This window comes from Heteronotia binoei, chromosome 18 (assembly GCF_032191835.1).
Source record: "Heteronotia binoei isolate CCM8104 ecotype False Entrance Well chromosome 18, APGP_CSIRO_Hbin_v1, whole genome shotgun sequence".
NCBI classification, from domain to species: Eukaryota; Metazoa; Chordata; class Lepidosauria; order Squamata; family Gekkonidae; genus Heteronotia; species Heteronotia binoei.
The window spans coordinates 34,323,477-34,393,722 of record NC_083240.1 but is presented as its reverse complement, the minus strand read 5'-3'; the positions used below and the strand labels follow the sequence as shown (position 1 = coordinate 34,393,722).

Genomic DNA, 70,246 nt, shown 5'->3' with positions numbered 1-70,246 from the left:
ACAAAAGGAGAAACAATCAAAGTACAACAATTTGTAACCTTAGGGGTGCTGTCACACCTACCATTAAAAGCGGGTGTATAGTGCTCAGATCTGAACTGCTGAATATTGAATCGATGCAGGGCAGTTCAGACGAGCATCCAAGAATGCGATTCATTCTGTTGTGTGCGATCAGACATCCAATACTATCACACTCCTTTCTTGGAGCATGCGTAATCAGATGGTGATTTCTGGGAGGGGAGGGGGTCCATTGAACATGCGCCCAACTGTTTGGAGCTGGGAAATCAAAACTTTCTTCAGAGGCAGGGGGGAACGGCGAAAGTTTCCAGAATTAACATTGCCGATCCAAACCACGGAACTGCCAGGAATTATTTTCCTAGAAATTGGCAGTGACAATGATATCTTGAAATCCTCCACATTGAAAAAAAAAGAATTTTTTCCTGTTCTGAATAGTGGGATGATGTCCCCCCCCCTCCGATCCTGTGTTGATTGGAGAAGCAGAAGCATCACCTCAGATTCCCGGATGATCTGGCAATGCGCATGTCTGCTGGGGCTTTCTTTAAAAAAAAAAAAGGTGAGGGGCAGTATCGCGCATGAGCTGTCCAAACAACAAAAAGCCGATCTTGTGCCGCTGTTTTGAAAAAGGGCCGGACTTTATGTACTGTCAAATTAACGCGCCATTCATGCGTAGCAAGCCTGGATGAGCCCGGATAACGGTCGATTGCCAGATGTGGCTGTCTGAACGAACACATTTAATTCATCAGCCAGACGGAGCTGTGTCGTCACTAATGGTACGTGTGACCGCACCCCAGGTGTTGTAATAATAATAGGACAAAGTTATAAAAGTTTGGAACAGTATTCTCAAATATTACAGTAATTAAAACAGTTGTAATAAAAAGCCAAACCATCCAAAGAGGAACCATAGATACACCCCATCTCTCTCACTCACTCTTCCCACCCTTCTTCCCTCTTTTCTTTCCACTTTTTCTTGGCCCATGAGTACATTTGTCAAGAACTCTGCCACCTGCTTGGTAACTTCAGAGTTTTTGTCTGCTAGCAAGAATTCAATGCCTCTATAGGTCGCAGTCTCAGAGAGTTATAGTTTTTCATTAGGGTTTCCATTCACTTTCTGTCCTGCGTTCTTGCCCTTTCATGTGTACAAAGTTCATGAGCAGCATGGGGGGAAGGGTTCCTCACACCATGCATAGTTTAACTTGTGGGATTCCTTGACACAGGATGTAGTGAAGGCCATCTCTTAGATGGAGGTTAGTCAGATTCATGGAGGAGGAGGAGGAAGAGGAGGAGGGGTTCCTCAGTGGCTATTAGCCAGGATAGTTAAATGAGCCCTCCATGCTCAGAGGCAGTGGGCTTGTTCCTGGAGACCTCTGAGTCGCTGCTTGCAGGTTGTTTAGGGGCATCTGATGGGCTGCAATAAGAAACTGGATGCTGGGCCAGGTGCACCCACTCTGGCCTGTCCCAGCCAGATGTCTTCTATTCCTTTCAGATAACTTTGTGCCCAGCTCTTCTTCCAAGGGGTCTCCCCAACCCTGCATTTTACATTGTGTGCAGGTCACATCCTGAGCTTCATTCTGCATCAGGTTGGGTGGAATGCGAGTCATCCCTCTGGTCAAAAGTCCAATGGGTTCACATGCCAAGCAGGGGAGATCTGATTTCCAAAGGGAGAGTTGCTTTCAGTTCTGCCAAAGAGCTTGGGCTTTTTTTGTAGCAAGAGCTCCTTTGCATATCAGGCCACACACCCCTGAGTAGAGGGCCTACTGTAAACTCCAGGAGGAATGGCTACATCAGGGGTGGGTGGCCTAATATGCAAAGACGTTCCTGCTACAGAGAATGCCCTGCAAAGACCTAACCCCAAACTCTTAGTACATGTATGGTACATAGGGTTGCCAGCCTCCATCTGGCACCTGGATATCTTCTGCCTGCATGATTGATCTCTGGATTATCCAGATCAGCTCCCCTGGAGAAAATGGCTGCTTTGGAGGGTGGGCATTATGGCATTGTGCCCTACTGAGGTCCCTCCCCTCCTCAAACCCCACCTTTCTGAGGCTCCATTCTCCACATCTCCAGGTATTTCTCAACCCACATCTGACAACTCTGTGTTATGAGAAGGGGTTACATGCCTGGAGCTGACCCAACTGGGCTCATGGCAATTGTCTTCTGGGGTGGTTCAACGTTTGCTTTTTGGGATGCAGGAATTGAGCTTTTCTCCTCATGCCTTAGCAAGTTTTGCTGGCTTAATTCTGGTTGTTAAAGGTGCAGGATTAGCACCAGGATCCCATCCAGTACCAGGATTGCTAGAGGTGGTTCTGTACACCAGGCTACTGAACCAGGCTGCTGAACTCAGCAACTTGCTCTCGTTCAGAACAGTTATCTGCTGATTATTAGGAGATTATGTGAAACGTACACATTACATAAACTCATCAAGCCATAAAAAAAATCTGTAATAATTAATCCGTCAAGCAGGAGATCAAACTGCATTGCTCTGCTCTCCTTGGCTGCGCTTGCCGTCCTGGAGAGCCTGACAAGGAAATCTTCACAGAAGTGTTATTTATGGGGGAAAGAAGGTCCACTGTTCTGGAAAACAGAAGATGTACAGGAAGCTGGCATGCATTCAAGGCTGTAGCTCGGCTGGGGGAGGGGGATGTTCCCACCCCCAAGGACACACCTCGGAACGGAAGACGCTTCCTCAGGACAGCACCTTTTCAGAGCAATAACTGAATTCTTGACAAGAGCCTCCGTTCCTTCTTAGGGCGTCCACCTCAGACACGCCTGCTTGGCAATTCCAGCACTGCATACACAGAGTGGTCTGGCCTGGCTGGAAAGCCCCCTGGCCCTCAGAGAAGCCAGGCCTTGGTCATTGATCATCCATTCATTAAAACCTTTGTATCCCACTCCCCACACCACACCCAGAAGAGAGCTCACAAAGCCTTCTTCTCAAGAACGAGACGTCTAGCAACATCCATTGGCCAACACTGCCTACCTGCGGACATCCCTCAAGTCAATATTTGTTTTCTCATACTTGGGGCTTTTTCTTTTTTTTTGTAGCAGGAACTTCAAGAGGGGATTAAATAAACATCTGGAGCAGAGGTCCATCAGTGGCTATTAGCCACAATGTATTCTTGGAACTCTCTGTCTGGGGCAGTGATGCTCTGTATTCTTGGTGCTTGGGGAGGGGGCAACTATGGGAGAACTTCTACTGTTCTGGCCCCTCTGATGGACCTCCTGATGGCACCTGGGGTTTTTTGGCCACTGTGTGACAGAGTGTTGGACTGGATGGGCCATTGGCCTGATCCAACATGGCTTCTCTTATGTTCTTAACTCCTTTGCATATTAGGCCACAGACCCCTGATGTAGCCAATCCTCCAAAAGCTTACAGGGCTTTTCTTACAGGGCCTACTGTAAGCTGTTGGAGGATTGACTACATCAGGGTGTGTGTGGCCTAATATGCAAAGGAGTTCCTGCTACAAAAAAAGCCCTGCATATCTCCATCTGCTTTTAAATGCAAATCTGGACTATTGTCAGTCTTGGAGATCATCAGGGCGTATTGAGTATTATTGTGGAAGTGTGTGGGTGTCTACGCTGCCCATTTGAACCAGTTGGGTAGCTGTGTTGGTCTGCAGGCAGAGTCCAGTAACACCTTTAAGACCAATCAATCAATCAGTCAATTTATTTGTCCAACCACCAGTACAAATCAGAATCAAAAGCTATACCGTAAAATCATTTGGAAATAAAATTGGTCAGTCCAATTACCAATAGTTGGGAACCTATAAAGTTTGAAATCAATACATAAAATTTCACAACAAACTTTAAAAAGCTGCTGAGAAAAAATTTAGCACAGCTAATAGTGACCTGTTGGCTAGGTCCCATTAAAAGTTTATTTAAAATACCAACATATAAACAACATGGATAATTATTAAACGGAGGGGAAATGATATTTGACCGAACTTCCTGATAAAAGCAACAATAAACCAGTACATGTGATTTCACCTCTGCGGTGCCACGTGGACAGGTTCTCTCCTTCACGGGAGTCTTTTTATATCTCTCCTCTAAAACTGCAGGGGGGAGGACTCACTATCTCATCCAAGCGAAATCTCTCCTTTGACTGGGTACCTCCACGACAGAGCTACAACATATTGAAACTTCTCAGGAATCAAGAAGTTTGGTACATCATTGTTTTAAGATGATGTATAGGTGGTATATGACTCCGAAAAAGCTGGCTAGGATGAGTAAAAAGATGTCAGATAGATGTTGGAAATGTAGAAAACACGAAGGTTCTTTCTTTCATATGTGGTGGACTTGTGAAAAAGCGAAAGAGTTTTGGAAGATGATACAACAAGAAATCTCCAAAATTTTGGGTTATGACTTTAAGAAAACTGCAGAGACTTTCTTGCTTGGATTACAATTAGAAACATTTCCCAAGGAAGATAGGACTTTAATTTGGTATTTGCTCTCAGCTGCTAGGGCATTGTATGCGCAGCTGTGGAAACAGGGAAAAATACCAGAGAAATGGGATTGGATTGTGAAAGTTTTATCATGGAGTGAGATGGACAAATTAACTAAAACTTTAAGAGACTATGATTTAGATATATTCAAAAAAAAGTGGAAGAAATTTAAAGGATATATGGAGAAAGAGTGGAATGCAAAAAGACATTGGACAATTTTTTTAGTATTAATGAGTAAAGAAAAGTATTGAACTTTGATTGGTTAGTGGTACCTTATAATTGAATTTAAATTTATAACTTCAGGGAAGTCAAATATTGGAGGGAGGGGGGGTTGAAATATCATATCGGTTAGTATAGAAAAGAGACAATTAAATATTGTAACCATAAGTTATTAATAAATTGTTAAAACACGAAGAAGTTTGGTACATCATTAGCATCTCTTTGACCCTCTACATCAAGCAACCTTTTGTTTGATCATTGATGTTGCTCGATCCTAACCCATTCGCAGAGCAAATTCAATCGAGAAACCCATCGTCTGCAGTTTTGAGTGGACGGCCTTCTTCCAAAAAGATTGGAAATTGTCTTGTAGGACTAAAGCTATCAAACCCTTCGGGTTATATGCTAATTTTAACCAATAGCTGATGGAGGCAAAGCTTACCCTGGCTTCTACCTTAACCAAACCCGACTTCAGATGTAAACTGGCACTGGACACACAATTAGGTACCTGAAATAAAGCTCGCAAAAATCTTGACTGGACTTTTTCTTAAGGAGCAAACTGGGAAGAGGAGGGTCCAGATGTTGTCCCATACATTAATCAGGGCAACGTTTTTGCCTGAAATAACTGGAGGGCTGCTGGTACATCCATGCCTCCTTTGGTATGTGCAAACTGAAGAACGCCTTTGCAGATTTTGGACCAGTTGTTGCAGCATAGTAATGGCAAACAGTTCTGTTCACAGAAGATATATAGTGAGGTTGACCTACCGTATGTGAATTTCTCTATTAAGCATTGCATAGTTATACAATGTTCTAATGTGGATCCTCCTTCCCTAAAATCTGCCTGTTCCAAAACAAGGATATCTTCTTGCCTTTTAATACCAACAATTTTATTCAAGATATGAGCTTCCTTGTGCATCTGTCTCTATATATGAACTGTTGACTTCCATTTCAATGTATCTGAGGAAGTCTGTGTGCACATGAAAGCTCATTTTTTGTTGTTCAGTCACACAGTTGAGTCCAACTCATCGCAACCCCATGGACCAAGTCACACCAGGCCCCCTGTCTTCCACCATCCTCCGAAGTCTGCTCAAATTTGTGTTTGTTACATCAGTAACGCTGTCCAGCCATCTCATCTTTTGCCGTCCCCTTCTTCTATTGCCTTCTGTCTTTCCCAGCATCCGGGGCTTCTCCAGTGAGTGCTCCCTTCTCATTTGGTGGTCAAAGTATGTGAGCTTCAGCTTCAGCGGCTGACCTTCCAGGGAACAGTCAGGGTTGATTTCCCTTAGGACTGACTGATTGGATCTTCTTGCAGTCCAAGGGACTCTCAAGAGTCTTCTCCAGCACCACAGGTCAAAAGCATCTATTCTTCTGTGCTCGGCCTTCCTTATAGTCAAGCTCTCATAGATACCTTGGATAAAACTTTGTTGGTCTTAAAGGAGCCTCTGGAGGACTCTAACTTTGTCCATTTGAACCAGTGTCAGACCTGTTTGGACTCTCGTGATTCCTAAATCAGTAATCCAGAGAAATGAACCTCTGAAATGCTGCGAAGAAGCTCAGGAAGAATTCCATGTCCCTGATGGCCCAGGCTAAACTGATCTTGTCATCTCTCAGAAATTAAGCAGGGTCCGCTCTGGTAAGTACCTACTTGGATGGGAGACCACTAAGGAATCCCTGGGTCACTATGGCAAATCACCTCTGAACATCTCTTGCCTGGAAAACCCCATGGGGTTGCCGTAAACCAGCTGTAACTTGACAGAATTTCCCACTACCACCTAAGGAGGATTTTCATCATGGTCAAAACAATGCATCCCCCTGGCTTCTTTGGACGGAGCTGAGGAAGTTAATCTAGTTTCGTCAAATGTTCGGCTGCTGTGGAGGCCCTTCTGTAAGTAGGAGGAAGTGTGTGAAGCCCTGTCGTCCACAGTCAGCCCTCATGGAATCTCCATCTGCCTCCAAATCCAAAGCCTGATAAGAAGACACTGGGAATCACTCCAGTTTTCTATGCCCGCCCTGTGCCTGGCAAAATCCAAGAGAGATGGTGTTGGCCCACCAGGCCTTATCTCCGCCTTCAGTCCCCTCCCCTCAGTGCAGCAAGATGGCCGCCATCTTGGCCTTCGTCTTGGTCTTCTTTCTTCCTGACTCAGCAGCATGAGGGCCACATTGAGAAAAAAACATGTTTATTTCCCCCTTTTAATCTCGCCCAAGTATATCATTAAAGGATGAACCCTTGCCAAGGTCAGCAGTTCGATGCTCCTTCCTGACAAGTTTATGGTGGTGTTGTCAGCCAACTGTCACAAAGGGAAGGCAAAGACTTGTCATTTGTTCCACCTTGAAAGGCGAGGGGTGCGGTGGTCCCTGACATATTGCGATTAGGGAGTCTGTGAGGCCTCGTGGTAAGGGGCAGTGGGGCTCAATGCCCTTTTTTCCATTGTTTGGGGCAGGAAGGAATGGGGTGGGGGTGGCATTTTCCCCTGAGCTGGGGCACGGGGATGACATATGATTTAACCTTTCTCAGGGGGCAACACAGAGACACTTGACAGGGGTCTTTGGAGCCCCCCTTTCCCCACACTGAGGATTGCTCCCCTGAAGGGAATCTCACCTTGGAGACTTGCACTGCACTTTTGGCTCTTCATACAGTGCTTAGGTCTCATGGCTCTTTCTTACACACCCAGGGAAATGCTGTTTGCCACTTTGGGGTGAGGAAGCAGTTTTCCCCAGGCCGGGGAACCCTGAGGGATTACAAAAAATTTTTTTGCCATCTTCTGGGCACGGAGCAGGGATTACTAGAGGTGTGAGGGGGGAGGTATTTGTAAATTTCCTGCATTGTGCAGGAGGATGGACTAGATGACCCTTCCGACTCTATTATTCTTAGGTAGGGGTAGGAGATTTCCTGGAATTACAATGGATCCCCAGGCAGCAGAGAACAGTTCCCCTGGAGGAAATGGCCGCATTGGAGGGCAGAATCTATGGCATTATAGCCCAACGAGCTATCTACCCTCCTCAAACCCCCACCCTCCTCAGGGTCCCTCCCCCAAATAAATTGCCGGGAGTTTCCCAACCTGGAGCTGGCAGCCCTGCTTCCAGCAGATCTACCATCTCTCACCAGTTCCCTAGAGAGAGAGCCCAAGCAGCAACCTCTGCCCATTCCTCCACATGCCAACTTCGTGCTGGGTCATAGCCAGAGACAGGGCTTTTGCTGTAGATCAGGGGTGGCCAATGGTAGCTCTCCCGATGTTTTTTTTTGCCTACAACTCCAGCATGGCCAATGGCTGGGGCTGATGGGAGTTGTAGGCAAAAAACATCCGGAGAGCAACCGTCGGCCACCCCGTCACAGAAAAAGCCCAGCAGGAACTAATTTGCATATTAGGCCACACCCCTGACACATCATCATTGTTGCACACAGGGTTTTTTGTATTTACATATTAAGCCACACCCCCTGGCACCAAGCCAGCTGGAAATGCAGTCCTGTGTGTTCCTGCTCAAAAAAAGGCCTGGCCAGAGACATCTGTTAACAATGTGTACAGTGTACCTGAGAAACCTGACCTTTCCTTTGCCAGAGGCCTCCACTCCCACCAGGGTGTGCTGGAGCCCAAGACTTTAGAGTAAGGCCCCTCCCAGACCATAATATCCTGTCCTCCAGTGTGAAAGGTGGCAGGCCAAGCTGGGCACTCGGGAGAGCGTTAGCAGTCATGCATGCGCACACCCACTGACAAACGTGTGCCAAGATGCTTCCGGTCCTAGGGATGCCGGTCTCAGGGGGGTAAGTATACAATGAAAACACCGTGGTTAAATTATTAATACGCAGGGCTTTTTTTGTAGCAGGAATTCCTTTACATATTAGGCCACACCCCTTGATGTAGCCAATCCTCCTGGAGCTTACAGTAGGCCCTCGGCCTGTGCTAAGAGCCCTGTAAACTCTTGGACGATTGGCTACATCAGAGGATGTGGCCTGACGTGCAAAAGTGTTCCTGCTACAAAAAAAGCCCTGCGTAACATGATTTATAATGTACATCTAACAATCCGGATTCATCACAATGCATTCAATGTATAGAAATGGCATAGAAACCTGCAAACAAAGTGCACGTTTCAAATAAAGAGCTTGTGTCAAAGTCTCTAAATATTTCGATCAATGGTGCCAAAAATGGCATTGAATGTATTGTGATGAATTTGGACTGATTGATGTACACTATAATTCATATTAGTAATTTGATCACAGTATTTTCATTGTATACTTACCTGTCTTTCCATGGCCCACTTTGCTGTATTATTAGCCTACAGGTGGGACCTGGAGAATTACAGCACCTCTAGTTTGGTGTAGTGGTGAAGTGTTTGGACTCTTATCTGGGAGAACTGGGTTTGATTCCCCACTTCTCCACTTGCAGCTGCTGGAACGGCCTTGGGTCAGCCATAGCTCTGGCAGAGGTTGTCCGTGAAAGAGCAGCTGCTGTGAGAGCCCTCTCAGCCCCACCCACCTCACAGGGTGTCTGTTGTGGGGGGAGAAGATAGAGGAGATTGTAAGCCGCTCTGAGTCTCTGATTCAGAGAGAAGGGCGGGGTATAAATCTGCAGTCTGCTTCTTCAGAGAGCCAGTTTGGTGCAGTGGTTAAGTGTGCAGACTCTTATCTGGGAGAGCTGGATTTGATTCCCCACTTCTCCACTTGCAGCTTCTGGAATGGCCTTGGGTTAGCCAGAGCTCTGGCAGAGGTTGTCCCTGAAAGGGCAGATGCTGTGAGAGCCCTCTCAGCCCCACCCACCTCACAGGGTGTCTGTTGTGGGGGGGAGAAGATAGAGGAGATGGTAAGCCGCTCTGAGTCTCTGATTCAGAGAGAAGGGCGGGGTATAAATCTGCAATTCTTCTTCTCTCCAGAGAGGTGCTGCTTTGGAGGGTAAACTCTATGGCATTGTGCCCCACTGAGGTCTCTGTCTTCCCCAGGCTCCATCCCCCAAATCTCCAGGAGTTTCCCAGCCTGCATCTGGCTACCCTACTCCTCCATCCCCAACTAGTGGCCAGGGGGTACCCACCAACCCTAAGCCTCTCAGAGATTTAATCTTTCACAGGAAGGGGGCAAAGAGTGAACCCTGATCCCTCCAGCACATCCTGCAGTGAACCCACAGACTCCACCCTCCAATCCCCGCCCCAAGCAAGAAAGGAGCAGCGATTTCCCAGCGGAGATGAGTGCTGTCCAAGACATACTGTACCTGCTAAACAGAGAAGGGTGGGGGCATGCACGCGACACCACCTCCTGGTGAACCATGACTTGGTTGGTCCCTCGTTGTCTTTGAGAGCAAATCAAGAAAATTCTTCCGCGTGCCTGGGAACGTCCCTCGCTCACCTTGTTTGGAGCTGGTCCAGCTCTCCTGCCTTTGGCTGATGGCCACCACTGATCTGACCGGCAGCACCGGATGGTTTATTGACACAGAACTCTGCAGGGTGAGGCCAGCTCACCTGCTTGTACTTCTTTCTAATGCAAAGCAAGCAGGATGTCTTCTGTGTCTCCTGGTGGCACTGGAGCAGAGAATTGGGGCTGGGGGTAGAGGATGCTCAACTCTTTCCCTGCCGTTTTCTCCCATCAATAAGAGAACAACAAGAAGAAGACATTGGATTTATATTCCGCCCTCCACTCAAGAGAGCGGCTCACAATCTCCTTTATCTCCCTCCCCCACAACAGACACCCTGTGAGGTGGGTGGGGGCTGAGAGGGCTCTCTCAGCAGCTGCCCTTTCAAGGACAACCTCTGCCAGAGCTATGGCTGACCCAAGGCCATGCCAGCAGGTGCAGGTGGAAGAGTCAGGAATCAAACCTGGTTCTCCCAGATAAGGGTCCTCACACTTAACCACCACACCAAACTGTCATCAACTACACCAACTTAACCACGACACTGTCATCAACAGAGCAATGACCACATCTCTAGTGGCCATGCCTCCGTCACTCTGCAGGACCCTTCTCAACAACTTCCTATCATCCTTAAAGAGCCAGTTTGGTGTAATGGTTAAGTGAGCGGACTCTTATCTGGGAGAACCGGGTTTGATTCCCCACTCTTCCACTTGCACCTGCTGGAATGGCCTTGGGTCAGCAGTGGGTCTCACAGAGTTGTCCTAGAGATGTCAGCTTTGGGGAGAGCTCTCTCAGCCCCACCCACCTCACAGGGTGTTTGTTATGGGGGAGGAAGATGAAGGAGATGGTGAGCTGCTCTGACAATAAACATTATTATTTGGGGGGGAGTGAGCTGCTCTGAGACTCTGAGACTCAGAGTGAGGGGCAGGATATAAATACAATATCTTCTTCTTAAGAGCACTGAGGAGGGACGGTGGCTCAGTGATAGAGCATCTGCTTGGGAAGCAGGAGGTCCCAGGTTCAATCCCCAGCATCTCCAACTAAAAGAGGGTCCAGGCAAGCAGGCATGAAAAACTTCAGCTTGAGACCCTGGAGAGCCGCTGCCAGTCTGAGTAGACAATACTGACTTTGATGGACCAAGTATCTAATTAAGTAGAAGGCAGCTTCAAACGTTCATATGCATAAAGAGGGAGACCATTTGGTCCATGCAGATCGGTGGCTTTCTGGCAGAAAACAGCACCACCTTCTGGAGAAGAACTACTCCTCTAGCATCCAGGAAGTGCTGGAGCCACCACTAAGCAGTGCCCAGTTCTACCTGATTCCCCCCCACCCCAAGAGAGACCAAGACAATAAGCAGACTCACTCCATCTCTGTCCTTGCCCTGGCCTGCCAGTTTGTGCTTATGCCATCATTTGGGCCAGGGCAGGGGCTGCCACCATCTCTCCGGGGCCTCCAAAGCAGTGCTGTTTATTATGCTGACGTGAAGCAACCTGCAGCAGTGGATTCAGGTCGTTGCCCTGGGAAGGAGGGACTCACCCCCTGCAGATGTGTACTGGGGGCCAATGTGTACCGGGGGCCAATGTTCCTCAGGGATCTGGGCACAAGGCCAGCAAAACCAAGGCTGGAAGCTGGCCTGGGAGGAGCGTTCACTGAGCAATATGCATCCCTCCACACGCATTTGCCCAATGAACTCATCCTGGCACTTTATGAGCCATAACTGTAAATTGCAAGGGAAGAATATTCCTGCTGTCATTGCTGTTATCAGTTCTTAGGAAAACAGACGAACAAACAGGATTTAAAAAACCCCAGCTGATTAAGCTGATAAGAGCCCCAGTGCTTCCCCAAGTAAAAGTGAATCTTTGCTGGATTCAGGTAGGTGGCCGTGTTAGTCTACAGGGGTGACCAAACTGTGGCTCAGGAGCCATGTGTGGCTCTTTCACACATATTGTGTGGCTCTCAAAGCCCCCACCACTCCATCAGCTGGCTAGGAGAAGGCATTTCTCTGTTTAAATCACTTCTCCAAGCCAAGTCAGCTGGCAGCTTGGAGCATGCATTTAAAGTTGCTTTCTTTCCACCTTTCTCTCCCTCCCCCTCCTTCCATCTATTTGTCTGCCTGCCTTCTTGTCTTGTGGCTCTCAAACATCTGATGTTCATGTCTTGAGGCTCGTGAACATCTGATATTTATTTTGTGTGGCTCAGATGTCAGAGAGCTGCAAGACATGAATGTCAGGAAGGAAGGAAGGTATATTGGGGAGAGGTGGAAAGAAAGCAACTTTAAATGCATTCTCAAGCTGCCAACTGGCTTGGCTTGAAGATGTGATTTAAAAAAGAGAAAAGCCATAAAGCAATAAAGAGTGAACAAGAGATGCATAACTTTTTTGAAGAGAATAAAAAGTCTACATCATAATGGAGTATAAGTTACTATCTTGGAATATAAATGGACTAAATTCACCACAAAAAAGAAGAACAACATTTCATTGGATTAAAAAGCAAAAATGTAACATAATTTGTTTACAGGAAGTTCATATACAACAAAAAGATTGTAAATTTTTGTGGAATAAAAATTTGGGACTGGAATTTTTTTCATTGGCGGAACAAAAGAAAAGAGGGGTAGTCTTCTATATTAAAGAACAACTACAACCAAAACTAACATTTAAAGATAAAGAAGGAAGATATATTGCAGTAGAAGTGATAATTGAGGCGAAAAAAACGTTTGTTATTAGGACTATATGCGCCCAATGGAGCGAAAGATAAGTTTTTTAAAGAAATTAATCGACAATTAGATGAGAAGACATATGACCAGATTTTAATGATGGGCGATTTCAATGGGACAATACAAAATAATATTGATAGATCAAGTCAAAAGAAGAATGACAAAGAGGGAAAACTACCAAACTCTTTCTTTGAGTTGGTTAAACAAGAAAATTTGGAAGATATATGGAGAAAATTCAACCCTGAAGTAAGAGACTATACTTTCTTCTCAGCTAGACATAATTCTTTTTCTAGAATAGATATGTTATGGGGTTCCAAGAGTTTGGGCCTTATAACTAAAAAAGTAGAGATTCTACCACAGGTTTGTGCAGACCATAACCCAATATGTTGGCTTACAAAATTGCAAACGAAAAAGAGAAAAGCCTTCTTGAAGCCAGCTGACAGGGTTTTGGGGGTTTTGAGAGCCACACAATATGTGTGGAAGAGCCACATGCGGCTCCAGTCCCGAGCCACAGTTTGACCAGCACTGCTTTAGAATTTCTCATTGTGGATAGTTACTACAGCACACTTTGGAGACACTTCCGTGTTCACAAGACAGGTTGAATTAGGGATGCCAGCCACCAGGTGGGACTGGGGATCCCCTGGAATTATAGATCCAGGTGGGTAGCTGTGTTGGTCTGAAGCAATAGAACAAAGATAGAATCCAATGGCGCTTTTAAGTGTAAATCGTCAAGAGAAGAATATACCTTGCAAGCCTATCATGCATATGTATTAGCAAAGCAATTGGAACAATACACCCCTTTAATACAATCGATTCCAGAGAGTGATAGCGAGGGGGTCAGAATGTTTTTAACGAATTTGATGATGGGCTTTAAAAAACAACAACAACAAAAAAGAGTGAGAGGAAGGAAAGGGCAATGGTCTGGCAAACCAACCTTGTCCAGAATTCATCTATAGACTTAGAAGGGAGGCTTAAGCCTTTATGTACTCTGCCCTATGCAAGAATGCTGAGGGCCTCGGAATGTGCTGCCCTTCTGCCTCCTTCCTGGAATACACATTTGGGGTAGAAAGCTAAAGTGAACATCTGTTTCCTTACTCTGTATACTTCTGGTAAATGATTACGTAGAGCAGAATGCACAAAATAAAACCCCACCACTGTCAAAGAAAGCAGCAGAGACAGACTGGTGTGATGAACCTCAATCCTTGTGTTTAAACAATTTATTGGTAGCATATGGTTACAAAACTTAACTATTTCTTAATTTTTTTCCCCCGCATTAACCCATATGACATTTCCATCCCCCCTCCCTCCAATGTTGACTTCCCCGAGGTTATAAATTCAAACCAATACTAAAGGCACTTCTAACTGCTCAAAGTTCAATATATATATTCTTACAACTAAAAAATTGTCCAATGTTTCTTTACTTTCCAAGTTTTCTCCATATATCCTTTAAATTTTCTCCACTCCCTTTTGAATATCTCTAAATCATAGTCTCTTAGTGTTCTAGTTAATTTGTCCATTTCACACCACGATAAAACTTTCATGGTCCAATCCCATTTCTCTGGTATTTTTTCTTGCTTCCAAAGCTGCGCGTATAAAGTCCTAGCAGCTGATAACAGGTACCAAATTAGAGTCCTATCTTCTTTTGGAAATTTTTCTAATTGTAATCCAAGTAAAAACGTCTCTGCAATTTTCTTAAAATCGTAGCCCAAAATTTTGGAGATTTCTTGTTGTATCATCTTCCAGAATTCTTTCGCTTTTTCACATGTCCACCACATATGGAAGAAAGAACCTTCATGTTTTTTACATTTCCAACATCTATCCGACATTTTCTTACTTATCTTAGCCAGTTTTTCCGGAGTCATATACCACCTATACATCATCTTAAAACAGTTCTCTTTGATACTTTGACAAGTTGATATCTTCATTGAGTTCTTCCAAAGGTGCTCCCATGCATCCATTTGTATTTCTCTGTTCACATTGATTGCCCATTTGACCATTTGAGACTTTACTACTTCTTCTTCTGTAGACCATTTCAATAATAACTTATATACTTTTGATATCAATTTTTCATTGTCACCTAGCAAGACCCTTTCCAGTTCTGTTTGTTCTCGTCTAATTCCCTCTGATTTTATGTCATTTTCCATCAAACTTTTAATTTGTTGCATTTGAAACCAATCATAATTGTTATTTAACTCTTCTGAGGTTTTTAATTCAATTTTGTCTCCTTGAATCTTAAGCAGTTGATTATATGACATTTCTCTTTTTTCTTCAGATTCAGCTGTTATTTTTATTACTTCTGCTGGCACTATCCATAGCGGTTTTCTCTCGTCCCCGTATTTCTTGTATTTTATCCAAGTACTTAGTAAAGTATTTCTGACATAATGGTGAGAGAAAAAACCATCCATTTTATTCTTCCCATAGTACATGTACGCGTGCCAGCCGAATCTATTTCTGTGAGCTTCTAACCATAAAGGTTTTTTGTCTAACAGCATTATCCAATCTTTTATCCATGTCAAACAAACTGCATCGTGATACAATCTTAGATCGGGAAGTTGGAAACCTCCTCTCTCTTTGGCATCTTCATCTTTATCCTTGGTTTCTTTCCGGCCCAAATGAAATCAGAAATTTTCCTTTGCCATTTGTTAAATTGTTTTGCATCTTTTACAATCGGGATGGTTTGAAACAAATACATTATCCTTGGCAAAATATTCATTTTAATTGCAGCTATCCTGCCCAGTAAAGACAAGTTGAGCTTATTCCATTTCATCAAATCTTTGTCCATCTTACACCACAGTTTTTCATAATTGTTTTTGAATAAATCAATGTTCTTCATTGTTATCTCTATTCCAAGGTACCTAACTTTGGTTGTGACTTCACAACCTGTCACCTTTTGTAGTTCTTTTATTTTATTTGGTTGCATGTTTTTACAAAGGAATTTCGATTTCTCCTTATTTATGTATAATCCTGCTAGTTCTCCGTACTCTTTTATCTTAGCTAACAGCAATGGTGACACTTGAATCGGATTCTCCATTATGAACACTATATCATCTGCAAAAGCTTTGTATTTATAAGAGAATTTTCTGATTTTTAGACCTTCTATTTCTTCATCTTTTTGAATTTGTTGTAACAGAATTTCAAGGGTCATTATAAACAACAATGGTGATAGCGGGCATCCTTGCCTTGTTCCTTTACTCACTTTCAATTCTTTGGTAAGGTCTGCATTTATACACAGTTTTGCATGCTGATCTGTATATATTGCTCTTGTCATTTTTATAAATTGTTCCCCTAAATTAATTTTTTCCATTACCGCAAACATAAAGTCCCAATTTAAGTTGTCAAAGGCTTTCTCTGCGTCGACAAAAAATAAGGCCGCTTCTTTTTCTGGGTGCTTCTCATAATATTCCACGACATTAACAACAGCTCTTACATTGTCCCTTATTTGTCTTTTAGGAAGAAATCCCGCTTGGTCTTTGTTTATAAAGTTGATCAAGTATTGTTTCAATCGCTCTGCTAAAATTCTTGTATAGATCTTATAGTCATTATTCAACAATGAGATTGGTCTATAATTTTTTACATTTGTGCTATCTTTATCTTCCTTAGGAATCAAAGAAATTACAGCTTCCCTCCAGGTCTTTGGGATTTTCCCTTCTTCTCTTATCGTATTTAACAACTTCAACAGTTTGGGTGTTAATTCATCCTTAAGAGATTTGTAAAATTTTGATGTAAATCCATCTGGCCCTGGAGCTTTACCCTCTTGCATTGCTTTTATTGCTGCTTCTACTTCAATTTTCTCTATTGGATCATTTAATATCTTTTTCATATATTCCATCAAAGGTGCCACCTGAATGTTTCGTAGATACTCTTCCACTTTTTCTTTACTTATGTTCACACCTTTGAATAAATTTGCATAGTATTTAAAGAATTCTCTTTTAATTCCTTCTTGATCCACTATTGTTTTCCCATTTGCCATGATTTTATTTATAGTCTTATTTTCTTTCTTTTTTTTTAGTTGCCAGGCCAAATATTTACCAGGTTTGTTCGCACTTTCAAACGATTTCTGTTTCAAACTTTTTAAATTCCATTCTAATTCTTTATTCAGCAAATGTTTAACTTGGGATTGTAATATCGTAATTTCTTTTATTAATTTTTTCTTCCCTGGTCTTTTTTTCAAGTCCTTTTCTTTTTTATTTATTTCATTTTGCAGTGCTGACAGCCTTTCTTCTCTTGCTCTTTTGTCTTTATTATTCAATGTAATTAATATACCCCTCATTACTGCTTTATAAGTGTCCCATACTGTTTGAAATTCCATATCCTCCGTTTCATTTATTTGGAAGAATGCTGCAGTCTCCTTTTCTAAGAATGACACAATGTCTTTATTTTGTAGTAAATCCTCATTATTTCTCCATCTTCTTGATTTCCGTTGCAATTTTGTAGACCAGCATATTGGATTATGGTCCGCCCAAACCTTTGGAAGAATCTCGATTTTTTTTTGTTATGAGGCCCAAGCCTTGGGAACCCCATAACATGTCAATTCTGGAAAAAGAATTATGCCTCACTGAGAAAAATGTATAGTCTCTTACATCAGGGTTGAACTTTCTCCAAATGTCTTCTAGATTTTCCTGTTTAATCAAAGAAAGAATTGGGCAGCTTCCCTTCTTTATCATTCTTCTTTGAACTTGATCTGTCAAGATTATTTTGTATTGTCCCATTGAAATCGCCCATCATCAATACCTGATCATACGTCTCTTCATCCATTTGTCGATTTATGTCTTTAAAAAAATTGTCTTTCGCTCCATTGGGTGCATAAAGTCCTAGTAGTAACGTTTTTTTCGCCTCTATCGTCATCTCAACAGCAATATATCTTCCTTCTTTATCTTTAAAGATTAATTTTGGCTCAAGTTGTTCTTTGATGTAAAAGACCACCCCTCTTTTCTTTTGCTCTGCTAGTGAAAAAAATTCCAACCCCAAATTTCTATTCCACAAAAATTTACTGTCTTTGCGTTGTATATGAACTTCCTGTAAACAAATTATATTACATTTTTGCTTTTTAATCCAATGAAATGTTCTCCTTCTTTTCTGCGGTGAATTTAGTCCGTTTATATTCCAAGATAGTAATTTGTACTCCATTATGATGTTGGTTCTTTATTTTCTTCAAAAATGCTATGCATCTCTTGTTCGCTTCTTATTGTAATCCTCTTGCCATTTTGTTCAAATCCAAGACCCTCCGGTATTATCCATCTATATCTTGTGCCCTCTGCGCGTAGCTGATCAGTTAGCCTCTTGTATTTTTTCCTATCACTGATCACTTGTCTTGGTAGCTCTTTCATTATTTTAACTCTGCTCCCTTCTATTGCCCAGGCTTTTTGGTACCCTTTGCTCAAAATCTTCTCTGCCACCTCTTTTGATCTTAGTCTTATGACAATGTCTCTTGGCAGGCCTTTATTTTTCGCATAAACTGAGTTGACTCTATAGGCACCCTCCAACATACTCTTAAATTTGTCAGGGTCTTCTTCTATGTACTCAGTGATGATATTCACCATATAGCCTTTTAAATCTGCCTCTTCCTTTTCAGGTACCCCTCTCAGACGAACTTGTGATTCCATCAACTTACAATCGTGTATTATGACCTTTTCTTGAAGTTTTAGCAAGGCGGAGGCCTGTGTATCCACTTTCATCTCTACCTCCTTCACTTTATTTTGAGTCTCTTCCTTAAAACCCTCTCTTTCCTAAGATCTCCAACTTCTTTTTTAAAATCTTTTTTCATTGCCAAATGCAATTTGTCCATTGCTTTTAACATTTTTGCCTCCAGAGCATCAAATTGGGACTGCATCTTATCAAATGATTGGGCTCTTGCACGTGTTATTCTTTCTACTGACATATAAAAAATCACCAAACCTTAAAAAAATCCCCACATAAAGTTTAGCATCCAGTCCACTAGCTTAGAGCCGGTTCTTTCAGATGAGACTAATTTTGTTTTCCTCCCTTCTTCCTGAGCAAAGATATTGAATTTTAACAATTTTGACAGTTTTTCTCCCTTTTAAAATGGCAATCGTTATTTCTCTATGGTACAGTTCCAGTCCAGAGAGGTCTCTCTTAGTCTTTCTTGGTCTTGGACTCAATTCCTTCCTGGTTCAAAGGTCGGATGTCACAGCTTTTGTAATCCTTATAGGCTCTGAATTATTGTCCAGCCCCTTTTAGTTTCACTTCCTGTTACAGCTTGGTCTAATCTCGTGTCTAAGTCTCGCAGTTTTTTGAGCTACATGAAGAAGCCGTAACCACAAAAACCCAAAACAATATGTCTTTCTCCAAATATCTTTGAAGGCAATTATTCTTGCAGCATTCAATTTTCACAGGCTGAATTCTTTTCCTACTATGCCCCCACTCAGCTCAGTTCATTCAAAGTTTCACAGTTTATGGGCATATATACACGGCAAATCTCTTTTCTTTCTTCTGCGTCACCAGCCTCGGACTGCCAACCTTCACTCTTATCTTAAAGTTCTTTTGCTGTTGTTCACTTCCAAAGCCACAGAGCTCAGCTTAACAAGGTAAAAGTTTTTTTTTTCATTCAATTATGCTTTGCCTTCGTCTGTTTATAATCCACTCAGTGTTTAAACTATATTCAAAGTCTCTCAGAGTGAAGATAAGAATGATGAATGTACCTTTTAGATGTTCTCAACTCCCCCGGCTCACGTTTTCTTGCAATTAAAGTCAGTCCGTCTAGAGTGTTTGGATTCCAACAGCCTTGAGTCAAATTATGACTTTAGAGTCACTGCAGACGATGGTTGACAAATCCCATCGCCGGACATCAAGAACTGAAGGAGTCAGTTTCCTGACCCCCCCAGATCGATATCAACAGCTTTAAGGGAAAATAAGTCATCTTGGATTAACCCTTGCCTAGGGTTAATGAGCATAGACCTTATCAGGGGTCTTTTATACCCTGAACAGTGACAATAAAATCCCCCTCTGTTAGGGAGCTGCAGCCTGTCTTCCAGCCAAACAGGAAGTGATGAACCTCAATCCTGAGTTGTGTGACATTCCTACATTTAAGACCAACAAAGTTTTATTCAGGATAAGCTTTCGTGCACAGTCACACTTTGTCAGACAAGGGTTACGCTGATATAAACCTTTCTTGGACTTAAAGGTACCATTGGACTCTAACCCTGGAATCATGGTTAATTTTCCAGGCTACAGACATCAGTTCCTCTTGAGAAAATTGAATTGTTGAAGGGTGGACTCTTTGGCATTGTACCCCATTAAGGTTCCTGTCCTCCCCCAAACCTCAGGACTTTCCCAGCCAGAACCTGGCAACCCTACCCCCTCCCCACTCCTCCACAGGCACCTGTTGGAATGTCAGTCATAACTCTCTCAGAGCTGTTTTGCTCAAAAGCAGTTCTTGGAGAGTTCTCTCAGCCCCATCTATCATCATAATCATCATCATCATCATCATCATCTTCTGCTTCTTCTCCTCCTCTTCTTCTGAAGAGCCGGTTTGGTGTAGTGGTTAAGTGTGTGGACTCTTATCTGGGAGGACGGAGTTTGATTCTCCACTCCTCCACTTGCACCTGCTGCAATGGCCTTGGGTCAGCCATAGCTCTCGCAGGAATTGTCCTTGAAAGGGCAGCTGCTGAAAGAGCTCTCTTAGCCCTACCTACCTCACAGGGTGGGGGTGGGATGTAAAGGAGATTGTGACTGTTCTGAGACTCTGAGATTCAGAGTATAGGGTGGGATATAAATCCAATTTCTTCTTCTTCCTTCTCCCACCAGTGGCTAGGGGGCACTTCAGCGAACTTAGAAAGGCGCCACTCTGCAAGGTGGCCGGGGGTAGGGGAGTGTCTGCTGCTGCGCTTCCAGGACTGTCTTGCAAGAGAGGCAGCAGCAGGCACCACCAAGGCAGCAGGGCAAATTCCGAAACGCCTTGGTCTTCCCCTCTCCTCGCTGCCTCTGGTTTCGGTTATCAACGCCCAAACTAGGGTTGCCAAATCCAATTCAAGAAATATCTGGGGACTTTGGGGGTGGAGCCAGGAGACTTTGGGGGCGGAGCCAGGAGCAAGGGTATGACAAGCATCGCTGAACTCCGATGGGCATTCTGGCCATCACATTTAAAGGGACTGCACACCTTTTAAATGCCTTCCCTCCATTGGAAATAATGAAGGATAGGGGCACCTTCTTTTGTGGCTCATAGAATTGGGCCCCTATGTCCAATCTTTATGAAACTTGGAGGGTCTTTTCATGAGAGGCTCCGGATGCTATGCTGCAAATTTGGTGCCTCTAACTCAAAGAACAGCCCCTCCAGAGCTCCAGATTCCTGTGGATCTATTCTCCATTATTCCCTATGGGAATGTCTCCATAGAGAATAATGGAGTGCCCAGCAGACATTTCCCTCTCCCCCTCCCCCGCTTTCTGATTACCCTTGGGGGGGAGGGCCTCCAAACCGGGAGATCACCTGCCCCCACCTGGGGATTGGCAACCCTAGCTCCTCACAGCCATAAAGGGGACCGCGCGCCGAGGAACACCAAAGCCAGCGCGCTCTTCCCAGGGCCAGGCAAGGACGGAGGCCGCCAGCTCCGCCTCTCCAGCGCCAAGGACCGCCCCCTCGCCCTGGCGTCGCGTCGAGGTTGGGCGCCGCCTCCGCCGGCCCCCCGCGCCCTCGCCATGGCCCAGCTGCCTTCGGGGGGCTCTCCCGGGGCCGAGGAGGGGGTCCCGGCGCCTCCCGCGCCCCGTTGCGCGCGGCTGCGGGCCGTGGAGCCGGTGCTGCTGCTGGCCACGCTGGCGCTGGGCGTGCAGAACCCGCTTCAAACCCAGTACCTCTGGACCCGGCTGGCCAACGGCACCGGCGGGGAGGGCGGGAGCGGCGGCTGCGCCAACGGGAACGGCTCCGGGGACCCCGCCGGGCAGCAGGTGAGCCGGAGCCGTGGCCGCAGTCCCTGCGGGAAGCGCGCAGGCGGCCTTCGAGGAAGGTTGCCAGCCTCCAGGTGGGGGCGGGAGATCTCCAGGCATTGCAGCTGAGCTCCAGGCGACAGAGATCTGCCTCCCCCCCCCCCCGAAGAAAAAAGGCCGCTTTGGAGGGCGGGGGGACCGTATGGCGTTTTGGCTTACCGAGGTTCTTCCCCTCTCCCAACCCCTGTCCTTGCCAGGTTCCCTCCCCAAATCTCCAGCAGTCTCCTAACCCAGAGTTGGCAACCTTGCCTCCGAGGCAGATGGGGGTATGATGTACTCCTTTCCTGGATTAAACCTACTGGCAAATGGGGCAGCCACCAGAATGACCCTCTGGCTTCCCCAGCCCAGTCTGGACTAGATGCATCCCCTTGGTCTGCCTGCAGGGGGGACAGATTCTTGGGTCCACTTTGGCTAGTAGTGAACAAAAGAAAAGGAGCCCCGTGGCGCAGAGTGGTAAAGCTGCGGTACTGCAGTTCGAACTCTCTGCTCACTACCAGAGTTCGATTCTGGTGGAAGCTGGGTTCAGGTAGCCGGCTTGAGGTTGACTCAGCCTTCCATCCTTCTGAGGTCAGTAAAATGTGTACCCAGCTTGCTGGGGGGAAAGTGTAGATGACTGGGGAAGGCAATGGCAAGGAAAGGAAAGGTCCCCTGTGCAAGCACCAGTTGTTTCCAACTCTGGGGTGACGTTGCTTTCACAACATTTTCACAGACTTTTTACGGGGTGGTTTGCCATTGCCTTCCCCAGTCATCTACACTTCCCCCCAAGCAAGCTGGGTACTCATTTTACCGACCTCGGAAGGATGGAAGGCTGAGTCAACCTCGAGCCGGCTACCTGAAAACCCAACTTCCGCCGAGGATCGAACTCTGGTCGGGAGCAGAGCTTAGGACTGCAGTACTCAGCTTTAACACTCTGCACCACGGGGCTCCCCGTAAAAAAGTCTGCCGTGAAAACGTCATGATGCAACGTCACCCCAGAGTCGGAAACGACTGGTGCTTGCACAGGGGACCTTTCCTTTCCTTGCCATTGCCTTCCCCAGTCATCTACACTTTCCCCCCAGCAAGCTGGGTACACATTTTATCTCTACGCAGCCTTTACCTTTTTAAACAAAATAAACCCTATTATTTGAATAGAGATTCTCTCCTAGGTTGCAGTAGGTAGGCCTATCAGTATGTTTGGATATTGAACTAGTCTTTATAATATTAATGACAATTATGTTATAGAATATTCAAATTATATTTAAACAAAACAGTTTTTGAAAATGTGTATGCGTCCATGATGAGCTTTCCCCCAAAGTGCCGCCCTAAATTTACTATTTCCGCTGGGGGAAAAAAAAAGTCCTTAGACTTCTGCCTGGTATACGTTTTGTAAAAAATCGTGCCTTAAGGAAGCATTTTACTCATTCTAAAAGAGAGAACATTTCATAGGAATTATTTCTGATGCACCCCCAGATTTATCACTGGACAAATTTAAAAAACAGGTCTTAGTGTGTGGGGGGGGGGGGGGAGTGAATTCCCTGCCCAGCATCTTTACACACACACACTTCCCCATCCCCAGGCCTGACCTTTCTCTTTTTCTCTCTCAGGATGTGGAGGCTTTGGTTGCCCACTGGAACCTCTACATTAACCTGGCTGGCTTCTTTGTGGGCCTCTTTTCCGTGACCCTCTTTGGCCCATGGAGCGACAGCGTGGGCCGCCGGCCGGTCCTCATCCTGCCTGCGCTGGGCATGGCCCTGCAGGCAGCCGCCTACCTCCTGGTCATGTACCTCCAGCTGCCGGTCGCTTACCTCCTGCTAGGTCGCATCCTAAGCGGCTTGTCGGGTGACTACAACCTGATTTTGGCAGGCTGCTTTGCCTACGTCGCTGACGTCAGCGACAAGCGAGCCCGCACCTTCCGGGTGGCCGTCTTGGAGGCGTGCCTCGGCCTGGCCGGGATGGCTGCCAGCATCATCGGGGGCCAGTGGCGCAAGGCTGAAGGGTACCTGGCGCCGTTCTGGCTGGTCTTTGCCGCAAGCTTTAGCGCCGCTCTCTACGCAGCCTTCTGTCTCCGAGAGTCAGTGTTGCAGAGACAGCTGGGAAGACTGTTCACCTTCCGCCATTACATATCTGTGTACCACCTTTACGTGGCCCCAGGCAGGGCCTGGAAGAAGCTCGCCCTGTATTCTCTGGCCTTCTTCCTGGTGGTCACTGTGCATTTTGGAACTCGAGACATCTTGATCCTCTACGAGCTGAGCTCTCCCCTCTGCTGGGGCTCGGATTTGATCGGCTACGGCTCGGCCGCCCACTACCTGACTTACCTCACCAGCTTGGCTGGGCTGTGGCTGCTTCAGAAGTGTGTGGCGGACACCTGGGTGGCAGAAATGGGGCTGCTGTCCAACATTTTGGGCCTGGGGGTGATTGCGCTGGCTGCCACCACCCCATTGATGTTCACAGGTAAGCCTGACTTGGAGGCTGTCCAGAGACAATTGGCCATTTCTGTCTGCAGGTCTTCACAAGGGTATGGAATTACACAACCAACCCTCCATGTGACAAAGCTCATTGAAAATATATTTGAATCGCTCTAATAAACCTAATAACACCAAAAATCACCGTGTACCGCCATATAACAACATAATAGGAAAAACACAAGAGGAAAGCCATGTCAGTTAAACGTCACAGCTGCTGTCCATATAAGGCAAGAATTGCCAAAGCCACGTAAGTGTGCTTGCAGGTAGTCCAACAGCAGACCAGTCCAATTATGAAAACCATTTCGAATAGGAAATCCTTCTCGGGACCTTTTAGATTATTCACAGAATTTCAGTTGGTCCAATAGCGCCAAAATTCATTATAACAATCCTTTTCCATTGCTCTAGGCTTCCTCTACAAGACGCTGTTCTTAATTACCTTCCATATCAAGTTGATTTATGGTGTTATTAGGTTTATTAGAGCAATTCAAATATATTTTCAATGAGCTTTGTCACTCTGCTTCGGCGGGGAGGACGGGATATAAATAAAATAAAAGAAACAGAGGGTTGGTTGTGTAATTCCATAGCTTTTTCTCCCTCCGAGGTCCCGATACTGCTGTATGGTCTTCACAAGGGTGGCTTTGCTGGATCGGACTGAAGCCCATCCATCTAGTCCGGCATTCTGTTTTCCGCAGGAATAGCGATTGTGACTCATAGCTGTTGATTTCGGTCCTGTTGGCTGCTTTTGTGTGGTGATAATCCCAAACACATGAAGCTGCCTTATACGGAAAGAGACCTTTTGGTCCCTCCCAAGTCAGTTACAACCAGGGGTCATTTTGTAGAAAAAGAGGTGCTGGAGCTCATTAGCACAACTCAGCTGCATAACTCATTTGCATACGCCACACACCCCTGACATCACTGGAAGGTGTACTCAATTATATCAGCTCAGCATCTACCTTAAAATGCTTCTTGAAGTAGAATTGTTATAATGAAACCCTACTCCCATCATACTTTACACCAGGGGTGGCCAAACTTGCTTAATGTAAGAACCACATAGAATAAATGTCAGATGTTTGAGAGCTGCAAGACATGAACATCCGATGTTTGAGGATGGGAAGGGAGGGAGGAGGGAGATGGGGAGGGAGGTGGGAGGGAGAGGTGGAAAGAATATAACTAAATGCATTCTCCAAGCCACTGGCCAATGGGATGGTGGGGGCTTCAAGAGCCCCCTTTCTTCATAGGGCTGGAACACTTTCCCTATGAAGAAAGGTTGAAACGCTTGGGACTCTTTAGCTTGGAGAAACGTCAACTGCGGGGTGACACGATAGAGGTTTACAAGATAATGCATGGGATGGAGAAAGTAGAGAAAGAAGTACTTTTCTCCCTTTCTCACAATACAAGAACTCGTGGGCATTCGATGAAATTGCTGAGCAGACAGGTTAAAACGGATAAAAGGAAGTATTTCTTCACCCAAAGGGTGATTAACATGTGGAATTCATTGCCACAGGAGGTGGTGGCGGCCACAAGCATAGCCACCTTCAAGAGGGGTTTAGATAAAAATATGGAGCAGAGGTCCATCAGTGGCTATTAGCCACAGTGTGTGTGTGTGTGTGTGTGTGTGTGTGTGTGTGTGTATATGTATATATATATATATATATATATATATATATATATATATATATATATATGTATATGTATATAATTTTTTTTTGCCACTGTGTGACGCAGAGTGTTGGACTGGATGGGCCATTGGCCTGATCTAACATGGCTTCTCTTATGTTCTTAGAGCCACACAATATGTGTGAAAGAACCACATGTGGCTCCTGAGCCACAGTTTGGCCACTCCTGCTTTACACATTGCTTTCTCCTTTGTGGCCACGGTAGCATGATGAAGATTCCCATCTGTCTGCTTTATATGATTGGGTTATTTTCCCTTTTTTTGTGAGGAAAAATATTAGAAAATTCATCAAATCTTAGAGTTCAGCAAAATTCTCACAGGGGGTTTCAAACAATGGAGCCCAGAAGCAAGTTTTTTTTGGGGGGGGGAGGGGTAAGTAAGAAAGAGCACAATAAAATCTAGAGGGTTTGGAGCTCTGCTCCGGTGAACTCCACCCAAAATGAGGCCTGGTTACATCTACTGAGACTGGCAGCAGCTCTCCAGAGACTCAGGCAGAAGTCTTTCCCATCACCTACTGCCAGATCTTTTTACCTGGTGATGCCAAGGATTGAACCTGGGACTGCCTGCATACAAAGTGGATTCTTTGCTTCCATTGCTTCCATTGCTGCTGTATCGGTGTGGGCAATGGAGAATCCACACAGGGCTGTTTTCCCTGTGCCTCCTTAGTTCCTCATTCTGAGTTCCCCCATCCACATGGCGCTGGAGTCACTGTGCATTTGTTCTCTGGGTGGGTTTTCAAAGCCGTTGAAGCCTGTGACCATTGCTGTGGCTCAGGAATTTAATATTTATTGAATCAAGTTTGGGGAGGGGCTAGAGCTCAATAGTGGAGCATCTGCTTGGTGCCCAGAAGGCCCCAGGATCAGTCTCCGGCATCTCTGGTTAAAAGGACCAGGCAGGAGGTGATGCAAAAGCCCTAGGCCTGAGACCCTGGAGAGCCGCTGCCACTCTGAGTTGACGATATTGACTGTGATGGACCAGGGATCCGATTCAGTAGAAACAGGGTTGGGTTTTTTTTTCACAACACGAACTCCTTTGCATATTAGGCCACACACCCCTGATGTAGCCAATCCTCCTGGAACTTACAGTAGACCCTGTACTAAGAGCCCTGTAAGCTCTTGAAGGATTGGCTACATCAGGGGGGGTGTGGCCTAATATACAAAAGGGTTCCTGCTACAAAAAAAGGCCTGCGTGGGCCCAATTAGTGGCTCCTTCTTTACCTTTTTCGTTGCTGTTTACGCCCAGGTTACGGCCTTCTCTTCCTTTCGATGGCGGCAACGCCTGTGATCCGCTCCAAGCTGTCGAAATTGGTTGACGAGAAAGAGCAGGGTAAGGCGAACGATGGGTCTGCAACAGCCCATAGTCCAGTGGTGAGCTAGCTGGATGGGCCGTGGTGTATGTAGTGCAGGATGCGGCCTCTTGAGAATCCTTATTTTGATTGTCCCTTACCGAGTAACTTCTTGTCCCACAAGATTGTGTGTTATCTGTGAAGGGGGTCAGACTCCAGGGGGTAGTTGAAAAGGGGGGTGGTCAGGAGCTGGAGGTCATGCAGAGTTCCTTGGAGCATGCAAAACGGCACCTGTTGGAGGATGAGTTTTGTAACTTTTCTCAGCTTGGTTTTTTAGGGACAGATTTTTAGGTTTTAGGGGCTTTGCCGGAAGGCTGAGGGTTAGGCCTTGAGGCTTGTTTGGTCAAGTGCACGGACTCTTATCTGGGCGAACCAGGTTTCATTCCCCATTTCTCCACTTGCAGCTGCTGATGTGACCTTGAGTCAGTCACAAATTCTCTCAGAGCTGTTCATTTCAGGAGCAGTTTCAGTCAGAGCTCTCTCAGCTCCACCTACCTCACAGGGTTTGGGGAAGGGAAGGAAAAGAAGATTGTAAGCCACTCCAAGACTCCTTCGGTAGTGAAGGGCAGGGTACAAATATAATTTCTTCTCCTCCTTCCTCTTCTTCTTTTTCCTCTTCCTCCTCTTCTTCCTGCTCCATCCCCCAGCTATCTAGGATTCTTGGGCCAGACGCTCCCAGGAGCAGAGAGCAGGTTCAAAGTACTGTGATTAGCCCGCTATGGAACAAAGATCGAGAAGAGCCCTTTTTTTCAGTTTCCTGCAGTTGCTTTTATAGCTGCATTAACCTCTGTGCAAACTTTCTCTCTTCCAGGGGCCCTCTTTGCTGCAGTGGCCTGCACCGAAGGGCTGTGCTCACTGGTGGCCACAGGCGTCTTCAACTCTCTCTTCCCAGCAAGCCTGCACTTCATGAAGGGCTTCCCGTTCCTCTTTGGGGTCACCCTCCTCCTTGTTCCAGCTGCCATTCTTGGGTAATCCTTGTCTTGCTCCTTCTTCCTCTTCTCTCTTCTTCCTCCTTCCAAGCTGAGGAGGAGGAAGCAGATGGCAGAGTGGCTGCCCCGCCAAAATTCATAGTTAAAGGGGGAGATTGGAGTGGGGACACAGCAAATTGATAGGGGGCACAGTGAAGTCAATAGGGGGAGCTGCCTGTGCTGCCCTCCCCCGCTGGCTATGGCCCTGTGCACTAAAAACTGCGAGACCCTGGTTTGAGTCCCCAGGAGGGTCTGATGCCCCCCTCTTCCATCCAATAAGACTCCCAGAAAGACCTGAATGAGACTCTCTAGATCAGGGGTGTTAAGCTCATTTGTTATGAGGGCTGGATCTAGTATAAATGAGACCTTGTGGGACCGAGCCATGTGTGCCTCCTCCTCCCTTCCTTCCCAAAGGAGGAGCCTCAGCCAATGGAGAAAAGAGAGGCTTTGCTCTGTAGTTCCTGTGCAGTTGAGCAAGCCAGGCAAAGCAAGCTGAGATGCAGAAGAAAACAAGAGAGAGAAGGAAGTAGATGACAGCCGGTTGCTTGGGGGTCTGATAGGAGCCCTTCAGGGGCCTGATTTGGTCCCCGGGCCACATGTTTGACACCCCTGCTCTAGATTGTCCCCAGAAGAGGCCAGTGAGATGTCTGCAGAAGGCCCATCAGCAGGGTATGGAGGCAGCCACCCTTTCCTGTGGTTTCCTTCCCAGAACATAGGGCAGGCTAGCATTTAGCCCTTCCAGCTAATAGCCAGGGGAGCTGTGAGAGCCAATTTGCTGTAGTGGTTAAGTGCGTGGATTCTTATCTGGGAGAACCGGGTTTGATTCTCCACTCCTCCACTTGCACCTGCTGGAATGGCCTTGGGTCAGCCATAGCTCTGGCAGAGGTTGTCCTTGAAAGGGCAGCTTCTGGGAGAGCTCTCTCAGCCCCACCCACCTCACAGGGTGCCTGATGTGGGGGAGGAAGGTAAAGGAGATAGTAAGCTGCTCTGAGATTCAGAGTGAAGGGCAGTGTATAAATCCAATATCTTCTTCTTTGTGGTTGAATGGGAGATTCTAGCTGCTTTCTGACACAGTTCTCATGCCCTCGAGAGTCTAACGCTGTCTGTTTTGTCCTTCCTTACCTGTCCCAGGTGGATTGAAATCCAGGATTCGAAACCTGAGTACAGCCACTTTGAGGACTTGCCTAGCCCAGTCGAGGAAGTGGAGGACTGACCACCATTATTCCAGAATTGGTTGCCAGTTGCCCTGGTGGCTTTGAAAGCACCGACATGGTTCTACCAGAGTTTTAATGTCGATGGAGCCAGAACTGGTGGGTGGACAGGAATTTTGTGGTTTGTCTTGCTGGGCTTGTGTGCAAAGGATGAGATGGGCTCATGAGAACAGAGGAGATGCCACACTTTCAGGCAGTCTGCAGTGCAAGAACAGTTTCTTTCATGGCATGCTGGAACGAAGGGGACAGCCTCTCTCCAAGGGTTGTCCTCTATTCAAAGGCACCAGCTGAACTGGGGGGTGAAAAAGGCCATGTGGAGCTGAGAGCGGAAAGGAAGGAGCTGGGCCATCATGCCTTGGTCAGGCTATTTCCAAAAGGCACAAGGAAGCCTGCCCCCTTCCCCTTATGGAATGGGAAGCTATCAGCTAGGAAGGGACATCTCCACTGTCAGATGCATTTTCATGTGGACAGCCAAACCCCCTTCTCAGCCTGGACCAATTCCCCAATAGCCTTACCCCGCTCTCACTCTCCTCTTCTCCGCGGGACTTCCTTGGGATTTCGCACAAGCTGCTCTGAGGCTGCAAGTCACTCTGCCTCTTTTGCAAAGCAAAATAAGAGAAAAACAACTGCACCTGAAAGCAAGATTCTTAAATCACTTATAATAATATTATTAGAATTACACTAAACATACAAAAGATATATACAAATTTCAAACAAATGCTTCCAAAGGTCCAGTCTCTTATAGCAACATAAGATTCTTTCTGTATGACTCTTCAAAATAGTTCTTCTTTAATGGAAGTCACAAAAGGTCCAAAGTTCAATCCACCAAGAGGAGTCAGTATCCAGGATTTGACTCCATAGGGTAATTTTCCTTCACGTGGTTGCCGGCCAGAAGACCCACTTCTAGCTAGAAGACCCGCTTTATTCTATGTGGTTCTTCCGCTCGAAGCATCGCTTTTACACGCCCATTTCTCTAGACATTTTTTTCAAAAGACGGCTTCATGTCTAGTAAAACGGGTGTGTAAAAGTGATGCTTCGAGAGCAAATAGTAAGAATATTATTCGGCTTGTGAAAAAGCTTTGTATAGCGGAATGTGGGTCTTCTAGCCGGCAAGGAAAGCATGAAGGAAAATTACCCTACGGAGTCAAATTCTGGATACTGACTCCTCTTGGTGGATTGAACTTTGGACCTTTTGTGACTTCCATTGAAGAAGAACTATTTTGAGGAGTCATACAGAAAGAATCTTATGTCGCGATAAGAGACTGGACCTTTGGAAGCGTTTGTTTGAATTTTGTATGTATATCTTTGGTACGTTTCGTGTAATTCGAATAATATTATTATAAGTGATTTAAGAATCTTGTTTTCAGGCGCAGTTGTTTTTCTCTATTTTGCTCTTACTGGACCGCCGCTGGTTTTGTGTCGTTTGCAAAGCAAGCAAGTTCCTCTCAGAAACGGTTTCTGTTTGCTGCGCGAAAGGGGCGAAGTGAGTTGCAGCCCCGGGGCAGCCTGTGCGAAATCCGAAGGAAGGCCTGTGGAGAAGAGGAGAGTGAGAGCAGGGTAAGGCTAGTGGGGAATTGGTCGTGGAATTTCAAAGGGAAACTTTGGAGCTGGAAAACTAATCAGATACAATGGGCTTTTCCCCCCTACAGAGTGAGTGAAGTGTAACTGCAAATGGCAAAGCACTCCATTGAATGGCAGTGAACTATCCTGTGCCAGGGCAGGTGTGCGCTAGTTGCCTCTGCCTTGTGCTTGCTCCCAGATGGCTTTTTTACTGCCGTTTGGACATGCAGCTCTAAAGTATGATATGGTGGTTTGCTGGTCTTGAGCTTCTCATTTGGTTGTCTCCTGAGAGTTTGATCTTCTCTTAAGTTATGTGCAGCAGTCTACCTAAGAAGCCAGTAAGAGGCCCAGCTTCCACTGTGTGGGATTTGCACTATGTGGGATTAGCACTACCTCAAGAAACCAGCTGTGCCTGGGGGCTCTCCATTCCCTTTTATTTGCTCCTGATGGGCGGAGATCATTGGCACAAGCACTGAAGCATCCCAAAGCTTATGGCCAGTGCTAGCTGCTTTCTGACTCCTTGCTTTGTGCAGCTCTGCACTGGATGGGACTGGGGGCTTTGTGCATTCCTGTTGCTTCAAGATTTCCCCCCACTGTTCTGCAGGTCCCCCCCCCCCCATTTTTTCCTGTTTTGCTTCCTCTACTGGTCGATTCGATATTACATCCGATTATGTCTGGCATATCTGCCCACAGTTTTAAACCGCAGGATTTTATGTTGGACGTAATGTAGTGTAATATCGAATTGACCACTAGAGGGAGCAAAACACATGTGGAACATTGCGGGGGAGACAACACTCTGAAACGACAGGAGCATGCAGGCGAGGAAAATGAGAATGTGGAAGAGCTCTGTGGATGCTCAAAAACAAGCTTCTGGATGGTGATAAAGCAACTTTTGCAAGTCTGATAAATCATGCAAATTCAGTCAGTTTGCAAAGTTTGCAGGGAGGGAGGAGGCTAGGCTGGACATTGAAGTTGAACTTCCCAGTCTTGGCTAGAATTCTTACTCGCCCAACCTTTAGCTTTTGAAATTTTTTACCGAAAAGAACCTACATGCTCTTAAAACCCATTTGTGCAATGATGAGAGCTAAGGACTCGCTTTTAAAAACTGATGAAGAGCTGCAGCTTTCAGGAGCTATTTTTCATGCTTGCCTGGGCTGTGGCATGGGGTCATCCCGATATTGTACTCGGCCAGTGCAACACCTGTACTCATCCAACTGCAAAAACCATTTCTGGAGTGGCGGCGAAGAAATCAAAGTCCACGAATAAAACCAAACGGGTTTATTGCCAGGTCTGACTGACTGTCAGTTGGAAACACTTGTATTATGAAAACTGGAGGAACGATGATACTAGAGCAGCCCAAAAGTGTATTGAGTCTGCACTCCTGAAAAGCATTTCGTGCAGTGTCTGGTATTTGCAGGTGTGCCGTCTGTCACAAGACCCAGGTAACTGGTGGAATTCACTGGCACAGGATGGAGCAAGGACTGCTAGCTGACAGGGCAGGGGTGGCCAAACTGCAGCTCAGGAGCCACATGTGGCTTTTTCACACACATTGTGTGGCTTTCGGAGCCCTCACTACGCCATCGGATGGCTTGGAGAAGGCATTTGTCTCTTTAAGTCACTTCTCCAAACCAAGCCAGCTGGCAGCTTGGAGAATGCATTTAAAGTTACAGTTGCTTTCTTTCCACCTCTCCCTTCCCACCAATTTTCCTTCCTTCCTTCCTTCCATCCATCTTGTGGCTCTCAAACATCTGACATTCATGCCTTGCGTTGTGGCTCTCAAACATCTGATTTTTATTCTTTGTGGCTCTTACATTAAGGAAATTTGGCCACCCCTGGTGCAGGGCATTAGAAGAATTGTTGGAGGACTGCAGCTACCTTGCAGCTGTTTTTGAGTTCAGTAGCACTCTAGGAACCAAGAAGATTTTTTGGGTGCAAGATTTTGGAAGCCAAAGCTCCCTCCATCAGATATCTGACAAAGGGAACTTTGAGTCTCAGAAGCTTATCCCTTGAAAATCTCATGGGACTCTGCGGTGCTACTGGACTTGAATCTAGCTCTTCTACTGCAGATCAACACCGCTACCCTTCTGGAGCTATGTTAATATTAGTCATGATCAGGGGTGGAATTCTAGCAGGAGCTCCTTTGCATATTAGGCCACACACCCCTGATGTAGCTAATCCTCCAAGAGCTTACAAAAAAGAGCCTTGTAAGCTCTTGGAGGATTGGCTACAGCTGGGGTGTGTGGCCTAACAAGAAAGGAGCTCCTGCTAGAATTCCACTCCTGGTCATGATGACCAAATGGAGCCTCCATGCTCAGAGGCAGTGTACTTCTGCCTAACTGTTGCTGGTGAGCAATAGTACTGAAAGGGCTTTGTGACTTGTCTCTGTGTGCATGCTTGTGGGCATTCAGTTGGCCACTGCGGGAAGCAGAATGCTGGACTAGACAGACGGCCGATTTGACGTGGTGGGACTCTTCTGGTCGTCCCTTCATGTTCTCCACCTGCCAGCTGCTCTAAGGTCTTGGCACAGTGCATTAATTTCCACAACACCTACGTTTTCAGCCTTGTATATGTGTTCAGTGCTGCTGGGAGCAAGTTTTCCTCCTTTCCTGTTCTGTAGCATTAGGGTGCATTCCTGTGTCTCCGGAGGGGGGTGGGGGGGGGAGGTGCACTTCCCAAGTTTTTCTTCATTTGTTGTCAAATTTGCTCTGCTGCAAAGTTTTGGGAAAGATCGCAGGAAACCCTGGATGGCTGCGGCTACCATGCGGCTCGGAAAGTTCAGATTTTCTTGCCCACTTGGCAGTCAGTTTCCAGGGTTTTTAGTATGTTTGTTTTAAAGAACCCATTACATGCCCTTTTTGGACTTATTTGCTCTGTTCCTAAAGCGTTCCACTGCATGAGCAGCCCCAACTGATAGTCACGCCCCGAGTTTTGTTTGTCACCTGTCGCTCCTAGCTCAGGGCTCCGTGGAACCTATTTTCTGTAACGGCATGAAATGTGATTGGTAAGTGTTACAGAATTCCGCATTTATACGCTCTGTTCAGGCAGAAAGGGGTGCTGCAAAGTCCAACCAGCTGCCATACAGTGCTGCAAAATCCTCCAAAACTAAGGAGGGGGTGTCTCAGCAGCTGGCCTCCTTTGCGCCCCCCCCCCCCCCCACTAACCAACTGCATTGCCCTGGAACTGTTCTCCCAGGGGTAGGGAACAGTGGCTCTCCAGATGCTTTTTGCCCACAACTCCCATCAGCCCCAGCCAGCATGGCCAATGACAGGGGCCGATGGGATTTGTAGGCAAAAAACATCTGGAGAGCCACTGTTCCCTACCCCAGCCTCTCCTGGACAGCCGCTCCTACTGGCCTTGGACTGTGCTCCTGCCCTGCTGTGCTCCTCCTTGGCAAACAGAGCGATCTTTCCAGGGGGGAGAGCGAGGGCACAGGCAGAGAGGCTGCTGGGTACAAGCAGAGGCTTAGCACTGCAGCCCCATCTGGAATGGCAGGGCTGTTCCGGTGATGGGATGGACAAAACACGGATTGTGTCAAGGGGGGCCTTGGGATCCTGGAAACGGGGCCCTATGACTAACCACAGCCCCCTTTTAAATGTTAAAGAGGTACTTTTAAAGAGAAAAAAATGCACTTTGTGTCACGCACAATTTTTTGGGGGGGGGGGGCGCTCAGACTGTCCTTGGTTTGCAGCGCTGAGGGGGGCATCGCCTCCCAGCCTTTTCATGAACAGGGACTGGTTCTGGATCTCCAAAAATTAAGATTGTTTCTTAATTGAGGAATGGGGGTGGCGCAAAAAGGGAGAGGGTGGGGTGGGTGGAGCAGTCGACAGTCTTATATTCAGAGAAGGGAGCTAGACCAGGAGATGGGCTGTAGCTCTGTGGGAGAGCATCAGCTTGGCATGCAGAAGGTCCCAGGTTCAATCCCCGGCATCTCCAGTGAAAAGGACCTGACAGGTGATGTGCAGGATCTGCACTTGAGACCCTGGAGAGCTGCTGCCAGTCTGAATAGACAGTCCTGACTTTGATGAACCAAGAGGGTGAATCAGAATAAGGCCGTTTCATGTGTGTTCACATGCCCAAAGTTTAAATGTGATGTCATTCAGGATGGAGATGCCAGATTGCTGGCTCAGACTGAGGCAAGTTCATGTAGTCCAGCGCTCTGTTTCCAGCAGAGGACAGCTAATGCCTTCAGGAAGCCTCCCCCCTCATACATACCCAACATGGAAGGCAAGGATCACCTCCAGGGGTGGAATTCTAGCTCCTTTGCATATTAGGCCACACCCACCTGATGTAGCCAATCCTCCAAGAACTTACAAGGCTCTTTTTTGTAAGCTCTTGGAGGCTTGGCTACATCAAGGGGGTGTGGCCTAATATGCAAAGGAGCTCCTGCTATAATTCCACCCCTGGTCATCTCCTTTTGTCCTTTCCCTGCTGTTGGACCGCCTCTGAATATGGAAGCTTCATTTAGCAATCATGGCTAATTGCCACTGTCCCTCATGAACTTGTACGAGCCCTTTCAAAAGCCATCAGCTTTTGCCACATCCTGTGGCAATGAGTTCCACAAACCGTGTTCTAAGAAAGAGCCTTTTTGGTCTACCCTCAGTCGATCACCTGTCGTTTTCATTCGGGAACCCCGCGTAGTTATGCCACAGGGAGAGAAAGACCTCGGTACACTGCGATTTTTGAAACCCCATTGAAGTCTTTTTTGCTGACCCAAAAAGGCCTGAAATGCAAGAGCCTTTTGGGGTAGGGAAGCTGTGATAACTGAGAAGCTGATAAATTTTGGGTGGTAGATCACGCTACAAAGGCTCCTAAACAGGAAGAGGAGGCGACCTGATTGCAGAAGTCCCAAAAGATTGAGAGCCTTAGCTGAAAAGTCACACGTAATAAGTGGGGGGGGGGGGGTCAGCCAAGGACCTTTCTGGCTGAAGGGACCCCCCCCCCCCTGCTGAATATGCAACTTCCAACCCGGCACCTGCCAAAGAGGGAGCAGCCCAGGGCAAACAGACCGTGGCATCAGCTAAAGGCAGGGAGGGTGATGAGTAAGGCCACTCTTGGCTACCCAGAGGGAAGGAAAAGACAGGTCCCTTTCTCCACCTCGCAGAAAGCAGTTGGCAGCTCCTGCCGGTTCTAGGTCTGTCCCATTGGAGGTCCGCATTCCAGGCTGTTCTCGGAACCGGCGGAAGAATCTCGGGACGAACGGCCCTGCAGGAAGCGGATGATTTTCTCGATCGTGGCCTCTTGGTACTCGTGGGACCACCTGCGGGGCAAAGAAAGAAGTCCAGCTGAGGGGAGCACGGAAGAACCCGACCTATAGTGCTTTGCTGAAAGGCCTCCCAAGCTCTAGGCCAGGGGTGTCAAACATGCAGCCTGGGGACAGAATCAGGAGCCCTCAGGCCCCCAAGCAGCTGGCTGTCATTTGCTTCCTTCTCACGCTCTTGCTTCCTTCTGCGTCATGGCTTGCTTTGCAAGGCTTGCCCAATTGCACAGGAGCTACAGAGCACAACCTCTGTTTTCTCCATGGGCTGAGGCTCCTCCCTTGCAGAGAAAGGTGGTCTCCCATCCAAGTACTAACCAGGGCCAACCCTACTTAGATTCTGAGATCTGACAAGAGCAGGCTAGCCTGAGCCACCCAGGGCAGAGAGGGGGCATCAGATGCAATTCCAAAGCCTAGATGTTCAGCAGACCTGGGGCCATGCAGGGTCTGGAGGGGGAGGTGTCAGGGAAAACCTCCTCCCTCCCCTGGGCGAAGTTGCAGACTTTTTGAATGGGAATGCAAGCAGGATATTGTGGCAAGGAAGAAGCAGATGAGACAGTGCTTCCCCCACCAACACCCTTTCCAAATTCAGGGCTCCTTGGATGAGCATGCCCAGAAGTGCCCACCGGGGCTGGTGGCGGCGGGGCAGCTCTTCCAAATCGTCCCCAGAGGCGAGGCCTTTACCAGCCCTCTTGCCTCCAGAGGCCTTCTGCATGCCTGTCGAGCTGGCCTCTGCTAGCTGTGCCTTGCAGTGCAAACAAACACTGGTCCTGGGGGTAAGCAAGCTCAACCAAAGGAAACCCCCAGTAAATTGTACAATTAGAAATTACACCCAACAGAAATATACAGGCATACTCCCATGTTTGTCTATTTTTGTTGTGTGTGATTTCTAATTGTACTGTTGAAAGTTCATAGCTTACTGTGTATTTTGATATTGTATGAGGGGCATCTGTTTGATATTATTATATACTATTGCATGGTAAAGTATTCGTGAAGACTGTAATGTACTCTTTTCTGGGGGTTTCATTTTCTTGAACTTGCAGCGCAAACAGGAGCTGCTGATTTCTGCAGATTTAAGTAGCGGTTAAAAGGAACTGAGAAAGCTGTTTTTCTTAACTCACAGCCGTCTCTTTGGAGGAAAACCACACAGACCAGTTCCCAATCGGTTGACGTGCATTGCCCCAAGAAAAGAACATTCCCCCAGATTTGCACCCTCCACCTTTTCCGGCAAAGAGAATGGATCCTGTTGCCCCCCACTGTGCCCTGTGGGAGGGGGTTCCTCTGCCCACTCACTTGATGCCGTTGAATTTCAGGACAGCCCGCATGTCCTCAGGGAGTGTCTTGGGGTCAGGCCACTCGAAATGGTCTGTCACTGGGATGACATTTTTCCCGCAGCTCAAGGCCATGGCGATTTCCTGTTAAAGAAACCAGAAGTCTTTCTTTCCCCTTCCTTTTTCTTTGGAGTGCATAAAAACAGCCTCCGCTGTGGAGAGAGCACTGGGCATCACGGGGAAGGCCCCCAGTTAAGGTCACTTCAGGTTAGACTCGGTTCTAGGTTTCTTCAGAGCAGAATGTGGAACTTCGGTACATTTCCCAGGAAAGACTGACCAGTGGTGACAGATGAAGATATTGGATTTATATCCCGCCCGCCACTCTGAATCTGAGGCTGGTTTCACACTGTGAAACTGACACGATTTTATCCCGTTCCAAAAATAAAAATCGCTAACGTTTGAACCATTTCTGGGCTATCAGACAGCCACTGCTGAAGCGGCAGGATCCCGACAGTGGCTAGTGGTTGCCCATTCACACTGCTAGCCCAGCTCAACCACGAACCCGCTGCAGAAAGGGTTGTCTCTTTAAATAAGGCCCCCTTATGTGCGCTCAATCGGAGAAGCGCACCTTGGAGAGGGGTTGCGGGGGGGGGGGGGCGGGGGCGGGCTGTGGGACCTGGACCTTGCTGGAAATGGCTGGATGATGATATTGGATGATATTGGATTTATATCCCACCCTCCACTCCGAAGAGTCTCAGAGCGGCTCACAATCTCCTTTACCTTCCTCCCCCACAACAGACACCCTGTGAGGTGGGTGGGGCTGGAGAGGGCTCTCACAGCAGCTGCCCTTTCAAGGACAACCTCTGCCAGAGCTATGGCTGACCCAAGGCCATGCTAGCAGGTGCAAGTGGAGGAGTGGGGAATCAAACCCAGTTCTCCTAGATAAGAGTCCGCACATTTAACCACTACACCCAACTGGCTTGGTGTGATCACACAGCTCTTCTGCTTATGAGTCGCCCTGGGGCTTTCAGACACCTGCCGATTATGCGACCTACATCTGATTCGGGGGACGCTATCGGGAAAATCCAGGTAGCTTTTTGATATGGATAGGAGGCGTCTGGAGACGGGGTGAGTGCAGGTGCAGCTGGGAGAGCAGATGTGCTCATGTGATCGTGCACTTTTAATCCGAATGGGAGGCAGAGCTAGGTCGGGGCAAACCTCCTGTGTGAAATCACCCTCAGAGTCTCAGAACAGTCACAATCTCCTTTACCTCCCCCCCACACCCCGCACAGCAGACACCCTGTGAGGTGGGTGGGGCTGAGAGAGCTCTCCCAGAAGCTGCTCTTTCAGGGACAACTACGCAAGCTATGGCTGACCCAAGGCCATTCCAGCAGGTGCAGGTGGAGGAGTGGGGAATCAAACCTGGTTCTCCCAGATAAGAGTCCATGCACTTAACCACTACACCGAACTGGAGGGAATCAGCAAAGTCTTGGAGGTACCATTTCTGTAAGAAGCAAGAAGGTGCCCAATTCATCTAATCTGCAAGTCTGAATACCCAGGATCAGCCACATGAAGCTACCTGAGTCAGACCACAGGCAGCTGTAGCCTTTCCTGTCTCCTCCAACCCCCCCCCCCTGAGTCTGAGGAGTTATTAACTGGGGTGGCCTGAAAGCTTTGCACCCTGATGTCTCTTGGGGTTGGTTTCATTCAGTGGGAAGACAGAGAAAACCAGCATGGTGTAGTGGTTATAATGTCATAGGATCTGGAAAACCCAGTTTCGAATCTCCACTCTGCCCTGGAGGCTTGCAGGGTGACCTTGGGTCAGCCACACGCTATCAGCTGAACTCAGGTGATGGCTAAGCAGTTCTGGTCTTTGCTTTTAGGTCAGAAAAAAAAGGTATGAGTCAGCTAGCAAAATTAGATGAGCATCCCTGCTGGTTCATCTTGCTCCTCCTCCCTTTTAAGCTCCAAGGAAAACTGGATTCTGTGACCTGCACCATCTTAGCCTAACTTTCCAAATTAAATGCCTAATCCCAGAAAAAGAGGGATACCGAGGTGGCCTCTGAAATGCCTGCAAAGTTCCCCTCCTCCTGCTGGAAGTTCACCAGGAATTGCCCACAAGGCTTTGCAGGGAGGGACGGTGGCTCAGTGGTAGAGCATCTGCTTGATAAGCAGAAAGTCCCAGGTTCAATCCCCGGCATCTCCAACTAAAAAGGGTCCAGGCAAGTAGGCATGAAAAACCTCAGCCTGAGACCCTGGTGAGCCGCTGCCAGTCTGAGTAGACAATACTGACTTGGATGGACCGAGCGTCTGATTCAGTAGAAGGCAGCTTCATATGTTCAATAAAGGAAGAAAGTCCAAAGCAGAAACCACCAGAGTGCTTAGATCTGTGAGCAAAGCCAGTTTCGGAACATGCCCAGAGAGATTGCAGAATGCCCACCATGGTTTTCTCGAGAGGTGGAGGAAGGACCTCTCGAGTTATTCGCATTGCCAGCGTCTTTCTGCAATGCAGCTGCCGTCCAGGGAGCCGCATGATGCTGCAGGCCATTTGGTCCCTTGCCATTCTCCCCTCCCCACGACGGCACACTTACCTTGTGCACCCAGTCTTTGCCTTCATTGTCTTCCATGCACTTATCCAAGGAATGGGAGGAAAGGACCAGCACGAAGTTGCGGGCACTCATGACGCTCTGGATCAGCTTGTCCTCAAACTTCCCAGCCTCCAGTTTCTCCACATCCAGGAAGACGGTGAATCCGTGCAGCTGGAGGTGGACTTTCAAGAGGCTGGCAAAGAGCAAGGAGGTATCAGAAGGGAAGAATCATCTGGCCATCTCAGACCAAAAGCACCATCTAGCCTAGCAATCTGTCTCCAGCAGCAGAGAGTGGGATGCCCCTGGGTAAACTGCCAAGTAGGTAGCATTGCCAGTCTCCAGTTGGGATCTGGAGATCTCCCAGAATTACAACTGATCTCCAGAGAACAGTTCACCTGGAGAATAGGACTGCTTTGGAAGGTGGATGCTATGTCACCATAGCTTCTTGAGGCCCCTTCCCTCTCTAAACCCTCCCCTCCACAGGTCCCACCCCCAAATTTCTGATCATTTCTAAAGTTGAAGCTGGCATTCCTACAAGCAGGCTATGAAGCATCCCGCATAGCTATAACTAAGGGACTCTGAACTGGAAAGGCAACTGCGTGTGTGTAAAGCACTGTCAAGTCACAGCTGACAACGCCAGCAAGGGGCTTTCAAGGCAAGGGAGAAGCAGAGGTGGTTGGCCATCGCCTTCCTCTGCAGAACCTTCCTTGGTGGTTTCTCTTCCAAGGACTGACCCGGCTTAGCTTCTAACTTCTGGTGACCCCAGGAAGGGGCTTCCAAGGCAAGGGAGAAGCAGAGACGGTTTGCTTTTGTTTTCCTCCGCAAAGTCATTTTTTTGGTAGTCTCCCTTCCAAGTACTGACCTTGCTTAGCTTCGAAGATCTGATGAGATCAAGCTATACCATGCCATCTTCCATTGGAGAGGTCTCTAGTAGACTGAATCCTCCCTTTCAGCTGAAGCCCGTGACCACTGCCCACCCAATCTCTCTCTCTTTTGGCCTCTCGGCATGCCACTTCTTTAAAAGGGGCCTTTTTTGTTTTGCCAAAAAGGTCTCCAGACTACATGCACTGCCACACTTCATGCACCTCATGCCTGGCAGCCCTCTCACCTGGCCAGCTGGGAGCCTGAGATTCTTCGGTAGCTGATGAACACGTCTGTCCCCTCCAAGGTGGCTTTCCCATTGGTGTAGGGCAAGGGGGAGTGGAGCATCTCTGGGCAGGAAAAAAGCAAGCAAGGGTGAAGGGCTCGACTTGAGCCACAGGCACTGACTGTTCAGCCCTTCCAAACATCAGAAAGGGTCTTCAAGGCTTCAAGAGGACCCCAGAGAGAAGAGAAAGGAGGAGCCCAGAAGCCAGCAGAGGAATGGTAGGGGATGGAATCGCTGGCCTTCTGAAGCAAACCAGAGTTTTGACTGCTCTGCTCCTGCCCACATGTTGGCCAAGCAGATCCAACAGTGGATTGAAAAAATCCTGGGCAGCATCTGTGGCTCTCATTCATTCCCTTCAGGCTGGCCTGCTGGCAGCAAGGCTTGGAGACCTCAGGAAAACATTTCCCCCCCTGGCTGTCCTTTACTGATCTTCCCTACCACAGAGTTCAATGCAGGGCTTTTTAAAAGCAGGAATGCAGTTCCAGCTGGCTTTGTATTAGGGGGTGTGGCCTAATATGCAAATGAGTCCCACCTGGGCTTTTTCTACAAAAAAGAACACGACGATATTGGATTTATATCCCACCCTCCACTCTGAATCTCAGAGCAGCTCACAATCTCCTTTATCTCCCTCCCCCACAACAGACACCCTGTGAGGTGGGTGGGGCTGAGAGAGCTCTCCCAGAAGCTGCCCTTTCAAGGACAATTCCTACGAGAGCTAGGGCTCACCCAAGGCCATTCCAGCAGCTGCAAGTGGAGAAGTGGGGAATCAAACCTGGATCTCTCAGAAAAGAGTCCGCACACTTCAGCACTACACCAAACTGACTCTCCTTGTGTGAAAAACCCTGTGTGAAACAATGGTGATGTCAGGAGGTGCGGCCTAATTTGCAAAGAAATTCTGCTGGGCTTATTCTACAAAAAAAAAAAAATAGCCCCTGTTCAATGGAAGAAGAAGAAGATAAAGTTGAAGATATTGGATTTATATCCCGCCCTCCACTCCAAAGAGTCTCAGAGCGACTCACAATCTCCTTTATCTTCCTCCCCCACAACAAACACCCTGTGAGGTGGGTGGGGCTGAGAGGACTCTCACAGCAGCTGTCCTTTCAAGGACAACCTCTGCCAGAGCTATGGCTGACCCAAGGCCATTGCAGCAGGTGCAAGAGGAGGAGTGGGGAATCAAACCCGGTTCTCCCAGATAAGAGTCCGCACACTTAATCACTACACCAAACTGGCTCTTCCTGACTGGAAAGAGGCCAGTCAGGAATTCAACAGAGGGTGAACACCAATGGAACATTTTTAGAGCCATGAATCCGTTTTGGAAATGCTCCCTCTGTCTTCAGTCCAGTCATCCATTTTCTTCTTTTCTGGGAAGGGACTGTTCAAAGCAGCCCTGATTGGCATGCGCCTGGAACCCCACTGAGAAACCTGTTCTGCCTCCTGCTCTTTGTATTTAAAAGTTTTTAAGCAAAAGGGTGATAAAGTAGGAATACAGAAAGCTGGAGTCCATGAGGTTCTTTGATGCTCCTGAAAAACAAGACTTGGATAGCCCGTCAAAAACATGGGCTGGGGGAGGAGGAGGAGGAAGAAGAAGACTGCAGCTTTATACCCCGCCCTTCTCTCTGAATCAGAGTCTCAGAGCGACTTACAATCTCCTATATCTTCTCCCTCCACAACAGACACCCTGTGAGGTGAGAGAGGCTGAGAGGGCTCTCACAACAGCTGCCCTTTCAAGGACAACCTCTGCTAGAGCTATGGCTAACTCAAGGCCATTCCAGCAGGTGCAAGTGGAGGAGTGGGGAATCAAACTCGGTTCTCCCAGATAAGAGTCTGCACACTTAACCACTACACCAAACTGGCTCCAAACAGGAGAGGGAGGGAGATGGCTGGGTGAACCAGTGATCAATTTTATCAATTCATTGATATGCACACCTGTCATTTCAATTTCCAAAGGCGGGAAAGGCTGGCTCCCCACAAAGCTGAGAGGAAGAAAGAAAGATGGGCATGAGCTAGCTGCTTTCACTCCCTGCCCTAGCAACACCACTGCCGTGCTCAGCTGCAGACAACTAGAAGCCAAAGCACAATCCAGAACCATCATGTTATATATTCCCACTGAAATGTCACGATGCCCACCTAACATAGCAAAGGCAAAACTGGGTAGCGCATTACTGCCCTGCAGCGAAATCCTGCATGTGTTTCCCATTGGGTCCCATGGGGTTTCTGTCAACCAATAAAGTTCTCCACCAGCATTTGTGGTAGCTCAACAGCAGCTTCCAGATGATTTCAATCAAGCCTTTAATTAACTGTGTCCCGAACTGGCACCCAGCTTTTTAATTACTCATCTCACCACTTGTTCCCTCTTTCCATTTTATAGTTCTGGGTTTTTTTCCCCTTTAGTGGAACTAGAAATGATAAGGAATCTCTTCTCCTCTTCCACGGAAAAGCACAGATTGGCTCGGTAGCAACCAGTACAAGGCAGATCATGGGAGAGGGGGTGGAGGCTTTGGCTGCCCTCTTGTTTTTGAGATCTTAATTTGCTTCCAGGATCACTTCTCATACTTTCATACTTAATGGGGAGGGAGGGAAATAGCTGCTGGGCACTCCATTATTTCCTATACCAGGGGTGGCCAACAGTAGCTCTCCAGATGTTTTTTGCCTATGACTCCCATCAGCCCCAGCCAGCATGGCCAATGGGAGTTGTAGGCAAAAAACATCTGGAGAGCTACCGTTGGCCACCCCTGTAGAGACTGATTCCCATAGGCAGGGGTGGCCAAACTTGCTTAATATAAGAGCCACATAGAATAAACATCAGATGTTTGAGAGCCACAAGACATGGACTTCAGATATTTGAAAGTCGCAAGGCAGGAAGGCCGGCGGAAAAATAGGGGGAGAGAGGAAGTGGAAAGAAAGCAACTTTAAATGCATTTTCCAAGTTGCCAGCTGGCTTGGCTTGGAGAAGTGATTTAAAGAGAGAAATGCTTTCTCCAGGCTGGCCGATAGGATGATGGGGGCTTTGAGCGCCACGCAATATGTATGAAAGCCACATGTGACTCCCGAGCCATAGGATATAATGGAGAATTGAACTGTGCATATCGATAGTAAGATAAGGTTTTCTTTTTAATTTGCACGTGCACATGTTAGTGGATATATATACCTGGAAGTCATGGTGACCTCTGGTGACTGACCCCTATTGGGGGCCTGAAGGATATTCAGAGAGGTAGCTGATTAAAGCCTGCCCCTGCCCTCCTGACTGCTGGTATTCCAAGGAGCTCTCCCATCCAAGTGTTTCCAGAGTTGGCCCTGCTTAGCTTCCAAGTTCTGATGAGATCAGGCTATCCAGGTCAGGGCCATAGTGGGAGAAGTGATGGGATTTTGTTGATGTGAGGCTTCCTGCTTTAGGATTTCATTAAGATGAATGCTGGGGTCCTTCCCCTATGGTTCTTTGGTTTCCTGCCCAGGGCGGAGCCAGATAACAGACTCCCTCCCCCCCACCACTCACCACGTGCCGCATTGAGGATGCGGACTCGATGGAAACCAACGTCAACCTGGCAGTCTTCTTGCAGCTGCTGCTCAGTGACGCGGTGGAGGAAGTTCCGGTCAATGCCACAGGTCACTAGGTTGTAGGTGTACTGGCGGAATTTGGGGTCCACGCTGCCCAGCCAGTCAGACAGATTGCTCCGGTCACAGGTGGAGTAATTGGCGTAAGTCTTCAGTTCAGTCAGTTCACGGAAAAACCTGGGAAGGCAGAAGGGGACCACCAGGTAGGGCAGCGATTCAATTGGGCAGTTGGGGGTTGGTGTTTTTATGCAATATGGCTAGAAGAGAGCGAGACAGCCTTCCTCTCCCACAGGGCTAGCCCAGCGACTGGTCTCTACAACAGACCCCTTGCCTGTTCAGTTATTTACTTCACGTCAAGTGCCATTTACAAAGGGAATATCGACGGGACTCCTGCTTTTCCACAATAAAACTCTGGCCTTGGGCAGTTAACTCTACTATCACAACATGGAACACATAAAAATTTATAATATGTGCATTAACACCCACTGCAAGGGGGTTGCTCAGTTAGAGTGAGAAACAGCAGTTTTGGCGGGAACAATCTACCTCACAGAACTGAATAAGCAAGGGGTCTGTCATCGTCTCCAATTCTGGGATGTGAAATCCCTGTCAATTCTTGGGTTTGGGGGAAAGGAGGGAGCTCCATAGAGTCCACCCTCCAAAGCAGCCATCTTCTCCAAGGGGCTGATCTCTGTAATCTATTGACCAGCTGCAATTCTGTGAGATCCTCAGCCCTCATCTGTAAGTTGACAACTCTCCCCAGGGGTAAGTCTGTGCCGGATCAGGGACACCAAACAACCCAGCTCTCATCACACTGTGGTAACCCAAGGGCCAGATCTTCAGTGCTAGGATTGGGACCTCTCAGACTGTCTTCCTGTTAGGCTTGCCAATCCCCAAGTCCCAGCAGGGGTTCTTCCACTTTCCCAGGCTCCTTCCTGCCCCCAGTCAACTGGCCAGCAGGGGGAAGCCCCGCCTCCAAAGCCACCATGTGACTTTTCCCCTCCAGAGGCTCCAGTCTCTACTTGAGAAAGGCTTCCTCTTGGGATGGGGTGTCTGTGTTACTTTGAAGAAGTTGGCAGCAACTCATGAGTAGAGAGGCCAATCCCTCACTTCAGAGTCACCAGAAATGGGGGGGGGGGAGGGAGGGAAACGTCTGCTGGGCACTTCATTATTCCCCATGTGGAGATGAATTCTCATAGAGTATAATGGGGAATTGATCTGGAGGTTTCGGGGGCTCTGGGGGAGCTGTTTTTTGAGGTAGAGGCACCAAATTTTCAGTATAGTATCTAGTGCCTCTCCCCAAAGTACCCTCCAAGTATCAAAACGATTGGACCAGGTGTGCTGTCCCTTTAAATGTGATGGCCAGAACTCCCTTGGAGGTCAGTTATGCTTGTCACACCCTTGTTCCTGGCTCCGCCCTCAATGTCTCCTGGCTCTACCCCCAAAGTCCCCAGATATTTCTTGAATTGGACTTGGCAACCCTACTTCCTGTTTCTCCTTCCACTGGATAATTCTAACAGGAAGTGCCAATGAAGTGAACGTTTGTTGGTTGTTGTAGATTTTCCAGGCTTTGTGACTGGCATTTTGACCCAATTTCTCAATTTGACCCAGAGAGAACTCCAGTTTTCTGGGTTACACCTCTGAGGATGCCAGTCACAGTTCTGGCGAAACATCAGATCTCACAATGCCAAGACCACGGCCACACAGCCTGGAAAATCTACAACAACCAATGGACTCCAGCCGTGAAAGCCTTCGACAACATAAGTGAAAGCTTTCACTGAGTTGGAATTTTAACCTGCATTGCAATTTTTAAATAAAGGCTGAAAAGACCACTATAAAAAAAATGAAGAAGTTCAGCCTCATTCAGAAACTTTCCGGGTGGTTCTGTTGAGTGACACATTCCAGTCCTTTCAGACATTCTCTCCCCCCCCCCCCCTTCCTTGGAGCCCTTCAGTGTGTCTGTAATTGCACCACCCCCTTCTCATGGCATTTGGGGTGTATACAAAGGGATTTGCAGGGCAGGGGGCGGGATTAGCCTTACCGCTTGCGAGTGATGCTGGAGTCCATGCCAAGATCCCCCTTCAAGTCCTCCTCAGTCAGCCGCAGCAACAGATCTCCATCTACCTGGTGCTCCTGCCAAGGGAAGAAATGTCCAAAGATTTGGGAAACAGGAAGGGCTTGGAAGGGGGAAGGCAGACCAATCTGGGTTAGTCAGAGATCCTCACTAGGGGGAGTTGTCAGACTCTGTTCATTGATACTATTGCTAAATGCTAATTACTAACCATATTGATTAATATACATATATGTTCACTAACCTATGACCGTAGAATAGTAGAGGGGGGGGCAAGTAGGGCATAGCCAAAGAGTAGCTTCCCAGGAATATCAAAGGTTGTTAGGCAGTCTTTGAAGTGGAGAGCACCCGCCAGATTCTCACCTCCCCCCCTAGAGGCAGCAAGGACATTGCCGCTGGGAAATGTAACCACTAGCTGAAAAGATAAGGGGGGGGGGGGGTCGTGTGAAAACTCTCACATGCAAAAGCAGCCTTTGTTTTGGGAATTGGGGTGTAGATGCAATTGCTTTGATGTAGAATGTTAAATACCAATGATTTGAACTGCTTGCCATCAGTTCCAATACCTATCATGTTGGAGTAACTTTGGAGTATACAATAAAGGCAACTTTGTTTCAAATAACAAGTCTGCTCATTTGGGAACTTCAATGAACCTTCGCTGACAGGAGTGTCTAAAGCTGTGGGCCTGTTATTGGGCCTGGAATCCTGGGATCCTTGGGACAGGATGGATGTAGGGTTGCCAGGGCTGGAAAATTCCTGGAGATTTGGGGGTGGAGCTGGGGAAGGGTGGCCTTTGGGGAGGGGAGGGACCTCCGCAGGGTATAATGACAGAGTCCAACCTCCAAAGCTGCCATTTTCTCCAGGGGAACTGATTTCTATAGTCTAGAGATGAGTTGTAATTCCAGGAGATCTCCAGGCCCTACTCAGAGGCTGGCATCCCTATGAGGCCTGTGCTCTTCATCAGATGCTGAACTTCAGCACATGCTTGGATGGAGAGCATGCCAGTCAATGAAAAGCATTTTCTGGGTGGGGAAGGAGCAGCAGTACCAATGGCCTGCTGTGGGCACACAGTCTTGATCGTTCGGTTAACTGGTGAAGGCTCTGGACTAGGGTTCCCAAGTCCTACCTTGGCTTCAGCAGGGGATTCTTCTCTCTCATGCAAAGTGTGCATAGGGTGATGACATCACCCGGAAGTGACGTTATTGTGCTGGGCATGTTGCACCAGGGATACTCTAGGATTTGGGTAAAAACTCTATGGTACCATAGAGTTTTTACCCAAATGCTAAAGCGTCCCCTGAGCGATGTACCCAGCACAATTACATTACTCCTAGGTGACATAATCATGCTGGGCACATCATGTGACAATGGAGCTCTTTGGGAGTGGGGATCCCCCTGGCAGCCCGCTCCTTGCCAGCAGGTTGGGGACCCCCAAACTGGGGGAAAACCCACCCCCAGGGGGAGCTTGGCAGCCCTATTTCGGACAGAGGGAGACACGGGAACTGGCAAGCCCTGTGAAGGGCTTCCTGCCCAACTCCCGCAAGCCTCACCAAGAAAAGTGGGCAGTACTTGACGAAGCCAATCTGCTGGAGCCACTTCTGCACCTCCAGGGGTTTCCAGTTGGGCACAGTGGGCAGGAGGCGCTGGGGAACCTCCTCTCCCATGGCACGGAGAGCCTTCTTGGCCAAGGAAGAGGTGGTGCCATTGGGAGAGTAGCAGACGATCCTCTTCAGACTCTGGATGGCCCCAATCTCTGTAAAAATCTGGGCAGCGAAAGAGAGCAAGATCAGTCGGGCATACCGGTATGGGATACAAGTAGGGCAAAGACCAGCAGGAACTAATTTGCATATTAGTCCACACCCCCTGATGTCACCATTGTTTCACACAAGGCTTTTTTGTGGGAAAAGCCCATCAGGGACTCATTTGCATATTAGGCCACACCCTGATGTCACTATTGTTTCACACAGTGGTGACATCGGGGTGTGTGGCCTAATATGCAAATGAATTTCATGTAGAAAAGCCCAGTAGGAACTCATTTGCATATTTAGCCACGCCCCCTGATGTCACCATTGTTTTACGCAGGCCTTTTTGTAGAAAAAACCCATCAGGGATTCATTTGCATATTAGGCCATATCCCTGTTGTCACCATTGTTTCACATACGGGGTTTTGGGTAGAAAAATCCTAGCAGGAATTCATTCGCATATTAGGTCACACACCTTGGCACCAAGCCAGCCAGAACAGCGTTCCTGCTCCAAAAAAGCCCTGGATATAGCCGCCTTGCTTGCATGCCTTTAGACCAGGGGTGGCCAAGGGTAGCTCTCCAGATGTTTTTTGCCTACAGCTCCCATCAGCACCAACCAGCATGGCCAATGGCTGGGGCTGATGGGAGTTGTAGGCAAAAAACATCTGGAGAGCTACCATTGGCCACCCCTGCTTTAGACCAAGCCAAGCCCAGAACTAGCAGCTGGCTTTCATTTTCAGTCAGGAAAAGCTGGCTTTCACCTTCTCAGAGTTCTCACTCAGTGTCTTCAGTATGATTGTTATGCCATTTTGTACCTCCTCTGGGCAGCCCAAATACCATAAAGCAAACACTACAAATGCAAAAGAAGCCATGTTTGGGTCAATAGCCCCTCTAGTCCAACACTCTGTGTCACACAGTGGCCAAAACAACCAGGTGCCATCAGGAGATCCACCAGTGGGGACAGAACTCCAGAAGCCCTCCCACTCTTGCCCCCTAAGAATACAGAGCATCACTGCCCCAGACATAAGAGAAGCCATGTTGGATCAGGCCAATGGCCCCTCCAGACCACCACTCTGTGTCACACAGTGGCCAAAACTTAGGTGCCATCAGGAGGTCCACTAGTGTGGCCAGAAGCCCTCCCACTACAGCCCCCAAGCACCAAGAATACAGCGCCTCACCGCCCCAGACAGAGAGTTCCCTCTATATCTTGTGGCTAATAGCCACTAATGGACTTGTGCTTCATATGTTTATTCAGTCCCACAAGAACACAATCCAATTCCATAAGAACATAAGGTGCATAATACACTATATGCTATGTTTTATATACACACACACTATCCTATCCTGTCTTGTAGTATACTATACCGGGGTGGCCAAGGGTAGCTCTCCAGAGGTTTTTTGCCTACAACTCCCATCAGCCCCAGCCAGCATGGGCCACCCCTGTGCTATACTGTTAGCCCCCCTCCCCCCAAGTCCCTCCTATTTCAAGCCTGACCTTTGTTTTCTTCTGCCTGGCTTTGATGGTGGCCTCGACACACAGGTAGAAGGCAGCGATGCATTGGGCTTCCAGGCGGGAGCAGTCCAGCAGGGGCACCAGGCGCTGCAAGTCGTCGGCCGTCCTTCCTTGGATGTTGTCGCTGCTGCCCAGCAGGGTGCAGGCAAACCGCCCTGGGTCCAGGGTGGCGATGAAAGGCTCCACCAAAGCGAGAGTCCCCGAGCGCTCCACCTCCTTCTCGATCTCCTTGTTGGTGGCCAGAACGGCGATGGCGAGGCAGGCGTAGAAGCGGATGAGCTGGTCCTCCTGGGTGAAGGCCAGGGGAAAGAGCCACTCCGCCGCCCTCTTCTCGACCATCAGCCGCTGGTTGGCCTGCCCGCCGTACATGGCGCAGTTGGCCAGGGCCGTGGCACAGTGGCGCAGCACCACGGGGTCACTCCAGCGGCACCAGTAGAGGATGGCATCGAGACCGCCGTTGGAGATCAGTTGGTGGCAGGTCTCCTCCGAGTGCTTGAACATGTGCTCCAGGATGCCGGAGGTGCTCTGGGCCAACTGAGGGCTGCCCCGCTCCTTGGACAGGTTGAGGATCACCCCCAGGCCGATCCGAGCAATGCGGTCCCTGGCAACAAAGGGAGGGGTCAGGATTTGGACTGCCCTGCTCGCCAAGGCTGCCCTACGAAGCCCAAGGGAGGGCCTGTTGTCCCAAAATGACAGAACTGCTGAGGGTTATCGGAGCAATGGCTCTGGGGAGGCTTGCCAGCTCCAAGCTGGGAAATTCCTGGAGATTTGAGGCTGGGGGCTGGGAAGAATGGATTTTGGGGAGGGCAGAGACATAAGCAGGGTATAAGTCAGGGGTGGCCAAACTGCAGCTCGGGAGCCACATGTGGCTCTTTCCCTCGTATTGTGAGGCTCTCAAAGCCCCTACTGCCCTGCCAGCTGGTTTGGAGAAGGCATTTCTCTCTTTAAATCACTTAGGCCTTCCAAACTGGCAGATTGGAGCATGCATTTAAAGTTGCTATCTTTCCATCCCTCCTTCCCCCCATCCATTTTCCTTCCTCCCTCCCTCTGGCTGGCTCTCAACTAGGGTTGCCAAGTCCAATTCAAGAAATATCTGGGGACTTTGGGGGTGGGGCCAGGAGACTTTGGGGGTGGAGCCAGGAGACATTAGGGGTGGAGCCAAGCTCAAGGCTGTGACAAGCATAATTGAACTCCAAAGAGAGTTCTGGCCATCACATTTAAAGGGACGGCACACCTTTTCAATTCCTTCCTTCCATAGGAAATAATGAAGCATAAGGGCACCTTCTTTTGAGGCTCATAGAATTGAACCCTCTGATCCAATCTTTTTGAAACTTGGGGGGTATTTTGGGGAGAGGCACTAGATGCTATAATGAAAATTTGGTGCCTCTACCCCAAAAAACAGGGCCCCCCCCAGAACCCCAGATACCCACGGATCAATTCGCCATGATTTTCTATGGGAATAAATCTCCATAGGGAATAACAGAGTTCCCAGAAGACATTTCCCTCCCCTCCCCCTGCTTTCTGACGACCCTGAAGCGGGGGGAGGGCCTCCAAACTGGGAGATCCCCTGCCCCCACCTGGGGATTGGCAATCCCACTCTCAACCATCTGAAGTCCATGTCTTACGACTCTCAAACATCTGACATTTATTTTCTGTGGCTCTTATGTTAAGCAAGTTTGGCCATCCCCGGTATAAGGGCAAAGAGCCCATCCTCCAAAGCAATGGTTTTCTTCAGGGCAACTGATCTGTGTTGCCTGGAGATGAGTTGTAATTCTGTGAGATCTCTAGGTCCCACCTGGATGTTGGCAAGCCTACACCTCACCCTCATTCTGTGCTGGTTTCTGCAGAGGTGATAATGCCTGCTGGCCATGCCTGGTTTTGCCATCTCCATGTGCTGAGAGGAGAAAGGGTGTTATCCTCGAAGCTGGGGGATCAGGCCCAAACCACCTCTCCAGCTGGAAGCATGTTGGCCCCTGAAGCAGGACCTGCAGTTATTGTTATTCAGTGATGGAGGACATGCACTCTGCCCATGCTCAGAGATACCCTTGTAACTAGGCTTGCCAATCCCCAGGTCCTAGCAGGGGTTCTTCCACTTTCCCAGGCTCTTTCCCGCTCCCAGTTAGCTGGAGGGCAGGGGGAAGCTCCGCCCCCAAAGCCATCATGTGACTTCCCCCCTCCGGAAGCTCCAGTCTCCAATTGGAAAGGCTTCCTCTTGGGATGGGGTGTCTGTGTTACTTGGAAGAAGTTGGCTGCAACTCGTAAGTAGAGAGGCCAATCCCTCGCTTCAGAGTTGCCAGAAATGGGATCGGGGGGGGGGGGGGATGTCTGCTGAGCACTTCATTATTCTCTATGTGGAGATCGATTCTCATAGGGTATAATGGGGAATTGATCTGGAGGTTTCAGGGGCTCTGGGGGAGCTGTTTTTTGAGATAGAGGCACCAGATTTTCAGTACAGTATCTAGTGCCTCTCCCCAAAGTACCCCCCAAGTTTCAAAATGATTGGACCAGGGGGACCAATTCTATGAGCCCCAAAAGAAGGTGCTCCTATCCATTATTTCCTATGTAAGGAAGACGTTTAAAAAGGTGTGCTGTCCCTTTAAATGTGATGGCCAGAACTCCCTTGGATTTCAATTATGCTTGTCACACCCTTGTTCCTGGCTCTGCCCCCAATGTCTCCTGGCTCCACTCCCAAAGTCTCCTGGCTCCACCCCCAAAGTCCCCAGATATTTCTTGAATTGGATTTGGCAACCCTTCTTGTAACACAGTCATGGCTCATGGTGTCATGTGACCCTTGCATAAGAGCTGGGCAGGAATGGCTTGTGAACTAAAGGAGTAGCTATGAATGGGCTGAGGTGGCAGGGGGCAGAAAGCGAGGTCTTGGGTGAGGGAGCCATGGAATGGGCATGTTCCTGGGGGGGTTTTGTAGCAGGAGCTCCTTTGCATTGTAGGCCACACACCCCCGGATGTAGCCAGTCTTCTAAGATCTTACAGGGCTCTTAGTACAGGATCTGCTGTAAACTCCAGGAGGATTGGCTACATCAGGGGTGTGTGGCCTAATATGCAAAGGAGTTCCTGCTACAAAAAAAAGCCCTGGCACTTTTGTATAGGAAAGAGGAACTTGGCCTCAGCTGGGGCACAAAGCTCAAGCCTGGGAAAGAATCATAGATCTTGGAGGCTGGAGGAGTAGGGTTACCAACCCCTAGGTTTGGCCTGGAGATCTCCCAGACTTACAACTCATCTCCAGACTACGGTTTAGTTCCCCTGATAGGGTTGCCAGCCTCCAGGTGATAGCTGGACATCTCCTGCTATTACAATTGATCTCCAGGCAACAGAGATCAGGTCACCTGGAGAAAAATGGCCACTTTGGAAAGTGGACTTGACATTATACCCTATTGAAGTACACCCCCCCTTCTCACACCATGCCCTTTTCAGGCTCCAGCCCGAAAATCTCCAGGTATTTCCCAGCCTGGATTTGGCAACCCTACCTGGAGATAATGACCGCTTCATTGAGCTGACTGTATGGTATACTATAGATTTTAGATGAAATTCCTCCCCAAATTTCCCCCTCCAGAGCCTCTCCCTCCCACCAAATCTCCAGGAATCTCCAACCTGGAGTTGGCAACCCTAGGGAGGAGGACTGTGTCCCACCAGAGGGAGACTTTCAGACAGGCTGCATTTTTCTGGGAAGTGGATGAGACAAGCATTTCCGGAAACCTCGTGTTCTGTCTGTTTGCAGCTGATGTTGACCTTGCGATAGATTTGGCAGCCGAGCAAGAGCAGGTATTGGACAGATGCCCGGTTGCACTCATCCCACGTCTAAATCCAGAGCCAGGCTCTGCTACGTCTGCCCTGCAGTCCCAAGAAAGACGACAATGGCCCTCGGGTGCTGTCCTGAGTCACCATTCCAGGATAGGATTATCGTGCAGATATTTCATCGGAGACAGTCCCGCCACCCCCGCCCTCTTTGGCATAGCTTTTGTGGGTCCTGACAGATTCTTTGTCACCAGAAACCATCCCTCCCCACTGCTTGTGAACAGGCCTGAGAGCAGCACAGCAGAAAAGAAGAGGCAAATTTTTTGCAGATAAGGCCCAAAGTCACTCAAGTTCAGCATTCTCCTTCCCACAAACGCCCTGAATAGTCCACAAGTAGGAGTGCTGGATCAGGGCTGGGTGATCTGCTGGAGATCTTCCAGTCTTCAGCAGCTTCCAAATGTGGAGTTGAAATTAGCCCCCAGCACCACCACCACTCTGGGACATGCAAGCTTTCTACTAGGATGTTGTAGGGTTGCCAACTTCCAGGTGAGGCCTGGAGATCTCCTGGAATTGTAACTGATTCCCAGATAATATATATCCATTGTTTGGAAGTTGGACTGTCTGCCACTATACCCTCCTGTTGTTCTTCCTCTCCTCGAACCCTGCCCTCCACAAGATCCACCCTCAAAATCTGCAGGCGTTTCCCAGCCCAGAGGTGGAAACCCTAGTTCAGTCTTCCCTCTAAGCCAGGGGTGTCAAAATGCAGTTCAGGGGCTGAATCAGGCCCCTGGAGGGCTCCTTTCAGGCCCCCAAGCAATTGGTTCTCATCTGCTTCTTTCTCGCTCTTTCTCTCTTGCTTCCTTCTGCATAACAGTTTGCTTTGCCAGGCTTGCTCAATTGCACAGGAACTACAGAGCAAAACCTCTATTTTTCCATTGGCTGAAGCTCCTCCCTTGGGGAGGAAGGGGGGAGGGATAGCTTGCTTTGTCAGGCTTGCTCAATTGCACAGCAGAGCTTCTGAGCCAAGCCTCTCTTCCTTCTATTGGCTTAGGCTCCCCCCCCAGTCCCCCGGGGAAGGAAGGAAAGAGCCAGAACTTCCTTTGCCCAGTTCCCTGGATCCCATGAGAAAAATACAAAGCATCTTTAAGACCAATGAGTACTAACGTTTTAAGCATATATATATATATGTATGTATGTATGTATGTATTTGTCTGTGTTCTTTATAAAATTTATCTCTCTGCTACCTAATCTTAAATAGGTACACACATGGCCCAGCCCAACATGGCTTGCCCCAACAAGGACTCATTTATATCAGATCCGGCCCTCATAACAAATGAGTTTGACACCCTTGCTCTAAGCTGTGCAAGTGAGTGGTCGCTCATTAACTCAGGAAGCCACTCAGCAGCAATCTGGAGCCACATAGGGTCTTGCACTGCCCTAAGCCCAACTGAATATGACAGCAGTTACATTCTATTCAGGATGTGAACCGCTCGGGGGGGGGGGCGTGTTTAGAATCAGACAGAATCTTGGCCTAGTTGTGTTCCTTCCCCCATGGAGCATGACACATTCCCTGGGCATGCTGGAGTGCAGGAGAAGTGGTCCCAAAAGACCTGGGAGAGGGCTCATCAAGACACTCTAGCCTGCGTAATGTGCCTAGGAGTCAGGCCTCCATCCCTGTGCCACAGTCCCGCGGGGCTTTTTTTGTAGCAGGAACTCCTCTGCATATTAGGCCACACACCCCTGATGTAGCCAGTCCTCCTGGAGCTTACAATAGGCCCTGTAAGAAGAGCCCTGTAAGCTCCAGGAGGATTGGCTCCATCAGGGGTGTGTGACCTAATATGCAAAGGAGTTCCTGCTACAAAAAAGGTCCACGATTCCTGCACCTTCTGCCTTTGGAGCTGGCATCACTTGGCATGAGCCAGCCATTCCCAAGGGCAGCGATGAGCAACTGGCATGCAGCCGCAGGAGCGGTGGTACAGGCCGTTCCCGGAACAAAGCGGCTCCCCCACCCGCCCCTGAAGCCCACCCTGTATGGAAGGAGGGGGCGTGTGGTTTTCTTTTTCTTTCTTTTCTAGGAGGCACAAGGCATCCTGGTTCCAGGAAGCAACCCGATGGATTCAAACGCTCTCCAGGGTGAGGTGTTCTCTCCATTAACGTGAGTGTAATGCATTTTCCCAATTAGCCTCTCCAGCAGGCTCTTCAAAATACACCTGGCACAGGAAAGGGGCCAAAGCAGCCTTTCCCAGGTGGTACCAAGTGTGCCTCTCTCGCTGGCACGCTCTGCTGTGGGCTACAGGCTGCCTGTGGCTGGTCCCAGGGTCAGTTGCAGCTCTTTTGCGGCTTAAGATGAAAATGTGCTTTGCGGTCCAAAGGAGAGAACAAACCAGCAGCCCCTGGACGGGAGCCCCCCCCCCCCGCCCTCGCTCACCCTCTCCTTCCTTGAACACAGCGTTCCCCTTCAAGGTGCTCACTGATGCACAGACGAGTAAAGGGCCTGCAGGTCCCACACAAAAATCCCAAAAGCAAAGTTTAACATTGAGAGGCAGCAGAGACACCTTCCAGATTAAGGAATAACAGATGACTGTTTCTTACAGCAGAAAAACATGCAAAGTTAACTTTGTACCACTTGTAAACCCCACCAGCTATATGTAGCTCTGCTTACTGTACCTCATTCCTCGTCTGAAGAAGTGTGCTTAAGAGCACACGAAAGCTTACATTCTGAATAAAAGTTTGTTGGTCTCGAAGGTGCTACTTGACTCTTGCTTTGTTCTACTGTTTCAGACCCACACAGCTGCCCATCTGGATCAAGCTGGAAAACATTTTATCCTTTCATTGCAAATGAAGTTTTGGGGCCATCTCTTCCTGCCTCTCGTGAGCGCTCTTTTGCCATACGAACGACATCTCTCGTAGCATGAGAGTCTTTTTGGAAAGACGTTTGCAACCCTGTCAGTGTAAAATTGGGATTGTGGGACAGTATAGCATAGCCCGATCTCATCGGATTGCAAAATCTAAGCAAAGTTGATACGTGCAAGGGAGACCACCAAGGAAGACTCTGCAGAGGAAGTCAGTGGCCAACCACCTCTGCTGCATCCCTTGCCCTGAAAACTCTGTGGGGCCACCATAAGTCAGCTCTGACTTGACGGCACTTTTCATACACACACCAATGTTAAACTGTCCCAATAAAGCTCTGCCATTGAACATATGAAGCTGCCTTCTACTGAATAAGACCCCCCCTCGGTCCATCAAAGTCAGTATTGTCTATTCAGACTGGCAGCGGTTCTCCAGGGTCTCAAGCGGAGGGGAGGTACTTGCCTGGACCGTTTTTAGTTGGAGATGCCGGGAATTGAACCTGGGACCTTCTGCTTACCAAGCAGATGCTCTACCACTGAGCCACCGTCCCTCCTTGGTGTCTTTTATACATGGATGCGTGAGGGTAAAGACAAGAACAAGCCACATAAGAGCTTTACAGAGCAATCCAGAGGAGGGAAGGCGGAAAGTCTTTTGGAAGCAGACGAGCCGGTACGTGGGTGCAAGAAGGGTTTGCGCTGATGTACGACCGGCGTCACCACAGTGGAGGGGAGTTACATGGGTGGGGGGCCGCCCGAGTGCCGCTCCGCCCAAGGGCAGCAGCGCCTGAAGGCTGTGCCTGAGCACGGGCGGAAGTGAGGCGGAGTGCAGTGTTCAGGCGAAGGAGGGTGTGGAGTTGGGGGCTCAGCCAGGCTTAGGTGGCTTCCTGAGCAGTTTGACCCATGACTAGGGTCACCATGACACACACCCTCCCTCCAAGAGGCGCAACTTTACGCCTGCAAAAACGGCGGCGTGCTCCATAGGGACTGGTTGAAACCAAAAACAAAGGTCGTCTTCGCCACTGCGGAAGCTCAGAAACCCCTTAGGGAGCGGCGTGATCGCCTCGCCAATCCCTTCGTGCCTCCGGCTGACGAGCCCCCTCCCCAGCACCCAATCGCGGTCTCGCCCCTCCTAGAAACACTTCCGCTCTGGCCTCGCACAACTCAGTTGTTAGGAAGAGGAGCGTGTGGCGGGAAGATCTGCCGGCGAACTCCCAGCCATACGGACTTAGAATGAGGAACAGGCAGGCACGTTGGTGACGGGCTTTGCACCTCACGGTTGCGTTGACAGTAACTTTGACTTGCGAGGGGGAGAGAGAGGTCTCTCCCCTGGGGCTAACTGCTCTTGTTTCCAGGTCTCCACAGGTTCCAGACTCCTGGAGGCTCTGCATGCGAGGACTGTCACCCATGGCTGGGTAAGTTCCACTGTTGCCCCCAGCCTCCCCCTCCCCTCGCTCTTGACCGCTCGGTGTGCGAGCGTCTCTGGCACTTGAACCAGGCAGTGGGCTCCGGTAGGGGACATCTGCTGACCTCATTCCCCTGTGCTGCTGCTTGCTCCCTTCCCTTGGTCTGCCCTCGGCCGTGTTCCCAACCCCTCGTGGGCACGGGGTGTGTGTGTGTGTGTGTGGCAGCTGCCCCATTGCGGGGAGGTGATTCAGAGACTGTCCCTTTAAGAGAGCGCCCGGCTGAAACGCAGCCTGCTCTTCCAGCCGCCACCCCTGCTGGTGCTCTTGATCTCTGTCTCCGTGTTGCAGGTGGGACTCCAACACAGAGGCTTCCACGTATGCCACTCCACCGCCCCCCCCCCCCCACTCCCTCAGCTGCTTCTGCCTGCCGCTCGGAGCCCAAGGCGAAACTACCCAGCACACTCCAGGGAAACTGCTGCACTCTGTTCCGGAAAAATAAAGTCTGAGCTGTGCCCTCTGTTGTCTCTCCTGCTTGGCATATGCTGAATGTTCCCAGGGCAACCCCCCCCCCCGCATCTGTCAGTGGCCTCTCTGAGGGAGTACCTGGAAGGATGGGCAGACTTGGTTCTTGGGGGCGGGGAATGGGCTGTGAGCTGCCACGCTGCCCCCTGCGTGGCTGGACAGGGGAGGGGGTGTGCCGCCCCTCAGCCTGCCTGGGCTGACAGCCTACCCGACCACACAGGGCTTCTGTGCACTGGGCACTTGGGGGGGTTGGTTGCTGAAGTGGATGCACACCCAGCGGCTGGCACTCCAAGTTCTGCGGCCCCCAGGGGAGGTGTTCCTTGCAAATAGCAGGGGGCGGCAGCAGGGCAACATCAGGGTGGGGGGCTCCGGGTAGTGGTGCTCCCAGACACACATTCCAGCCGCTGTCTAGGACAGGGAACTCCTGCACTTGGCACTTCCTGCTTGTCCGCGCATGCCTCTGCCCGCCTGCCTGCCATTGGCAGAGTCTCTGACAGCGGGAGGGAGTAGGGAGATTGACGGCCTCTCAGGCGCGGGCTTTCCGCCCCCTCACCCAGTCACATGCAACTGGCTGGCCCGCCTCCCCCACCCATGCCTCGGCAGCGGGCCAATGTTGTGTGCCTGGGCAGAATCACCATGGCGACAGGTTCTCTCTCACTCGTCGGGCCCCTCTTCCCTCTCCCAGCATGGCGTACCGTTTCCCCTTTGGAAGCCAATGAGCGGCGCCGTAGATCCGCCCACGCCTGAGCGTCCACCCGCCACGTATTTCTGGATTGGGTTGTTAAAAACTTAAGGCTGGAGAATCCTCTTTCCTCAATGAGAGAAGCCCCCTCCTCCCCCCTGCCAGCTGGATGGGTCTCTCATAGGTGTGGCTAGATGAGGCCTTCTCCAGTTGAGTGAGGAGAGAGACCCTTCTCAAGCCAGCTTTATACTGGAAAGGATCTTCTAAACCGGGAGCTAGCGATGCTGTAGGACAGGAGCGGCCAAAATGTGGAGCTACCTGTGACTCTTTCACACATGTTGTGTGGCTTGAAAGCCTCCACTGTCCTGTTGGCAGGCTTGGAGAAGGCATTTCTCTCTTTAAATCACTTCTCCAAGCCAAGGCAGCCAGCAACTAGGAGAATGCGTTTGAAGTTAAAGTTTCTTTCTCCCTCCCAACCCTCCATCTATTTTCATTCCTTCCTTCCTTCCAGTTTGGTGTAGTGCCGGTTTGGTGTAGTGGTTAAGTGCATGGACTCTTATCTGGGAGAGCCAGGTTTGACTCCCCACTCCTCCACTTGCACCTGCTGGAATGGCCTTCGGTCAGCCATAGCTTTCACAGGAGCTGTCTTTGAAAGGGCAGCTGCTGTAAAAGGCTCTCTCAGCCCCACCTACCTCACAGGGTGTCTGTTGTGGGGGGGAGGGGAAGGTAAAGGAAATTGTGACCACTCTGAGATTCCGAGTATAGGACGGGATATAAATCCAATACCTTCTTCTACTCCTTCCTTCCTTGACTTGCAGTTCTCAAACATCTTCTTTCCTCCCTCCCTCCCTCGTCTTGCAGTTCTCAAAGATCTTCCTTCCTTCCTTCCTCCCTCCCTCCCTCCCTTGTCTTGCCGTTCTCAAACATCTTCCTTCCTTCCTCCCTCCCTCCCTCATCTTGCAGTTCTCAAAGATCTTCCTTCCTTCCTCCCTCCCTTCCTTGACTTGCAGTTCTCAAAGATCTTCCTTCCTTTCTCCCTCCCTTCCTTGTCTTGCAGTTCTCAAAGATCTTCCTTCCTCCCTCTCTCCCTTGTCTTGCAGTTCTCAAACATCTTAAACATAGGGGAGGGACGGTAGCTCAGTGGTAGAACATCTGCTTGGGAAGCAGAAGGTCCCAGGTTCAATCCCTGGCATCTCCAAAAAAGGGTCCAGGCAAATAGGTGTGAAAAACCTCAGCTTGAGTCCCTGGAGAGCCGCTGCCAGTCTGAGAAGACAATACTGACTTTGATGGACCGAAGGTCTGATTCAGTATAAAGCAGCTTCGTATGTATGTTCGTATGTTCCTTCCTTCCTTCCTTCCTTCCTTCCTTCCTTCCTTCCTTCCTTCCTTCCTTCCTTCCTTCCTTCCTTCCTTCCTTCCTTCCTTCCTTCCTTCCTTCCTTCCTTCCTTCCTTCCTTCCTTCCTTCCTTCCCTCCTTCCTTCCTTCCTTCCTTCCTTCCTCCCTCCCTCCCTCCCTTGTCTTGCAGTTCTCAAACATCTTCCTTCCTTCCTCCCTCCCTCCCTTGTCTTGCAGTTCTCAAAGCTCTTCCTTCCTTCCTCCCTCCCTTCCTTGTCTTGCAGCTCTCAAACATCTGACATTCATGTCTTGTGGCCAGGCCTGCAGCTACAGTGGGCCTGTGAGGGCTCTGCCCCTGACTTCCTGGTGAGGCCCCCAGACTCAGGGTCCCTGACCCAAAGCCTTCCCTACCCACTTGGGAGGTGGGCAGGCAGATTGCCAGAGGTCGGTCCTCCCTGTTCAGAGACCTGGGGTGGGGGGAGATGGCCCTTTGGAAAGTTAGGAAGCCCCATCTATGCCTTGCTGCTGCCAAGGACAGCTAAGGTCCGACAGACAGAACAGCAGCTCACAGCTCCCTGGCAAGAATCAAATTAGAGTGCCCCCTGATAAATTTAAATGCCCCCCAACATTTGATATCCTGGCTACGGGACTGCTTGTGGCTCTCAAACATCTGATGTTTATTCTATGTGGCTCTTACATCAAGCAAGTTGGGCCACCCCTGCTGTAGGACCTTTGCTGCCCCCTAACAAGAGGATCATTTATGGTGGGTTGATATCCCTGAAGGACAGGTTGGTCTCCACTTCTGGCTGCCCCTAAAATTAAGAGCCTTTGTTGGGGGTTCCTCTTAGCCTTGCAAGTTCTGACCAGATGCCTGTGTCTAAGCTCTAGCTTCCCTTCTGAATTGCCTGTGATCTGTAGGAGTGCCATAGCAGAGGCATGGCAGAGAGCGGGAAGAAGATTTCGTTTGCAGAGAGGCAGCCTGGTGCAACAACTCAATGAGTGTACATTAAACGCCAGCAATGGCAGTGGTGATAATGGGCAGAGGCAGAAGATTTGAGCTGTGTTATTTGCAATTGGGTTTGAGAACAGCCTTGCTCCTGCTAATGGGACAGCAGACAGGAGTGGAAGATATTGGAGAAAGTTTGCATTGGGACCCCAACTGGGGGGAAATAGTGCGTCATCAAGTTCAGCAGCTGTGGGGGCCAACTTCCAGTTAAAGCCTGAAGAATTCCCAGAATCCAATTGATTTCCAGACAACACAGATCAGTTCTCCTGAAGAAAATGACTGGTTTGGAGGGTGGTTTCTATGGCATTGTACCCCTCATGGTCCCTCCCCTCTCCAAACTCTGCCCTCTCCAAGCTTCACCCTCAAATATCCAGGAATTTCCCAACTCAGATTGGCAACCCTATCAGCAGCCCCAGTGGCCAATCAGAGGCCAGAACCTCCATCTGACTAATTTCGCACTAGAGCTTTAATCCTGGTTTAACTCTATCCCCAAACTGACTTTCGACCCTAGAATCATAGAATCAGAGAAACCAACTTTATGACTCTATGATTCTAAGGTTTTAGTGTAGAAAGTCAGTTTGGGGACAGAGTTAAACCAGGATTAAAGCTCTAGACTGCATCTGACCACAGGTGTTCTATTTAGTACCAGGCTGCTAGCTATTGATGGGCCTATTCTTTTTTTCTGTCTTGAATCTTTTGCCCATCATTGGGTGTCTCCCAGTTTTAGTATTTAGAGAGAGGGAGAAAAAATTATCTCCATCCACTTTCTCCATCCCACATATAATTTTGAAAATCTCTAGGATATTCCTGCTGAGTGGTCTTGTTTCTAAACGGAAAAGAGCCCAAATATTTGCCTTTCTTAACCCCTTGATCCCCTGGATCGTTGTTTTAAGCACCTTCCCCTGCTCCATGTTAAAAATTAAAGGAGTAGAACTTGCAGGAGTTGGAAAGTATGGGGGTGTGTGCTTTGATGGGGATGGAAGTTTAACTAGCAATCAATGCTTCCACTACGCCAGGGGTGGCCAACAGTAGCTCTCCAGATGTTTTTTGCCTACAGCTCCCATCAGCCCCAGCCATTGGCCATGCTGGCTGGGGCTGATGAGAGTTGTAGGCAAAAAAACATCTGGAGAGCTACTGTTGGCCACCCCATGTCTACGCTATGGAGTGCTATGAGCAAGATTCTACTTCATGAGCTACTGGCATTAAAGTTGGGAGCAACTGCATCAATTGGTTTGTTCTGATTGGTCTCCACTTCTGGACCCGTCTTTGCTAAGCTAAGACAAAAATGTGTGAGCCGGAGGCTAAAAAACCTGTGAGCTAACTCACACTAACTTAGCTTAGAAGGAACACTGCTCACAATCCTTCCTAAGTGAAAAGAATGAAAGTAATTAACACAAGTTAATTTTTGTCAGAAGAAAGTAGTGCGTTTGCAGATCAATAGCCGTGTTGTAGATGTGATTCATGTGCTTTGTTTGGAAATTAAATAAAAGTTTGTAAAAGTAAAAAAAAAAACCCCACAACAGTATGGAGGCAGCAGATGTCAGTCGTTGGGTCGGCTGCCCTGAAGTGAGAGCCAGCATGGCGTAGAGCAGGGGTGGCCAACGGTAGCTCTCCAGATGTGTTTTGCCTACAACTCCCATCAGCCCCAGCAATTGGCCATGCTGGCTGGGGCTGATGGGAGTTGTAGGCAAACACATCTGGAGAGCTACTGTTGGCCACCCCTGGCGTAGAGGTTAGACTAGGGTCCGGGAGACCCAGGTTCGAATCCTTCCCCTTATGCCATGGAAATTTGCTGGGTGAACTTGGGCCAGTCAAACGTTCTCAGTCTCATCTACCTTACAGGGTTGTTGCAAGGATAAAATGGAGAACATTGCAAGCCACCTTGGATCCCCATTGGGGAGAGTGGTGAGATATAAATGCAGTAGGTAGGTAGACAGACAGACAGACCTGGTCAGCCTTCTGCTCAACCTCACCGCAGCCACTTGCCAGAGGAGGGAGTGGTCAGCCTGCTCTCTCCACACAGCCGTTTCCAACATGGCAGCAAGTGGAGGAGGGGGGGCTAAAAACCTGCTCATCTTTAGAAGAAGAAGAAGAATTGCAGATTTATAACCCACCCTTCTTGCTGAATCTGAGACTCGGCTTACAATCTCCTATATCTCCCCCACAACAGACACCCTGTGAGGTGGGTGGGGCTGAGGGCTCTCAGGATGCAAAGGGGCCTGGTGCTCTCAGGATGCAAACTCTCAGTGCCTGACTGAGAACAGGCGGCGCATAGCATCAGAGGATGCAGCCAAGCCATTAGCTAATGCTCGTTGGCCTCTCGCAGGAACACGCCAAACCACAGTCGTGGTTTACATTCAGCCCACAAGAAGCAGGTGGGGCAGCTGGCAGTAGGAGAGAGCCTGGCTGAGGGGGGCGGGGGGGGCATCCATCGAGAATAGCAAAGAAGACCTCTCTTAGCAGAGCCCTCTGTGTTGTGGGTGGAGTCCGGGCCAAGTTCTGGGGAGTTCTTCCTGAGCAATTCTCAAGCAAGGAGTCCAAATGGTCCCCTTGACACTGGGTGGCCAACTCTGGGTTTAGGAACACCTGGAGATTTGAGGGTGGGCCAAAGGAAGGGTAGGGGACCAGGGTTCCCTCTAAGCTGAGTTAGCATGAGCTAGCTTACAGTTTTTTAGCCTCTGCCTCATGCATTTTTGTCTTAGCTCAGGAAAAATGGCCTCAGAGCCAGCTAATTGATGCAGCAGCTCACCACTTGAATGCCAGTAGCTCACAAAGTAGAATTTTTGCTCACAAGACTCCACAGCTTAGAGGGAGTATCGGAAGGATATGATGCCACATCGTCCAGCTCCCAAAGCAGTCATTTTCTCCAGAAGAAGTGAAATAAATATTTTAAATAAATAAATGATAAATAAGCTCTCCGTCATAGTCCAGAGATCAGTTGTAATTCCAGGAGGCCTCCAGCAGCCCCCCCCGCACCATCCTCAATTGAATACTGCATCATAGGGGGGATGGGATGGGAACCTGGGGTGGCCAAACTGAGGCTCAGGAGCCACATGTGGCTCTTTCACACATCTTGTGTGGCTCTTGGAGCCCCAACTGCCCCATTGACCAGCTTGGAGAAGGCATTTCTCTCTTTACATCACTCCTCCAAGCCAACCCAGCCAGCAGCTTGGAAAATGCATTTAAAGTTGCTTTCTGTCCACCTCTCCCTCCCCAACTATTTTCCTTCCTTCCGGCTCCAAAACATCTATGTGGCTCTTATCTTAAGCAAGTTTGGCCACCCCTCCTCTATTACTAGGGTTGCCAGCTTCAGGCTGAAAAATTCCTGGAAATTTAGGGGCAGATCCTAGAAAGGCAAGGGTTGGAAAAGGCAGGGACCTCAGCAGGGAATAATACCACAGAGTCCATGCTCTGAAACAACCATTTTCTCCAAGGGAACTGACCTATGCAAGCTGGAGATCAGCTGTCCTTCTGAGAGATTTCCCCACCTGGAGTTTGGAAGCCCTGCCTGCTACACAGCCTGCAAGAAGATCCAATCAGCCAGTCCTAAGGGAAATCAACCCAGACTGTTCCTTGGAAGGTCAGATGCTGAAGCTGAAGCTCAAATACTTTGGCCACCCAATGAGAAGGGAGCACTCACTGGAGAAGATCCTGATGCTGGGAAAGACAGAAGGCAAAAGAAGAAGGGGACGGCAAAAGGGGAAATTGCTGGACAGTGTTACTGATGTAACAAACACGAATTTGAGCAGACTTCAGAGGATGGTGGAAGACAGGAGGGCCTGACGTGACTTTGTCCTTGGGGTCGCCAAGAGTCGGTCTTGGCTGTGCGACTGAACAACAACCACAACCTGCTACACCTTTTCAAGACTGGAATTTGCAAAGTTTTCAGGAGCATGCTATTGTGGGAGGCAGTTATGGTGCCTCCAGGGCTGGCCCTAGACTGTCTGGCACCCTAGGCAAGGCTACCATTTGGTGCCCCCCCTCCTGCACTGATAACATCACCGTGTCACATGGGAGCACCCAATTCATCACCCCCAGAAGTCCAGCGCGCCCTAGGCAATTGCCTACTTCACCTACTTCGCCCAGTGGCAGAGCCAGCCCTGGGTGTCACAATAAGAAAACAAAAGGCTCCAAGCAGAAACGTAGCAGGCGGGGAGAAGAGAGGATTTTTGCAACTCTAAGTTGGCCCAGGCTAGTCTGCTCTCATCAGATCTCAGAAGCGAAGCAGGGTCATCCCTGGTTAGTATTTGGACGGGAGACCACCAGGCAAAGGCAAAACACCTCTGTTAGTCTCTTGCCTCGAAACCCCTACCAGGTGACTGTAAGTTGGCCGCGACTAGATGGCACATTTCCACACACACACCCAAAGACCCACAGCTTCTCCCATTCTGCACAACAACTTACAGCAGCCCACCACCACTCCCCCCCCCCCAACACCTTTGCTACAAGGAAAAACATAGCATCTCTGCTCTCTTCCTTTGCCTCTGCTAGGGTTGCCAATCCCCAGTTAGGGGCAGGGGATCCCCCAGTATGGAGGCCCTCCCCCGCTTCAGGGTTATCAAAAAGCAGGGGGGTGGGTGGAAATGTCTTCTGGGCAGTCCTCTCCTCAAACGCCCCCCCCCCACAAATTTCAAAAAAAGTGGACCAGGGGGTCCAATTCTGTGAGCCCCGAAAGAAGGTGTTCCTATCCTCCATTGTTTCAAACGAAGGGAAGGCATTTAAAAGGATCACAGTCCCTTCAAATGAGATGGCCAGAACTCGCTTCAGAGTTTAATTGTGTTTGCCGCAACCTTGCTCCTGGCTCCACCCTGAAGTCTCCTGGCTCCACCCCCAAACTCTACTGGTTCCACCCCTAAAGTCCCCTGATATTTCTTGAATCAGACCTGGCAACCCTAGTCTCTGCCCACCCCACTCTGTCTTGGGTGTGTCTGTGGGTGGGTGGGTGGGGGAGTGGCCGCTGTTTGGGCCAGTTTCCCAAGCACAGAACGTTAACTCTTGTTCCTGGCTCAGACAACCTCTTGCACAAAGAACTCTGATAACCTCAGATGTGCAGCTACCCAATAGCATCTGGTCACCGCCCACAAAACTGTTTTCTTCTCCCATGTGGCATTTCAACGTCACTCCCAAAACGTGCAGTACGGACAAGCCAGGTAGTTGGGATGCCAGAGAACAAGGATTGCCAGCTCTGACTTGGGAAATTTCTGGAGATTGGGGAGGGGTGGAGAGGGGGAGAGTTTTTTTTGGGGGGGGGGGATTTCACTGGGATGTAATGCCATAGAGTTCACCTTCCAAAAGCAGCCATTTCCCCAGGGGAACAGATCTCCATTGCCCGGAGATCAGTTGTAAACTCCAGAGTTTGGAAACCCCAGAGTACTAAAGCAGAATTGCCCAGAGCCGGGATTCAAAACTTGGCTGTACTAGATATTCACTTCAGGGTTTGGAAGCAAGAATTGGATCAGTTTAGCTGCCCTGAGCCTGACAGGGGAGGGCAGGATATATAAGTATAATAATAAAAAATAAATAAAATAAAGCAGAGTGAAACAGAACAGGGAACCTTGTTGGTTTTGCCCTGCAGCTTTGGTTAGAAACAGCATTCTGTCAGAGCAGAAAGCTTGCCTGTTCCTTGTGCTTTGTTTCAGGCTTGTTTTGGCTCTGCTTCAGATTTCTTCTGTTTTTTCAGATTTTTGCTGTCCAAACTAGAATTGCACTGCTTGTTGGATGTCCCCTCCCATCAAGTATATTTGACCCAGTGAGAAAGGAGGATTAGGAATGACATAAGTCAATAAAAAGAAAATTTTTGTTAAAGAACAGCTATCATAATTTGACTATCACATCCTTAACAGGTCCATGTGCTGGGTGTGCCACCCCCACCAGCCACCCCTGCAGCCAGCCCCAAGCCCCCTTCTGAACCACCCCTGCAGCCACCCCCTCAGCCCCTGCTTCTCCTGAGCCATGCCCCCAGCCACCCCTGCAGCCACCCCCTCAGCCCCTGCTTCTCTTGAGCTACGCCCCCAGCCACCCCTGCAGCCACCCCCTCAGCCCCTGCTTCTCCTGAGCCACCCTCCAGCCACCTCTGCAGCCACTCCCTCAGCTCCTGCTTCTCCTGAGCCACCCCCCAGCCACCCCTGCAGCCACTCCTCATCCCCTGCCCTCCCGGCCCCTTCTGAGCTCACCGATTTTCAGCCACCAGGATCTGTTCTAGTAGCTTCCCAGCTTGGCACTTGGTCTCCAGATCGGCCGACTGAAGGAAGGAGAGCAGCAGGTCCAGGCCTCCCTCCAGGCGAATCCCGTCGCACAGGCCCTTGGCCACTTCCCTGCCCACCGTGGGCATCACCCAGGCTTCCTCTACCAGCGCTAGGATCTCGGCCATGCTGGCCTGGAGGTCTTTGGGGCCGGCAGCCTGCTTGATGGCCGAAATGGCTTGGTGCAAGTCGGGCAGGATTCTGTGCAGAGCGGTTTGGATGTCGGTGTTCACCCCGGGGGAGACCTCTGGGTACGGCCCAGGACTTTGCACCCAAGTGCCCTCGTAGATGGGCACAGGTGCCAAGGTCTCGGGACTAGCCATTGCTAAGCGGCACAGTTTGTAGGCAGAGACGAGGAGGGTGAGCACCATGTGGGGGTGGGTGAAGGGGGGCTATTGTAGAATCACCGCCTCCTGGATCTGGTGCCCCAAAGGCTGACCTGGAGGAACTGGGAATTCACGAAGAGGGGGGAGGAAGAGAGATGAAGGGATGGAGAGGAGGACAAGGCACAGGAAGGAGAGCAGGGCTGGGGATAGATGGAAAGAGATGCAGGGAAGGTAGGGGGGGCTCAGGTACCGTCAGCTGCAACAGCCAGCTGGTGCCAGGTTGATGCCTTCACCTCCCGATGCCAGCTTGGGATGCGGAGATCTCCCCGCCAAGAGGCACGGCTTCCCAATCATCCTTGCTCCTCCCTCTCTCCTCGGAGATGATGTCAGCCCTCCCAGGAACCGCCCCTGAAAGGAGGGCCTGTCACCGTGGCAACAGCAGCATCCTTTCCTCCTGGATCCCTGAAAAAGCCCAAAGCTTTGTAGATAGCTCTGTCAGGCCAAAGGGGGAGGGAAACGGGACACCGTTCAAAAAGGATGAAACCACCATATCGCAAACAGGCAAGCGTTCAAGTGCCCGGAATTCTTCACCAGACTGGAAGTTTGATAGAAAAAAAAGGGGTGGGGGAAAGGGCAGAAAATAGTTCAGGAAGATGGAGAAGAGCTCAGCCTGCACTTTCGCTTCTCCTCTTGAGCAGGGAGGGCTCCTTGGCTATTTTTGTGCCCCGTGGCACAGAGTGTTAAAGCTGCAGTACTGCAGTCCTAAGCTCTGCTCACAACCTGAGTTCGATCCCTGGCGGATGCTGGGTTTTCAGGTAGCCAACTCGAGGTTGACTCAGCCTTCCATCCTTCCGAGGTTGGTTGAGTACCCAGCTTGCTGGGGGGAAAGCACAGATTACTGGGGAAGGCAGTGGCAAACCACCCCGTAAAATAGTCTGCCGTGAAAACGTGAAAGCAACGTCACCCCAGAGTCGGAAATGACTGGTGCTTGCACAGGGGACCTTTCCTTCCCCCCGCCCCCGTTCTGGGGGCTTAATATAAACCCTTCAGGCAAAGGCTCACAATCTGTTTCGGTGCCTTGGCTCATATGAAGGGAACAAGGGTGCTCATGAGCATGTGCAGAGTGCCTTCCTGCATTTGATCTGTGGGAGGCCTTTTGGTGCCTTCTTAGGGCCATGAATTTCAGGTAGGGTTGCCCAATCTAGGTTGGGAAATAGGTGGAGATTTTGGGGGTGGAGCCTGGGGAGGGCATGGCTTTGGGACAGAAGGGACCTCAACAGGGTATAATGACATGGAGTCTACCCTCCACAGCAGCCATTTTCTCCAGAGGAACTGATTTTAGAGATCAATTGTAATAGTGAGATACCTTCGGTTTGCACCTGGAGGTTGGCAACCCTACTTCCAGGACAGCTGGAAGGGGAGTTGATGCCCAGAATCTTCTGCCTCTAAAGAGAATGGAGATGATCTTTGTACATGGAGGCAGAGGTGCTTTTACCTGTTTGTTCCTGAGGTTGGGGGCTCTTATCCTGTCTTCAATAATGTCTGTATAGCTCCCCAGTATCCTATTCTGCCAGCCAGAGCCCTCCCCTGTGAGCTCAAAACCCAGAATTCGTTTTTCTTCTCTCCCACACCCACATGGCAAATATTATTTTAAGAAAGTTCTCAGTGATGCATAGTCCAAGGACATGAAGTAAGGTTATAACAGATCTCCAGCTGACAGAGTTCAGATCCCCTGAAGAAAATGGCTACTTTGGAGGGTAGACGCCAGTGTTCCCTGTAAGCTGAGTTAGTGTGAGCTAGCTCATGGTTTTTTAGCCTCTGCCTCATGCATTTTTGTCTTAGCTGAGGAAAAACGGCTGTGGGGAAAACTAATTTATGCAGTAGCTCCCAACTTTAATGCCACTAGCTCACAAAGTAGAATTTTTGCTCACAAGACTCCAAGGTTTAAAGGGAACATTGGTAGACTCTACAGCAGGGGTGGCCAATGCAACTTTTCCATGCATATTGTGTGGCTCTCAAAGCCCCTAATGCCCCATCAGCTGGCTTGGAGAAGTCTTTCGTCTCTTTAAATTACTTCTCCAAGCCAAGGCAGCCAGCAGCTTGGAGAATGCATTTAAAGTTGCTTTATTTCCACCTCTC

The 70,246-nt window shown here is 48.9% G+C and overlaps 2 protein-coding genes across 2 annotated transcripts; one reads left to right on the top strand and one right to left on the bottom strand.

Moving 5' to 3' along the window:
* Positions 1–21,363: 21,363 nt before the first annotated feature.
* On the top strand, positions 21,364–29,363 carry SLC46A1 (solute carrier family 46 member 1). The gene is made up of 5 exons (XM_060259322.1): positions 21,364–21,617; positions 23,240–24,086; positions 27,018–27,101; positions 27,932–28,088; positions 29,220–29,363. The coding sequence occupies exons 1-5, from the start codon at positions 21,372–21,374 to the stop codon at positions 29,299–29,301; spliced, it is 1,416 nt and encodes a 471-aa protein (XP_060115305.1). The 5' UTR covers positions 21,364–21,371; the 3' UTR covers positions 29,302–29,363.
* Positions 29,364–35,975: 6,612 nt separating this feature from the next.
* Positions 35,976–68,281, bottom strand: SARM1 (sterile alpha and TIR motif containing 1). The gene is made up of 9 exons (XM_060259494.1): positions 67,713–68,281; positions 49,971–50,589; positions 48,284–48,496; positions 46,710–46,801; positions 44,613–44,848; positions 41,081–41,183; positions 39,976–40,165; positions 37,407–37,528; positions 35,976–36,116 (listed from the first exon to the last, which is right to left on the bottom strand). Exons 1-9 carry the CDS (start codon positions 68,150–68,152, stop codon positions 35,987–35,989), a joined length of 2,145 nt encoding a protein of 714 aa, XP_060115477.1. The 5' UTR covers positions 68,153–68,281; the 3' UTR covers positions 35,976–35,986.
* Positions 68,282–70,246: the final 1,965 nt, after the last annotated feature.

Coding starts and splice junctions, on each gene's coding strand:
- SLC46A1 (XM_060259322.1), top strand. CDS start 21,372: ATGGCCCAGCTGCCTTCGGGGGGCTCTCCCGGGGCCGAGGAGGGGGTC. Junction 21,618..23,239: donor GGGACCCCGCCGGGCAGCAG/GTGAGCCGGAGC, acceptor TTTCTCTCTCAG/GATGTGGAGGCTTTGGTTGC. Junction 24,087..27,017: donor CACCCCATTGATGTTCACAG/GTAAGCCTGACT, acceptor GTTTACGCCCAG/GTTACGGCCTTCTCTTCCTT.
- SARM1 (XM_060259494.1), bottom strand. CDS start 68,152: ATGGTGCTCACCCTCCTCGTCTCTGCCTACAAACTGTGCCGCTTAGCA. Junction 48,497..49,970: donor CCAGGCAGAAGAAAACAAAG/GTCAGGCTTGAA, acceptor TTCGCTGCCCAG/ATTTTTACAGAGATTGGGGC. Junction 41,184..44,612: donor CATCCTCAATGCGGCACGTG/GTGAGTGGTGGG, acceptor TTTCCTGCCCAG/AGATGCTCCACTCCCCCTTG.